Genomic DNA, 72,089 nt, shown 5'->3' on the forward strand with positions numbered 1-72,089 from the left:
ATAATATTTTTTAACTAATCTTTTTACCTGAAATCTTAGATTTTTATGCGTGTCAGAGTTATACGACTCATTGTCCATATAGACTAGAGAACACTGCAATACGGATTTATTAGAACTGACCACAGACCGATCATAATATTTATAAATAAATTTATATGAATTTGAACTCTTAACTTGACAAAAATATCATGAAAAATCTTGAGCCCTTATACATAGGGTCAGAAATTCTGGATAATACATTTCAATTAGCCTTTTTAAATGAGATCGTAGGTTGTTATATCTTTGGCCATATTAAATAGCTTTTACCTGGCACATATCATAAATATTTTTAAAGTTTATGACATATGGTATTATAAAATATAGTATTATTACAAAATTGAGCTTAATCTTGAAATTTCAGATCTCGTGGTCTTGCTTTTCATTTATTTGATTCTTTGTGGTTCAGTTTTGTAATTGATAGTTAGAACCATCAAGATATCCTAGATAAATAATTCAAAATAAAAAAAAAATTATCTATAGGTCTCTAGATGGATCCGAAATTACTTTTAAGTCCCTTGACTTTTCAAGTTAAATAAAAAATCCTTGAAATGCTAAGAAATTATTTTTAGGTTCCTGCCGTCTATGCAGATTGGTTATACAAATCTATGTTCAGATTACATGGATTTATGTTCAAGTTACACAGATTTATGTTCCAGTTACACAGATTTATGTTCAGGTTACACAGGTTACCTAGTTTCAATATCTGGTTATGCACGTTCATGTTCAGATTATACAGGTATATACTTTGGTTACACAGAAATAACTCCTTAGTATTTCAGAGACTTTTTATTCAACTTGAAAAGTTCAGGGACTTAAAAATAATTTCAGATCCATCTAGGGACCTATAGATAATTTTTTTATCAAAATATTTAAAAAAGATATGGAAGAAAGAGCAAATAATGCATATAATATTTTTAGAGTTAGTAAGCCTCTAAATGAAATTCTTTAGTTTTCTATCAAAAAAAATGAAATTCTTTAGTTATTCCATTTATTAAAATCACGCTACGACTGAATCTAGAAGGTAAAATAAAGGAGTTGGAAAGGTCTTCAAAAACTTAAGACAAGAAAGATGTAAATAAAGCCTTTTCGATAGGGCAATCCTTGTCATATCATTTATATCAATTTGTCAAGATATAATCTAAGAGGATTTATGCGGATGTGTATTTAATTTTGCATCAATTATTTATTAAAAAAATCTTGTATACTTATACATGATTAAAGAATCCAAATAATACTCCTTTCGACTAATTTTTTTGGATAAAGTTCTGCATTGCTATAAATGGTATCAAAGTTGACATAATCGAAGCTTAAGTAAATGAAAAGATACTGCAAATATATTTATTGAGGCTAACCATAGACTAATTATAGTATTTATGAATGAATTTATATATATTTGTATCTTTAGCTTAAGGATGTTTGAGTTTCAAGGGGACGGAGTATGTGAAGATCCGTGCAAATATATATTTAGTCCCATATTGATTATTTATTGCAAAAATCTTGAATACACTTATACATGATCAAAAAATATAAATAATATCTTCTTTGCATGGGATCATAGGTTTTTACGCAATCCTTTTGAGACTCGTCTCACTGCTTGGAATTCCCTCGGTCTTTCTAAAAAGACAATCTACATACTGGATTTATCTATTCACATATGTAAATGTAGCATGTCTTTCTCATATCAGTTTCAGAATGCAGTCATATTTTTCTTTGAAGAATCAATTTAATTTTATATATAACTTTGAATACAATCAGATTCTTTGTTGTCCAACATCTAAGTATGCTGCTTGGAAGGAGTTTGTTAGGAAAGTTTTCATCCACTATTCAAAAAAAAAAAAAAAAGGACAAATTTCAACTATGGAACCTTTTGTTTGTATTTTATTATTATTTTTTTTTTGGGCCTACAGTAGATGATGGAGATCCACTCTCTGTTTCTGTTCTTGCAATTCGTCTTCTTGTAAAATAACCATTTTAACCATCTGATGGGGTAGACACGTGGTATTAGGGAACATTGTTGTGCCAACACTACTACGTCATTCGTTGCGTCACTAGAAGCTTAGCACATCCAAACGTTGCTTGATTAGAATTAATGGCATTAATTAATATTAGGTTTGAATTGTTAGCCTTCAGGAAAAACAAATGTTAAAAAGAATAATGAGAGCAAATGAACTATTTTTGATCTCACAATGATATGAAATGCATCAATAAAGCCTTTTTATGGGTGGAATCACTCCTAGCGCAGCTTCAAGTGGTCCCTTTGCCTCGTGTAACCCATCCCACCGGTCATCTACTTGCTCCTTATAAATTCTCTGGCTACATTAACAACGAGTTATTTCTTATTCAAGTCATCTCTAATCTGATAATAATCTTATCAGTCAAACCAAATCAAAATCATATCAACCAAATCAAAATCATATCTTGCTAATTGGAACGTCTCAGAAGAGGGATGTAGATTACGTACGTTACTCCGATAGATTCGGCATACACTCCTATTTATAATCATGTTCACATTCATCAACATTAAAATTAAACCTAGAGCATTGCCTCCATCTTGCTTGCATTTATGGATGATGCACGTGCATTATGCTCTTTGTTATAGTACTTTTCTTATGACAGTAACATAGTATCTTCGATATAAAATACATAAGTTCGTTTGGTGAGCTTGGTCTTAGTGAGGCACTCAAACATTATTATTATTATTACTTTTATCATTATTCATTCAACAAGTGTGTTTTAGCTGATAAGATGCCCTGGTAGGTAAATTGATACTAAATTATAGATATATAAATGTCTTTGAAATCATCCAGTCGAAAAGTTGGCCCCAAAAACCTAATGTCTATGAGAGGAAGAAATAGTTCCTTTGTCATTCCTAGGATTTGAGGTCATTGGACATTGAGCTGTCATGATTTTTTTAAGTATTACTCCTAATCATGGGCCCTAATACTCCTTAACTAACTTATGGGTGCATCCGTTCAATAATGGCAAAATCCGCAATCTAGCTTGACTTTATGACCCCTATAATTTTGTTGGTTTCCTCCTCTCCTGATCATTCCTTCCTTTTGAAGTAGCTCTCTTTGGATTAATAGAGGGGGAATGCATGAAATCATGAACTTAATTGACCACATCTTTTGTTTTGTTTTTTGTTATTGGGGACCATCAACTTAATTTGCAGATTAAGTGCGTGTCCACAGCCTGTTTAAGATTCTTTCACCAGATCTATCTGCCTAAAGTGCATAGTTATTTGATTTAACTTACCATTTGACAAGTTAATTACTTTTCAATGAGATATAATATCTTCCGAACACCAATATTAGACAACATTCACCCTGGAATTCTACTTATCGCCTCTAGAAGCCAGTCAATGATAGAAAATAGGTGCCAATTTTTACTTGTCCATCAGCTGATAGTATGAAGCATCTGATCTAAAAATTTTGGGATTTCTTGTGAATCTCTCTTATATTTAGTCATATCAAAGGGTATAACTTGTTCGGAGGAACCATTTTATTCTCAATTGTTGTTTGCAAGAGTACTTCGCTCATATGAAACCTGAAATATTGATGAAATTATTTTTACACACTTCATGTTCTTCTGCTGGATCTAAGCTGTCAACTCATTTCATTTTACAGTGGCTCTGATCTGCCTCCGAAACTCCAACTCAATTATCATGAAGCCATTTTCTCTAGAAGAATAACAACTACCTAAAGTTGGATTCGATTTAAGTATTTCTAGAATGCTTGATCATCACTACCTCCCAAACAGACTGTCACACTGCACTGGAAACACCCTTGGGATAAAAAATTCTAAGCTATTTAAAACCATTTTAGTAATATTCGTAAGTGGCACAACAGTAAGAAGAGAAGTTGCACAGTTTCCAGGGGATGATGGAAGTGGCTGATTAACTTCTCTGACATAAAAAATATTCATACTTCAGGTCCATGTTGTGATTCTGGATATCCATCTGATATCATTCTCGGCAACTCTCGAACAATGCTGCATGCATTCTTATATCAACTCGCTACTCTGGGGTAACTGAAGCAGTTTGAATTTTCTGACACCTAAGAACTCCTGGTTTTCTGGAATTTAACATGAGTCGGAACTTTCCGCCCTCTAAAATCTTTGACCCTGCTGAGTGCTGATTACCGTCGCAGCAAAAGAATCAGATAACCCACTACTAATTTATTTTTGTGATCTTAAAGTCTGCAAATTCTCACAGCCAAGAGCTCTTGTTCTAGAATCTATCTTAATGCTAAGGTGAAATTTCAGCACTGTGAATTTTTAGTCTTCGGTAGTTTTCTTCCCAGAAAATGAATTGTATAATATGTGATTAGTTTAGTCTAAGCCATTTGCACTACATGCAAATTCTTGTACGTTTTTAGCTGAAAATTCTTCTAAAAATTCCTTGAGAGTCTTGTGTATCATTCCTGCTAACTTTTTGATGGGCCCATCTGATTACTATATATTATGTCTTGGAGAAATTGTGGTTCGACACATACTTTGCCGAAGCAAGCATTTGTTTAGTTTCCTGGTGGTTTATACCTTGTCTTAGCTCTTGTTAGGTGATACCGGACGTCTACTATTTTTTTTTTTTTTTCACTAGTTCCTCTACCATTAACAAAAATGCCTTCTCGATAGCACCATTAAAGGATCAAACGATGACAAGTTCTTTTCACACTCCAAATTTGATTCCACCCTCTATGAGTTGGGGCTCCAATTTTAGCCAAGACTCCAGATGAGACTTTAGGGACCACTTTGGTAGAAAGGAATAAATATTGCGCTAAGGCTATTTAATCATGAAGATTCACCTGAACTTGATAAGAACCTATCCAAAAAAAAAAAAGGGATAAGACTCTTGATCAACAGTAAGTGAGCTGGGGACACAATGCAGAAAGCTTTATTCATCTAAGGGACACAAAATGTGGGAGACAAAAGGTTAAACGACCCTAAAGTTGCTTACATTTCACTTCTTCTAGGAAATTAAACATTGTCTTTTTATATTATAGCACACAAAAATGGAATTAGAGTCGCGTCAGTGCTCTTGTTATGCTCTTTATATATAAATGGATCAGGTTTGTTTGTGGAATCGATTAGCTGACAAGCAACTGTTCTGGCTTCTTTCTTGGGCAGGACTGCCATCCATATTCCCTATTATCCAATCCACGGCCCTTCTGTTAGGCTCTTTTGGTCTTTAGCGTTGTCAGAACGCATCCAATGGAAACACAATAGACTAACAGGTTACACCATGTGAGTGTCTGAAATGAGGACCTTTAGCCCAACATGGTCACAGTGACATCCATATGAAGGCAAATCAGTCATGAGATAGCTGTGGCCTGGTTATCCTTTCTTTATTCCTTTTTCTGTCGTCCTTTCTCCCTTACATTAGTACAAGGCAAACGTTTTATTGGAGTACTCTTCCTTACTTTATAAAATCACATGATAGGGATTGTCTTTAGGCCTTTTACCTTTTAATCATTGCTCTTGAGACCTTTGCAGAAAGACCCACATCATGAGGAATTCCCTGCTCACTAACAAAATGCCATGGAAACTTGTATATGTTACTCTATTTTCATGTTTTTCTTTTCCTTATTACAACTGTTGCTTTTTCTTCTTCACTTTTTCATATACCATGCATATCCAAGCCCTTTGGTATCAAACACTGTTGCACCGCTCTGACTCTTACTATTCATTCCTAATTATCGACATGCAAAAAGGTCGTTTCAGCCCTAAAGTAATTCATGGCAGCTATGATTTCTCTACAGTCCTCATGAAACCCTCATCATCAAAAATACAAAAAAAAAAAAAAAATACACAGTCCTCATGAAACCACTGTGTTTATTCCTTACGGTATACACAAACTTTACTCCCATCATTTGCATGCTGCTAGAGCCACTGCCCTTTGCTCTGAAAGGAAGCCACCTAATTAAAGCTTAATTTAAGAACCTTCCAACTTCATTTCCTGATTGCTTCTAAAGTTTCTAAGGCACGCAACATTCGTCACTACCTACTTTCGAAATATATTAATCACCTCTAGCATAAGCGAATTCATGCCTCTTGTTTTTATTCACGTGTAGGGACAGCGACCATTAGAGTAGCTTTTCATTTTTCTTTCTTTAGTGTTAATTTATGGTGGTAGTTGATCCCAGGACCATTCCAAGCAGATAAAGTCAATTTAGTTGTTCTTTTTATCGGTTAAATTTTAACTCCAGGAAACTTTCTCCCTCTATAATGTGACCACTAAATTGGTTTTCTCTAATATGATTTGGTCTTTGATGTACTTGATCCAAAGACCAGTCAAATCAAATGAATTAACATAATAGACTTGAGGTAAAAAAAAAAAAAAACTATGATCAGTGGAAAATATCTCCCTATTATTAACCAAGGGTTTGAGATCAGTGCAGCATCCAAGGGGGATAGGTCTATGCAACCAATTAAGCTTGCTTTTCAGGCAGATATCAGGTGCTTCTTTAATAGGCGGTGTTCCAAAATGTTGCTTGTTATTCTACGACAAAAAATAAGATTGCTCGTTAATTGCCAAGCCAATGCAACATCTTTTCTTTTTGATGAGAAGAGTTAGGGAAAACCTAACCCATATAGTCTTGTACTACATGTAAGGGGTATAATATGCGTTGTGGGTTACAGAATTGAGGTGTTCGCTTCGGTGAGATACAGTCACAGATTTTTTGCAACATCTTATAACTTACATTATGTTTTCCTCAAGTATTCAAGTGAGGCAATAGCTCAGACCACTATTACAGATTTGAAAGCTACCTATTTAAGCTATTCATATCATTCTTTTAGTGTCCTAATTTTCCTTCAGCAAAGAACAGATGTCTGGGTCCACGCTAAATATGGAAAGTGATAACATAGCAAGCACACATCACACGGTCAAAACATTTGTTACACCAAAACCATTGGAAGCAATCAGATGACATGATTCCAGAAAAGATATGATTACAGTCAGATGGTGAGTTTTTCAGCTGAAATTAGCCTCCTCTTGGATCCTCCCTAGCATTTGATATACTGCAGTTGCAATATCATCCACTGAAGTGAATTGGCAATCATCTTCCACCTGCCAATCAGAAGAACATAATCTCTCAAATTCTCAATTCATAAAAACAAAGCAATACAGAATGGGACTGGAGGAATGTTTTTGAGATAAAAGGGGACTAAGAGGAATTGAATGCACACCACCATGATACCTTGAGACTGAAGGAGTACAGGACCAGCTGATCCACGGTGGTTACGTTGAGGTGCAGCGTGGTCAGGCGCATATTCTGCAACCCCATCACCATCTTGAGCAGCTGCTTCGGCCACCGCCTCGAGAGCACCTTAAGATTGGCATAGCTCTCAACCATTGTCACCTCGATGTCCGCCATGGCCGACCGGTTCTCAACTGCCATTTCATTAGCAATGTTGTGGTTGCTGCTGGTGTGGGTGGTGGTGCTGCCGCCAGAAGAGCATGATGAGTACTGGGGGAAGGCAAAGAAGTTGGCGAAGGGGTGCACTAGCCCGGTCGCATCGGATCGCTGCTTGAGCCTCTTCTGAACTTCCAGGGATTGGAGGAGCTGCTCAAGCTCCTTCACGTAGTTTATTGCACCCCCTATGATTGATGCTTGATCACCCTGTCCATTTAGACACACATACCACAATCCTTTTTTAGAAGATCACTTTCCTGCCACCCTCAGCAACACAAAAGTGATGGCAAAGTTCTGAAACGATCTGATGCTCTAGTACTATTATAATTATATTTTGCTATAACTAGAGTCGCATTAGAATCAACTAATATGACGATATAAATGTAGAGGAAGAACTTTATAGAAAATTTGATGCGTCAATTAGTGATAATCAAGTCTATTAGAAGCCTATTATAAGTTGCAGGACAAGATGAGTCTGAGAAGGATTTTTGGAACAAGGGGCACATAAAGAGGGCAAATTCCATCTTCTCATATGAGTGGTAGAAGACTTTGGAGGGAAAGGAGGCAAACCCTTTGAACATAAGAAGATGGCATGAGGGACCGGAGCACGGCGAGGTATTCGTTCATTTGCTTCCGGCGGTTGCGCTCGACGGCAATGTGGATCATCCTCTGGCTCTCCACCTCCTCCTTGTTCTTGACGCTCTTCGCCCGCCGTCTCTTCCTCCGGCCCGCCGCTGCTGCCCCCATGGCCTCCCCCTCCAATGCTATCCCCTCACAAGGCTCCGGCAACGAGGAATTCGCATCCCATTCCTCAAGGTTTTGCACCAAGGAGGAGGCAGGGGGGTCCCAACTCCCACCAACCTTACCAGTACCCAACTCACATTCTAACACCTCCCTCTTCTCCTCCTCCTCCTCACCAACCCTTCCGAAGTCGTAGCCCCATGCTTCCCCTCCCATGTTATAACACCACTCCTTGCAAGTATAACCAAAGAAGCCTTGAGGGAAAACCACAGCTTCTAATGCCATTCTTTTCTCTAACTCTCACAAACACAGACACAATCCCAACTCACCTTTCTCCACACGGGGAGGTAGAGGGGTTGGCTTTTAAAGGCCACATTGCCGCAAGGAAACAAAAACAACAGAAACTTGCCACGTGAATACAAGGGTGGAGGGAAGAAGGTATGTCTTTTTTTTTTGTGTTGAGAGAGAACAATGATAATATAAAAACAAGATTTTGGAGGTTGGAGTCTATCGTTTGATATGGTAATTAAATGTGGGTTGTCATCAAGCCCCAGAGAGACAGGGTGATGTTTTGAAATCAAAAGGTCGGCTAAGGAAATAAACAGGAACAGACTTTGAGATGAGATGCGAGTGAGGGCCGACACGTGCGTCCGGTGTGGGAGTGTAGTCTGGTCGCATTACAGTGCAAGACCATGTGAGCACCAAACCCCGAGCTTGAGCTAAGGGCATAGTCCCCTTCTCGCTTCCCCAAGTGCAATCATCTGCCATACAAGACTGGACTCTCTGGTCCTCGATCTCTGAGCACTGCAGCGCGCATGTGTGCTCACCAAACTTCTATAGTATCATCATTTACTGGCCGAGTTAATTACTTTGATCCTCTGAGACGTTTAAATTAAACGGGTTCTTCCTCTTAAAAAGAATTTCTGGTAGGGAGGCTAATTTAATATATAGAATCTGATTAACTATTTCCTCTTTAGGTTATACGTACAACATAGCTTCTTGATATTTCCACATATGGTTGTCATTTTGCTGTCAGTATGGTGTTCTTCTCTCATATATCCAATCAAAAAAGTGCTATCTCACATAAATTAGAGTTTAATTTAGACAGGTTGTTTGATTGAATGGTCTAGTTGATAGAGCAAAACTAAACCTTCCTTGTTGCTCCTCCAAAGTGCAGTAAATGGGTTTCTCGTTAGTCCTGTATGGGTTTTGTTCTCATATAAACCATTCTCAGATTTCTTCTCTCTTTTTCCAGTCCGTATAATTGGGTCAACTACCTACTTTTTCTTTATAAAACTACTCCTTTTTGTCCGTTAGGGTACTTTTCTTGGCAATTAACCAATAGTAGGTGGCTTCAACCTTTGAAAGTGTCGCATGCAATGCAAGGGTATTGGGTCTCTTATGGAGACAACAGCTGCATTCCAGTTGGAGGATAGAGAAACGCACTAATTACGATAGAGTAACAATTTTATATCATGCAACTAATAAATCAATTCTTCTAGAACATATTAACAAATCAATACCCCAAAAGGCATCTCTTTACATTATTATCTAATATGCAAATCCGGATGACGCTAGAGCTTGTTCTAGCTGGCTGATACCTATATCTATTTTATCATTTTACCATCTTAACAAAATGGTGGCCTTTGTTGGTTATATTTTTCTCTAAAAAGGCAAAAAAAATACTGATACCAACTTAGAATGCTCAAAATTTTAATCACATCCTGGCACGTTTTAGAAACTTATCTGGAAAATCGAGCAATCCATCAATTGTTGGGATGTTCTCACATTAAAGTGGTATGAACGCCCACTTGCACAAAAAAAAAAAAAAAGAGCAATCCGTCAATCCTTGTTGTTTTTTTTTTTGCCCCTCTTTTTTTTTCTTTTTAGAAAAAATGTGCACTTGATGTGATAGCTATAATAGATGCTCAACGAACTTTGTTATATCAAAGATGCATAACAATGTTCATCTAAAAAATCTATATATAATTGCTTCTAGTTTCACTTTTGTACATGCCTTTTAACTCCCTTTCCAGTAAATTACCATTTACAAAAGTTGTCAAATGAAGCATTGCTTTCTTTAATTAACCATGGCCGGCATATCATTTTCATCAAAAAGAAATTACTCGCGAGACACAAACAACCTTTTTGTGTCAACATTCTCCTTGGAAATGATCATAAAACAAGTGAAATCAACGGCGGAACACTGGTTTTTCAGACCCACCTGACACCAGACAAAATGAAGCATTCTGCTGAGCTAATACACTTGGAATTCATACTTGCAAGGTGGTGTAGTTTTTGGATGTATATACCAGTACATTCCGTGTCTTTTAATTAAAATAAAAGCCAACTGGCCTCCATCTCAATACATCACTAATCTCCTTATTTAAGTGACTTCATGAAAGATTTGAGCCGCAACCAACAAGGGCTCTGCAAGTGGCTTCCTCGTCTGTTATTTTTTTACTCTCACAGAGCCTACTTGGGAAGAGTAGAAGATTTGAGAGTGGATACTTTAATCTCAACCTAATACTACTAGCAAATTTTTGTTATACTTAATCAACTAATGCAGACAAAATCCTATCAGGCGACTGTTCAGCATGACATGTTACATTGCACCATGACAGTGGTCCCCTGCAGTGCACCAGTGTCACCGACTATTCCTTGATACGATCGATTAGCATAGTTTGTATTAACAATTCCATAATATCAACTAGATGTGTTGATATAGGATCATCAGCAGATCATTTGGGATTGCCCTACTGGAACTCGATCCAATGGATTCCATTGATGTGACATGTGGAGGACAATCTGCCATGTGGTGTTGATACATGCACGGCAATGAGGTATCTCTCTATGGTCCACTAGATTAGTCCACACTCTTTTGAGTCTGGTAGTGAAGATTAAAAACTAGTTCGCATGATCCCTTTAAGCACTTGTTTTTGTGCTTGTGTGTCCAGGCAAGGCTTGGTCAGATTGGGACTAGAACAGAATCCGCACCCATATCTTATGTGGGGTTATTGGAGACTTCAGCACGTAAAGGATTGCATTTGTTTCATTCATACTAGTAAATAAAAAAAAACAAAAAAACAAAACTATTACTGGCCCCCATGCCGGATCATTGAATTAATGGTATCCTAGGCATGCAAAATTTTGGGGCTGGAAGAACCCGAGAGCTATAGGGTTTACTCGGGGTTCGATTTGGTTAAATTTTATGGTCTTGAGCTTGTCTAGATTAATGTATTTCTTGAGTGAATTATCTAGAGTATGTGTGTTGCTTGGGGAATGGGGATGGCAGGCATGGTGTTGCTGTAGGATTCGAAATCTGGAGCTGAATGGATCGACTTAGGTGAGATTGTCACTCCTTGCGACCTGGCGAAAACTCCTCTAATCTGTAAAATTAGCCAAGAAACCGGATAGGAATCTTCTGATTCTTAATCTTCCGATGCTTAAGTCAGTTCAAGCCTGGAGAACAGAGGTAGAAAAGAGTGGAAGAACAAAAGAGATCGAGTGGAACTAGAGGAGAACTGGATGGAAATCAAGAGTCTGGTCTAATCCCGTGCCAGCAGAGTCTCTCCTAATTTCAGAGAGTAGAACTTACCAATAGAAAATCCCTGACTCTTTATTTATAGAAGGATTGAGAAGGCCATTTCAAAGTTTGTTAAGCCGTTAGAGGAGTCTGTTAGATGGCTAGAGAGCTACCTGTAAGTGAGCTAGCATATAGCAGTATATAAGAGCTACACATGAGATCGTGGCCAACTGTGGCTCGGTTAAGGAAACCATCGCGAGCCTTCACAAAACGATTAAGTCCGTCAGTATAATAGTTTATCTCGGTAGATGATCGGAGTGAAATAGAGATATCCCACCATTCCTCTCGGATGAGGCATCGGGGTTCAGATCAATAAATATCTGATCTAAACATTTTTTTGTTAATTGAGACGTTATCCAGTCAGAACACAAGGGTGTTCTTTACTCAAATCGATGAAGTACCGAGCTAAATCTGCTAACCGCTAAATTGATCTGCTAGGATCTAGTGCCAAGGATCGCTTCAACCCAATCTCACTCAAGTCGATCCATTCAACTTCAGATTTCGAACCCTGCAGTAACAGATTGGCGCTAGAAAGAGGACCCGCTCTCCATGAACTATGGGGCTTCTTTCGCTTAAACACTACTCTGTGAGAGTACACAGATTTGTATCTGTAAGAGTACACAGATTTTTTCTTAACTGGGGGACTATGTTGTGGTATAGAAGAAAGGACATCATTAATCCAACATTGATTGAAGTCAAAGAAAAATCTAGCTTATATAGAAAGAGACCATTCTTCCCACATGAAGCATCCTTTAAAGGATAAAATTGTGAGGCTCTAAATGACCAAGGCCCACTGAATTTCAAAGATGGTCACAAACCAAAGCAGACAATACCTCGCGTACCAAACCATGAGCTTTTGATTGCAACACACAGTATCTTCAGCTCATCTTTTTACTCAACTTTGTGGAAGAGATTTGCTCAATGAATTGTTCTTTATAATCGGAGGTTTTTGACAAGATCTCATGCATGCTGTGGAGCCATCATGAAACATTATTTAGAAGACGAAGTCCTAAATTTTTAAGTAGTTTGGCAACCTAGGTTGCTATATGATGACCTGCCAAGGAATTTCAATTTGCACAAACATTAGCCAGTGAGACTTTGATCTGTTGGTTATAGCACCGCCTTTTTAGTACACATGCATGCTAGCAAGAGGTCCCGGATTTGAAACTAATCTCATAATTGCATTGATTTCTTGAAAGTTTGCAATAGTATCACATGGCATAGCAGGACGAGTTTAGCTAATTAAGTTGAAGTTAGACTCCTCATGTTCATTATCCCTGTTAGATTATAGCAAGCATCATGAAGCGCAACATGATTTTGCGATATAGAGCTTTCTAATAAATAAGAACTAATGGTCTAGAGTGCTAAATAGACTTTCACTACTCCGTGCAAGTGTTTATGTGCCTCATTTATTTTTGTAGGAGGTTCAGATGTGCAGGCTAGCAATATAATGATACAACCTTCCAAGAATCGCATCCATGTTTAGATATGTAGGGCCGAGACATCGGTGTGTGTATTTTAAAATTTTGAAATTCAAATCGCAAACACTTCAATATGAGGTAGACACACTTGCAATTGAGACCACATACAAGTATTCATGAATTGGCAATATCTAAACATATGTCACTTATTTCTATTGTTGTTGCTTAGGTAGAAGGGCATCATTAGTCTGAGTTAAAAGAAACTCTGTCTTATATAGGATAAAATATTCTCTCCTACAAGAGATGCTTTTAAAAGGCAAAATCATGAGATCCCGTGCTATAATGCCAGATATCCATTTCTTTCTTTTCATTTCTTTTTTAGAGATAAAAATTTAAAAAAAAAAAACACACACACACACAAATAGATGTATAGACTAACCAACTATTTTATTAAAAAAAATTGCTAGAAGAATTACTCATGTCAAATACTTGAGAAAATGCTTTGAAGCTCTCCTTCAATTAAAAGAGTGATATATAAAATGCAGGTAGTACTTGATTGCTATTCCATTGGTACTAAACATTGAGAAAGCATACCCCCATATCTTTTGAAAATAATGATGGATATGCCACCATCCTAAGTTGAAGTACCCCTTCTTTTAATTAATAAAGAGCTACCACTCGAAAGAACATGTCTTTAAAGATGATTAGAAATTTAACTCACTTAATATTGGCAAAAATGATTGAACTTATTGCATAACAAAAAAACTCACCAAAATTTTCATCAAAAAAAAAAAAAGAAACTCACCAAATAAATGCTTGAGATATGTATGCCTTTACTTCTTTGCAACATTTGTGCTACCTTTTTATGTGTGTGTGTAATCATCCAACCTTATCTTAACTACTAGAGGCAATATTTTCTAATTTAACAATTTTTTTTTTATATATATAGCTTATTCTCCATCTAATGTCATCATCCAAACTTGAGACGATCATCGAAAGTCCTATCTTATACCTTAGTCATTGTATCAAGCGAACATGCTCAAAAAATATTGATGCCAAACATACATCGGCAACCCAGCATTTTCGGCTGCAAGAGATCATCAGGGATCCAAATTACAATCTCTCTCCTTAAATTCTTGGATTCCTCTCCAAGACCCCAACCACCTCATGTTCCGTAGAGTCTTGCTCTCCTTCCCAGCGGATATGAAAAACCTAGGCTTGAAGAGAGAAAAATAGCAAAAGAAAAGTACAATTTTGTGGTGCTCTTCCCTAAATTCACAAGCACGAAAACCATTCCATATGCATCCAAGTTGAGGACTAGACAAGAGCTCCCAGGGCTTGTCATTATCAAGTCTAGCTGTTTAGCTCATAAAGATATATATATATATATATATATATAACTCATCGGTTTAAAGTTGGGTCTCCTGTCTATATCCCTGGCCATTTCCCGTTCACCCCAACCAACATTTTTTTTTCAAAGCTAACCACTTGCAAAACTACAAGTTGCACTGATTCCACAAATAATTTCTGGAACCAAACAAAGATCTGAAACCCTACACTGCGTAACTGCTTCCAAGATACACGCTTCCAGTCCACCTCATGCACATTGCAGCGACTTGGCTGCCTTGATGCGGACATTGGCCAGCTTTCTATGCTACCAAGATGGCTTGCAATTGGAAGACAATTTGGCCCACGTTTTTTGAGCTCTTATTACTTGTGACTCAACTTGATGTGATTCCAGGCCTATACGTTGTTTAAAAAAACTGGGGCTGGACATATATATGTCTACGTAGGGCTAGGAAAAGATTCATGCATGCAGGTAAAAGGTTGGTAGTATATCCCTTCATCCTTCGGACCCATGGAGCATGCTCACCTACCATAGGTTTCGATGCAAGTTACATGTATCCGCACAATGTGCACATCGTAGCACAAATATAATTTCAGCTATCTCACAAGTAACCCCTTAAAACACAAATCACACCTACTTTCTACTACCCTTAATTACTGGAAAATTATTTTTGATAGCATATAATAATACTCCCCCATGCTGTAGATCATAGGTAGATGTCATGATAGCACATAAACATTGCTAAATTGGTGGTGGTTGGTGACATGAGAGCTATGGACTCGAGGAAAAAACATGTATATTGGCGTCGTCAGGCTAACAACCTTGAGTTAAAGAGGGCTTAGAAACCTTGGCTACAATGACCAAATGTACATTGCCACTTGTAAACATGACATGGTGGGGCATGAGAATCTTCTCATCCATCGTTTTTTGTCTTCAGGCAAGAAAGTTAATCATGACAACCCTTTCATATAGCTTGCACGTACGGAAGTGATGCTCAACATATATATCCACGCATCTGTTCATGTTTCAAATTAAATTGTTGACGCTTGTGTTTCTCCATCCAATATTCTCTAGCAAAGAAGCAGTAAATAAATAGATAAATTATATTGGTGCCTCTTCCGAGTGCATGTTCCGATGCCATGCCACTATTCTGATCTCCCCTCTATTGTCGGATTCTTCTATACAGGTGGTGTATATGCTCATGAACAGCGCCATGCCCTGGTGGAATCAAGTGCCATGTCGTGGACGGAAGTGCTTTTCGGCAAAAGCGAACGTATATTCGACTTTAAACGACATCACTTTTGTCCACTCTTTGGCATTACTCTCCCCGCTGTTTGCACTGTTCATGAATGGTCCTGAGGCTGACAACGGGTTGGATATGAATCAAACTAATCGATATTTATATCCATCTCACCAATAAAAAATTTCTATCACCCCATAAATTAAAATTTTATAGTCAAAAAAAAATCTTTTTGATCAAAAATCTCCAAACCCACAAAATATCATGGAACCAACTCACACCACCATAACTCAGATAGAATCCCATATATTTTAGAAAAAAATCCAATAGGAACCTCGGAAATCCCTCTAATATCTCTCAAGTACTCTCTTTTCCCATAGATCTCTGAAAAAAATAATGAAAAAAAAAAACAAAAAAAAAATAACAATCAATATAGGAAAAGGGCTTACCTCTCAATTTGTTCCGCTTTTCTTTTGTTTTTCTTGATTTTCCTTCATTTTCTCCCGATTTTTTCTCTGCTTTTTCTATCCTCCAGAGTCTCAATCGGGTAGGAGGTTTGAAATGGCCGAATATGAAAGTTTAGGGGAGGCAAAGCGGCCGAATACAGAAAGCTTATATAGCTAGGGTTTTGTATTGAGTATTTGGGTGTGTGTATGTATAGGTCGGATCGGATCGAATTCGGGATGGGACATATTATTATCCATGCTCGACCCATATCCGCTTCGGATTTTTTTCTAAAACCTATACTCATTCCGAATTTTAATTAGATCGGATAAAACCCGCACGTCCCGTTCGGATCGGATCAGATCGGATACTTGATGGGTCAGACCCAAATTGCCACCCCCAAATAGTTCAGTTCAACTAATTAATTAAAACAAGGTGACACTCCCACAATTATATCCCTCCGCTGCCACAATAATGGCCCTCGCCGTGCCCAAGACCTAACTCTAAGACCTTTACCAGTAAATCTTGATTCCACAAGCGTAAATGTGCTTAAAGCGCAACAAGGTGGCAAACTGAGTTTACATTTCACATGCACCTTATAGAAGTTAGCATTTTTTTGGAACTCGTGGAGCTTGTAAGAACCAGATAGTCAAACTATGGATGATATTATATGGAGTAATGTTATGTAACTAATTCATAGAGAGAAAAAAGAAAACTAGAAAAGTCCTAGCAATAGCAAAAAAGTCATTTAGAATCAATGGTTTAGACTTTACAGGCCCTAAAAGAGATGATTATTAGATAATCATATGAGAACTAAGTCACAGATGGCAGAACTATAAGAATAGGAAGATATAGGATCGAGATTGGAAAACTCCGCAAGACAACTGGAGTCAAAAATCAAAATGGCCTTGTTCGTATAAAAATAAACAAAATCCAGCCCGGTCTTGCTGAGTCTTTCATGACTCAATTCAATCAGTGGATCGGAAACAAATCAACAAACTCATAGTCTCAACTTTTATTTCTATAAGATCTTACCTGATCCAAGATAGGCTGACTCATTGTCGAGTCATCACCGAGTTAGAGGATGACAGTAGTTTTAATGACTAGATATAGCTATGATTTCTTTTGTATTTTAATCACAAGTTATAAGCAAGAAGATGAAAATTTCGAATTTTTCTTTTTTAGCACGTCAATATGAAGTGTGCATATTTTCTATATTAAATGAGATGGATATGATTAATTTTGATAACTTGGAATGTTGGATGACCATTTTAATAATATTTATATATTTCTTCTTACATTTGAATATTAGAACATAGTAAATTCAAATAATTATAAATATTTAACCAATCAAATTTTTATTTGTTTATAGAAAATTATTATATATAAGTTTGTACATATGCGCTCCAATTCTATATATAATGTATATATGTATTAAGTGCATAAGTAGTTCAAGTTGATGACTTGACTTGTCGAAGCCAAAATTAGCAGTAGACATTGGTAGTCTCAGGCATTTCAATCTTGAATAGCATTGGCTACCACAACACATAGTATAGATACTCCTATTCTTACTCTTTCATTTATATCTTTTCGTTCATCAAACCATGAAAAGCATATCGCCTTGCTAGAATCTACCTTAATTTTTCTCTATTTTCTTGTTTAAATATCGTTTATGAGTTGATAGAATCTGATGTGTTACCAATCTCTAGAGTTAAGTAGGTAACTTGATTGGTTTTCTGGAGATGATCCTCTTAGTTTCTTTCCGTCCCATATAGCCTTGTGCTCATGTAGGCACTAGAGTCTAAACCTCATTTTATTCTGCAGGTGCAAATGCATGTTAGAAGGAAATTTTGTTTGGAGGATATTAGGTTGGCCGTGGATTTAAGTAAGTACATTAGAATTTGTCAAAATATATATTACAATCTCTCATATCTCTTTTCTTAAGTTCCACTTCGTGATAGAACAAGGGATAAAGGGTTAATGTCAAAGATGAGTGTATTCCATGCCACTTCATGGACTTTGACTATGACTATGACATCCTAAAGTTTAGAATAACACATATGTGTATGATTTTAGATTATTTATATGTATGATTGCTCTTGCAGAATAGAAAAGAATTGCAATTTTTCTATTAGACAGAACAAATAAATTTTAAATAAATTCTTCTGTTCAAAAGTAATATTAATAAATCATTAGTGATCAGTTTTCAGAAACTTGGAGTTAACTATATTTATTTTATGAATTCTACAATATCTCAACCAAGATGTAGGAAGTTTTTAAAAAATTAAAAAAAAAAAAAAATTGAACCTCAGATGAAATATGGGAATTTAGGTATCAAGATCTTGTTACACATGAACGTATATCTGCACATCCACTAACAATCAGTTTTAAATATTAAAGGTAGCAAAACAGAAGATTGAAAATCTTAATTCATATGAATGATATCACTAGGTGCTTAATGTCACTGTAATTGATTGAGATTTCCACTTAGAAAACATCTTGATGAGAAAGACGGAAGTGGACGTGCCAACAAGCACCATGCTTGTTCCGATATAACATCATGCGAATATTATATCCTCCATGATTCATCAAAACATGATATCTAGCATTCTTATATCTCCTGCAATTATTAGGACTAGTTGAACTCCCTACATCATCCCACAATTCCGGGGCAGGGCCATCACGCAAAGTTTATCAAACTCCCCAAGAAGCCATTAATGATGTTGTCGTTTGTCCTTGCCAAAATAAGAAAATGTTATATTATTGTGCTCCTCGTAACCTCCTCCGGTTCATATATTGTCCCAAACTCGCAACATAATTGGCATTTTGCATGGCCGGGGACAGGCCATAAAGCGAAGCTTTCAACGTGTAACCCTGATTTGACTCGTTGTCTCGTCTCTGTTCCGACCTCCCCCCTCCTCAGCCACCCTCTTAAGAACCGGAACCGGAACCGGAACCGGAATCCACCCTCTTTAAATTCTCATTTTTTTAAAAAAAAATTAACTATTTATTTTATTATCCTATAACATTATTTTATATATCTTTGTGAACTTATATTTTCGATGTTTATACAGATAGAAAATTTTATTAAACCGAAAATGTAAACAAACCTCAACTTTCACTGAACCTAACTCTGTCGATCCATGTTTATCCGATTTCGACTCAACTAACTTTTGTTTCTGTCGATCCAAGACGCTTCAATCGATCGTGATTGATATATTTAGAAGGATTGATCTCGAGTTTCTATGCAAATTTTGAAATCCTACTACAATCATTAACAGTTGATGATAAAATGAATAAGATAAGAGACAACCATCATATTCCAAAAAATCAGACCAGAGATATCAAATGTGACACGTCCGAAAGAATCGGGATAACCTCCCGCACTTCTGTCCTAACACAGCTCCCATCTCTGTTTATAAATAGAGACTAGCGGGGATCTTCAGATATGCAATCTTTTTGATTTATTTTTTTTATTTATTTTTAAATTTTTAACTTAAATATCGAAAAATTTTTAATAAAATTAATTTTGAGCAAAAAAATTTTTTTTTTTTATAAATCCAACTATCATCGTCTTGTCGTCTGCTCACTCCAGCAGCGCAGACTTTTGAGTCAGGAATCCACGGCGACAATGTTCTTTTAACCAATCAAAATTAGGGTGAGATTTGGAGGAGTTCACGTGGGATCTCAAAGGACCGGATCATCGGACCAAATGGGAAGAAGGTACAGTAATACAATTATAGACAGCCCCTTTCCAATTGTCAAAATATTCCACCCACCCAAATCATTGCGTTGTTTTGGATGCACCATAGGTTTCAAATATTGAACACAGGCAACCTAGAGCATTTAATACCCTAGGAATGTGCATCCAGAGCTTAGGGTTTGTGATTCCTCGTTTACTGGTTGTTAGGTCATTGCAATCTGCAAGGAGAATGATCGTTGTGTGATTCTTATTTATGATCCTGTTTTGTGTGCATGGATGGGAATGACTAGACTGATGACAGAGATGGGATGGATATGCCATGACGGGTCTCCAATGATTGTGCTTCGTTTTCCTAGACATTTTTGAGCTTGTTGAGTCATGTGATCAAACGAGTGCAGGCATTGTGTCTCTTGTGATTGACGATTATTATCTTGTTTTCTTGTTAGAAGGAATATTATCGAGTGCTCGTTGAATGCTAAACGTTGTCTAGGTCCTCAAGGTCCCTAATGCTACACTTTACCATGTGTAACAAGAAAAAAAAAAACTGTTTTACACTGTTAAACTGATCAGATTAAGGCTTGGCTTATTTAGAAAAGTTCGAAAATAGATAAACAATATCTAAAAATCAAATTGACTGAAGGGATGTAGAAGTCTATCTGGATCTGAGTAATAAGATCCACTAACATGGCACTAATTACTGTTGCTTACACTGGCCAAGCAATCTTTGCATTGCAAAATATTTACATCCTTTATAGTGCACTGCACTTAGGGTTTACAATTGCGCAAAGACCACATTCAAGCCATTAAGTGTTCATTTAGAATAGGGCCTAATAGACCTGCACGGGTCCTCGACAATTGGATCGAATCCAATGATAGATCGGGATTGTGATCATATACCCGTCTTAAAAAATAAGCCATCTAGTTTTCTAGGTGCAAGAAGTATGACATATCTTTAATCAAATTAAAAGAGAAAACAGAATGAAACATCTCCTTGTGTGCCATGGCTACGATTTGATTCCTACTTGTTTGGCCAGTTCTATAAGGTTAACAATGTATGAATATGGTTGTCTCATTGGGGTCCACAGGATGGAAGGAAGAGATGGGATGGAGTTCTGCTGGTATGAAACTTCGCTGCTCGTAGGGAGTTTGATTGATGAGGGTTGTCACATATATTAGATTCTGAGTGAGCAGGTTGGGGGTGGATTCTCCATCAGTCCACAGCAAATTAAGCATTCCAGTCTAAATAATTATGATCCATTATTGGATTGTGCAGGAGAATCACTAGATCTTCCGAATCCAACATAGCCAATGTTTGGATCTCCAAGGCATGAGCTGGCGACTCCCTCAAAAATCTTTAGCTCCACTGCCACCAAGGGTCCTTGAAGACAGGATTAAGATGAAGTTAAGAAGGCTCGAGTTTGGGTTAGAGTATGGCCAAATCTTATTGTTAGAATATGGCTAAATCATACAACAAATTAATAAATATTTCAACCACTAGATTCACTAATTAATGACAGGCATAAGATTCCCGTGGGCCTTAACCAATCCCTTGGATGCAGCTGTTCATTGATATATGGCTCCATTTTAGCTCAAAATTAATCTAGACGAGTTTGCTGAAACCTCTCCCGGTTGTAATGGGGGCTGAGCTTGAAAAATGGGTTGCATTGGCCAAGTGGAATCGTGCCAAGTCACCCCTCAATTTACAGGTAATAGGCTACGCCGTCAAGATAATGACATTATTTATGACTATTCTACCAACTACTGGATTAAGCACCCAACTAAACTTTCCTGACCTGTCTCCCTTGATGATCTTATTATGTGTCACGTCTATTTGCATTTCAGACATGGTCAGATCAGTAATTTTACTCATTCGGAGGTCTTCCTTAAGCACTCAAAAAGAGAGAGAGAAGAAAAGAAGCTCCTTCTAAGTGCATCAGCTTCAACAATTATACTTTGACATGCGACAACCTATAAAAGACAGTTGTAGCTAAGTTCCGTGTTCAAGGTCGTGCTCTCTGCTGAGTCCTCTGGCTTTTATGAACAATCTAGAAACTTTTGGAGTTTATGAAGCTATGGGTTGTTGTTGGTGATCTAATTGCCTCGAGCTCTATCTGTTGTCATAAACCTTCTAAAAATATGAAATAACAAAAGAAATGTTCGGTGTCCTTAAAAGCTTAGAAGGCACACTTTTCCTTGTGAAAGGGAAATAAAGGAAAAAGGTGAAAAATGACCTTCTCTCTCCTTCGTCCCCTCCGCTCTCCCATCACCGTCAACAAACTATACCACTGTTCTCACCGTACCTCTGAATATGCTCATACGGGATTTCCGGTTGCATCTTTTGTGTGGAAGAATAATTGGATTTTTTTTTTTTTTTTTTTTTTTTTTTTTGTAACATCAACCATTTGGATTGTAAAGCACTTCATTTTCCTCTATCTACCGTACAGATCTCGAAAAAAACATTATACAATCCAACGATCAGCATCATGTAAGAAAGAGTATTATTCTTCCATGCAAAAGATATAATCGGATCCACTCATGCATAAGTTCTTGTATTCTCTTAATTATATTGAAAGATAACAATGAGGGAAACTCTCCTACCAGTAAGCTGGGGGGGGGGGGGGGAGGGGGGGTTATGGTCTAAATTTAGTTGAACTTTTCAAATTTAGACTCTAATTATTACAAATCCCAAAAAATTAACTGAAAGATATTATTTAAATTCTTTGATCCTTTATAAATATTCAAAATCTACCGACTATATAGTCCTATGAGATTAAATTTATATCCGCATGATCCTTATATGTAACTTTTGTTAAGGCTCTGACATCTTTGTTGGGCTATAGATCTAAATCTATGTAAATCAAATCACGAGCATCACAATTATCCCATAGTCAGTCCCAATCTATTTGCACTGCAGTTGCCTATAGTCCATATGTGTTATAGGCGGGTTTACAATGACACCATTATATCTTAATTCAGAATTTTATTTAAAAAAACTAACCGAAAGATATTATTTAAGTTTCTGACCTCATATAAATATCAAAAATCTATCCAATATATAGTCGATATGAAACTAAATAGACATCTACGCAAATCCGCATACTAATAGAACTGTTTTGGTTGATCATCTAAAAGAATAATTTGTAACGAGGCAAATAAATCGGTTCATCATCTTTTCTCTACTTGCTGCTATTTCTCTACCATTTGAAAGGAGTGTGTTCCTCCTTGGAGATCAATATCCTCGTTCGGGCTTCAAATATATCTGCTTAAACTAGCGAACAAAGACTTTCCTAAAACCAGCACAAAATATCACCCTGTTGTTGCTCGCTAGCTGCTTTTGCTTGGGTCCGTTGTCGAGAAAGCAACTCCAAGATCTTTCTTAACAAGCATGCTTAATCATATTGCTTCAATTGCTTCACAAGGCATCTCTTTATTCGATGAAAGGTCTTAACTTTTGCGATCATAATTTTTCTAGCTGAATTTGGAAAGTCTGGACCAAAATCATAGATGTCTGATGGTGCACTTGTTTCTTGGACTCACACAGAATAGTTTTCTTTCAAATTTCTGTGGGGCAGTCAGCCCTATTTTCTTGTCTTTTGCATTCTAGTAATGCAAAATTGGGATTAGCCAATATAGAAGTTCCACATAGCCTCTTTTGATGGGCTAGAATATATATGAGCCTCTCAGCCTGATTGAGACAAATCTTGCTGAAATTAAAAATTGAGAAAAGTTTGAGTTACGGTTGCGTTCATGCCAATGGACTCGAATAAGCTTGAACTGAATGAGTATTAGAAACTTGAAATATATGATAAAATAATCTTAAATTAGTTTCACCAAAATGTATGCTAACTAGTTGATGTAATGCGATTAGGGATAGCAAAACCTGACTCCGATATCTGCTAACCTGTATGAACCTTCGGGTTATCATTTTTAAATTATGGTCAGAAACGGGACAGCCTGAAGGTAACTCATTCATAGATGGGAGGGTCTGAATTTAGCTCTCGAATTTGGTGGGTCATCTGAGTTGAACCATTGGAAATTGACCAGCACCCAAACCTATTGACTATGTTGATCTGTCTGTTCTTGCTATTGCATTTTAGTTCATCATTAATTCGTTTTTGATTGTGATATATTCTAAATTTCTAAATTATTTGTGCCTATGATGATAACTGTTGCGGTCAATCTCCTCGTCGCCTGATCGTCGGGAACGAGCGCCTGCAAAAAGAAAGTCCACACTAACCGGAGGCGGCTCCGGTGGGGACCCTCCGACGGTCAAGTCAGAGAGGTGACTGGGCAACAGTGAAAAGAAAACAAGGAGCTCAACGAGAGAGGAAGAGAAAGGGAGCAAGCCTGTTGTCTCCAAGGCCTCTAGCACTGTAGTCTTCCCCGATATATATAGTGGAGCGTGGTATGGCGCCGTCATTAATGGCGCAGACAAGTGAGGAATTATCAACTCACCGTAGACTGTCAGAGTCGTCGTGAAAGTGTCACATCGCCGTGGGGCTGTCAAATCGCTAGGGTTGACAATGCCCTAGGTGGGATAATGCCCTTAGGCGGCGGTGCCGCGTGCTGCTGTCAGGACTGACAGTCTCTGGCAGCTGTACGGTGATCGGAGGAGTCGACCGACCCTAGGCCGGTAGCCAGCTGTATGGCGTCGGGTGGAGATCCAGACCCCTCCGACGGTCAGTCGGACATGTTGCTAGAGTCGGCCATCGGACTCCCTGGTGCAGTCGGTCGGGAGAGTAAAAAAGGTCCGCCCGACCGACATACCCTCAGTCGGTAATGGCATCCGGCGATCGGTCGGTCGGTCGGTTGGTCGGTCAGTCGGTATTCCCCAACAATAACTTACGAAAATTTTTTTTTGAATGCGTTAAATATGAATTTTTAGTTACTGATATTGTTTTGCTGTCCTTATTATATAATTGTTGAGCGAAAATTTAAATGGGTTTGAGCATTGGACGGTTGATGGGTGATGCAGGTTTAGGTAAAATAAATGGGATGTGTGTGGGCTTACATTTTCCAGCCCAATTGTAAATGAGTGGGTGGGTGTTGGGAATTTTTGGATCCAAACCTGCTTCAACCCAGTCTATTGCCACACCCTTATTGCAATATACTCAATAACTAAGCGGTTTCCTTCACATAAAAGGAGATTTTCCGTTTGGAACTTCATAGTGTTGCCTTCCAGGAGGAAAAGGGGAGTGCCTACGCCACCTAAGTGATTTAGGAATGATTACCAATGGAAGAACATATTAAGGAGGCCTTATAGTGAAGGCCTCTTCGGTAGGAGCGAGGCCCAAATGGTCATCTGGCCCATATTTCTGCAAGACAGATAGAGCTAATCATCGGCCGGATCGCGGACCTAACTTCTATTCATTTTAAATCGGATTACGGACCGGGTTATGTAAAATTTGATATTTTTTTGAGTCCAAATCTAGTCCCTGATCAAACCTAACGTTAGAGTACGACGAACTTGTGAATTTGAGGCAGGCTACTGAACGCAAGGAAGGCTTAGGCGAGAAATTATTCTCTTCATGCATGCCACCGACCACGACCGCTCGTCTTTATAACGATGCATCAAAAAATGTGCCCTATAAATGAGACCATACGAACGGGCGATTGCAATTGGTAGCGTAGAGATCATGTGGCGCACGAAGTGCAGGGAACAAGTTCTCCATCGAGACGGGCGGAACATTTGACTTGTGTTCCTTATTAATTACCGTAAATAGGTACGACTCAAAACTTTGAATCGACCCAGTCCTAACTGGCCCGCACTATTCGGTCAACACCCAGATGCTCGCCCTCCTAGTAACGTGTGAGGACCATACGTGGGTTTCGGCGTTTAGCCAGCCGACAGCGAATGGGTGCCGTGTTGGGTGTTCACGAGGGGTAGATGGATCGAGAGTTCTTATAGAATCCAACGTTTTGCGTCCCAGGGCGTGGTCAAGTCAAGCCCATGGGAAGTCCTGGGATAAAAATATTCAACTAGAAATGTGATACAAATAAATGTTAAAGGCCGACCAGAATTGCACGCTCTTCAAGGCACACTTAATTCCTGTGGCTTGTTTGGAAAAAGGTGTGGTGTAGACCATTTTTTTTTTTTTTTCCTGATGAGAAGGGAAGCAAAAAAAATGAAACCAATTCCACATCAACGGGGCTTACAAACCGTAAAATCCAAACAAAAAGCAGTTGGATGCAAACCTAATCTAACCTAATATATATATATATAAAAATAAAAATTTCTCAATAAAAAAAACCTCCATTTCATACATGATTTATTAGAGAGATCTCATCATGATCTCACAGGCGATCATCTTACTGAAACACCTCGATGCATACACGACCAGCGACGAGCTAGAGGAGGGTACGATCTAGCATCTGGACGGCGATGATGATCATGGAGACGGACTCGCCATCGAGGTCAGAAATGAGAAGTTCGCTTGGGACGACGAAACGAAGGAGGCTGATGCCGCACTGAAGGGGATCGACGTCTGGATCCGTCGTGGCACCCTCACGGTCGTGGTGGGAACTGTTGGATCGGAGTGGGAACCAAGGGGGGTGGGGTGGGGAAGCTTCGGATTGCGAAGGATGAGGAGGAAGACGAAGGAGGCCTATGCATATATATATATATATATATATATATATATATATATATATATATATATATATGTAGAGAGAGAGAGAGAGAGAGAAAGAGAGATCTCAATGGAGAAGCCTCCATTCGATACGTGGTTTATTAGGGAGATCTCATCATGGCCTCGCAGACGATTGTCTCGCTGGAGCACCTCGATGTGTATATGACTAGTGGCGAGCTGGAGGAGGGTGCGGTCCAGTGCCTGGATGGCGGTGATGATCACGGGGATGGACTCGCCATTGAGATTAGACATGGGACGTTCGCTTGGGACGACGAGGCAGAAGAGGCCGATGTCGCGTTGAAGGGGATCGACGTCCGGATCCACCGCGGTACCCTCACGACCGTGGTGGGAACCGTTGGATCGGAGTGGGAACCATGGGGGGGGGGGGGTGGGGAAACCTCGAGCTGCAGGAGAGCAGGAAGACGGAGGAGGCCTGCGCATCGCGCAGGTTAATATCTAGTATATATAATATAAAATAGAGCAACCGCGTTGGTGCTTCTCCATTTGACACGTGGATAAGGATGGAGCCTCTATTTTAACACGTGAGTTTTTAAGGCGAAGGAGAAGAAGCCGCTCGGCAAAAAAAAAAAAAAAAAAATCATCCTCTCCTGTTCGGAGAGGTTCGGAGAGGAAGAGGAGGAAGAGCAGAGTTAGGTGAGTTACCTCCTTCCGAGTCCCGATTGCTATCTCAGAGATCAGAACGACAGCATCGTGCTCCTCAAGATTATTGGTGCGGAGCAAGGCGGCGGTCTCGAGGATGGAGGTGCCGTTGGTGACGAGATCCTCGACGATGAAGCAGTCCTGTCCGAAGGTGAAGGCGCCGCGCGGCCGGTGCCAGCGGCAGGGCACAACGGCGGAGGAGAACTGGATGGTGGGGGCGGCGGAGATAGGGGCAGTGACGGGGAGGATAATGGGAAAGGGGGAGGAGGCGGAGGGGATGTGTGGGAGGGCGAGGGAATACGGAGAGATGAGGGCTTTGGGGAAAGTTGGAGGGAGCCGTGAGCGAGCGGATCGTGCAACTCGATTTGGAGAGAGCAGGTCGGACCCCACTTCGCTTATGAGTGGATTTTTTTTATTTTTTTTAACTAAATGAGGGGGTATGTGAGGAGAAGATTGAAGAAGAGATAAAAATATTTAAAAATAATTAAAAAAATAATAAATAATAAATTTATGAAGTGGTTTCATGAAATTGGGATCATCCATGTTCACAAAGCACAGATCCTATTAAGAGAAATCTGAGTACATGAGATGGGGAGTTTTTTGTTGCGTATTCTCTCTTTCCCCTCCTCCCTTCTCTATTATTTTTTCTTGCTTTTTTCTCCCTTGCTTTTTTTCCTGCTTTTGCTTTATCACGAAGTGGGGCAGAAGAGATGGTGGCAGTGTATTTAAATTTATTTATTGAGAATTTTGATTGAATGTATTTATAAATTATTTATTAAAATTTTTATTGAAGTTTGATGATAATACTATACTAATTTCAAACTCGCGGTTCATATTGTAGTGCAAATATTTGATAATATATATGATTGATCTTGAGATTTATATTATTGTAATGCAAGTGTTATTCATTAAGGAATGTTTATATTGTTACAATGTTTGATAATATATGTGATTGATTCAGTTGATGAAGTGCTAACTTCGATCAATGAAAAAAAATTGATTTTGAAATCTCATGCATTGTTTGGGTTCTAAGCTAGTGTTAATTAATAGTGAAGATGTAATTTGTTTCTAGTATTAAAGTCACCAAGAGATAGTATTGATGGCTAGGACTTAGGTCCTGCCTTATCATAATTCATTAATTTTAATAAATTTTGATGGACATGTTTTTTTTAAAAAAATAAAAAGGTAACATCAAGATGCTACCGGCAGTTGGATATTTAACGGGATATTTAAATAGATTATTTTTCTACAAACATTTGCAAATTTAAAGAAAAAAGGGGAAATAAATGCCACCACGCGTTGATGTCTTTGAAGGGAGAGATTCAAAATTTATAGGGCGGCTCAACTTTTATTCTAAAATAATAAAAGAAAAAACAAAAAGAGAGGAACATTACCAGGACTTGGATACTTTAGCTAGATAGAAAAAATTAAATATGAACTTTACTTCGATATAAAATTTTGCTACATAATAAATCATATATAGATGCTAATCTATTGGTGGGAGAAAAATTTCTCTTTTCAATTTACTCAGCTTAAATCTTAAAAAATATATATATATTTTATAAAAAATCAAAAATATAGTTCTATCCTTTTTATGTTCTAAATGTAATATATGACTATGGTTAAAAGTTTGTATTTATATGAGTAAAATTTATCTTTTCATATTTAAATTGGCTTCTTTCTACTTAAAGTGGTCAAATTTTTCTAGATCTAGAAAATAAAAATTTTAAAAAAAATAGATATCTAAATCTCAACTTCAAGATCAACTCTTTATGTTGTTATGTCACTAAATTCTCTATGTATAAAAAGTCATGTCCTGATCACTATTTCGAAAACCTAAACAATCTCAAATTTAGGTCATTTCGAGACTACTAGATTCAAATGCTAGTTATCATGTCATAAATTCTATCATAAAACTATTTTAAAATAAGAGGAAGAAGAATACGAGTGAATTATCAAAATTATGCACTTTGATAATTTTACTATATAATCAAATTTTCCATGTGTAGACCTTGCTCACCAAATCTTGTCTAGATTTATTTAAACCAGACTACCTAATTCACCATGAATTTCGTCATTGTTCTAGCTCAAGCATTAAATCTTAAACTACTTTTCCAACTAGTTAATAAATGGATCTACTTAATTAGAGCAAACTCAATCAGACATGATTAAGTGCAATTTAAATATTTTTTCTTTTCTAATTGGGAAATGTGCAATTCCATATTCTAAATTTGATGCAAGAAAACTGAAAAATAATCTGAAGATGAAGATTAGATTTGAATTACTTGTTCAAACCCAAATCCCTCAAACATAAGGATTGTTTCTTCTGTTTACTCAAGAAAGAGCCAACAAAAATAACAGAAATAAAAGATTGTGCCTTCTATTTTTGGAGACTTTTGATTGTATATGTGGACGGATTAATTTCCTTTTGTGCAATTTTGTTGAATTTAGATCCATCAACATCAATAAATATTCCTGAGGTGTTGGTTTGGATTTTAAAATGATCATTATCCACCTTATTAATGGATGTTTAGGCAAGCAATGACATTTATTATCCACCTTGTTGTTTGATCTTCAGGCTACGGATGGAGTTCGTATCTACTTTATTGTTGGATATTTGGGCTGGAGATTAAGTTCGCACTATATTTTCTATCATGTTCCAAATCCATGATATTCAAACAAATCACCTCATGAGCACCTAGATTCTAAATAATAAAAATGTGTAAGTCTTGTGAACAACATAGTGAAAGTTTGATCTATTCTACGAGTCAAGCTTTTGAATAATCAAATTTAAAGCACTAACTGTTTTAAAAGAAGGGCTCGCGGCAATGTACCACACAACAAGATATTCCTCCTCTAATACCTCTAACCTTCAAGTTTTGCTGAAGGCGAAATTCAATTACATGTCACTTTGTCCAATTGCCAAGAAATTAACTAAGCAGGCACTTTCAACTCAAAATTCTTGATGGTTGAGTGTAGCACAACAAGGAGATTAACACCTAAGTAACAAGATCACAATCACTACATAGACATCATCAAAGATCCATCTAGGAAATGAAACCACAATGCTGTTTGCATTTTATATACACCGGACACATGTTATCCCCATCCAACTAATGTTTTTGGCTTAATTTATTCATAAAGTTTCACAGATACAATCATGACTCATTTGCTTCTCTCATTTATTTCCCTTAAGAAATTAAGAATTGGACTCAAACATTTATTTAGAATGAAACATTCCATGTTGGTAGAGTAAGGAATTTGATCGCTTGTGGAAGTAGATAACCAAGTTTGCTTCCAAAAGGTTTACATTATAAATACATTACATAAAGAGTTTGTTACATTCGTCGACGTTTCATGGGAAACCATCATGCAACTTCCGACATGGGATTAGGCATGAGCCTAACCAAGCATAATTGTGAATCTTAGTGGCTCAAAACACCAAACATCTCGAAATCACGAAGTGTTGTGTGCCACATGCTTGGCCAATTTTTTGAGACATCCACTAAAACTTGGTTCAATATCAACATGGTGTTATGGGATTGAAGAAGAACCAATCTAATCCATTCCGGGTTGCCAACTCGAAGCATTGTTTTAGATAGAAAGCACGTGCCCAACCCAACCAACGACACCGTCCAAGTTTGACAATGTGCATGCTAGTTTATTAGTTTCAAAAAGTGATGACATAACAACTTAGAAATATTTCAAATGGTTTTTACCGTGGAAGAATTTGCTATTGCCGTCGTAAGGCACGGGATTCACAAGTCAAACAAGTTGACATGGCATTTGAACCATCCAATAAAACATCCCCATATTATTCAATAAAATTAAAAAAAATATAACAAAAATTGGATTCAAAATAATGAACCATGATTAGCTGTGTTTTTTATTCCCATTCATATTATTCAATCCAGTAGAAATTTTGAATGATGGGTAAGTCTTGTTGGATGGTCCAAAATTCATACGATAGAATAATTATAACTGATAATTTTTTTCTAAAAGAAGGATAAAAAAAATTATAAAAAGAAGTGCTAGTGGTGATGCCTCCCTTGCATGCTACACCTAATGCATGACAGCCACTTATTTTTCTAATTATAATTCCAGGCTTTCATGAAGGCTAAAAAATTGATTAAGAAGTAGATTGGAAATGGTAGCAATGCTCATCAATTAATATTACTCTAAATATTACAAAGAGATCTACCTTCAATGCTAGCAGTGGAATCCAACAGTACCCCATCAATAGTCTCTCTTTTTTTTTCCTGAACCAGACGAGATTGGTGTCAAACAGCCTGAGCCACACGGTAACCTCTCCATCGCTGAACGGAAAGTGACACCTTCCAGATGAAATCCCATCCCCCTCTCAATGTTTTATTCCCGCTCCGTTCTAGAAGGAGTAGAATTCTAAATCCCGAACACTCTTCTTTGAAACTTTTATCCCTCTAGAAGCGGCGCAAAGAGGATTTCCGAATCTCATCTCCGACGTCATCAAGGTCATCAATATTTCGACCAAGTAAACGCAAAAATCTAGGGCTCTCCAGCTGTCCACGTGTCATCCTTTGAAGTCAAAGGGGCGAGACACGCCAGCTGTTGACTATGAGCAACATCTATCCTAACGTCCACGCCATCGCCCGCCCGTATAACTATCCCCCTCAACCCGCGCCATCGCCTGCTAAAACTCCAAGCGGAACTCCGATGGCGACCAATCATAGCCGTTCGATCGCTGCACCCACCGGCGCCCCACCATCCAAACTCCGTCCGATGCTTCCAATCGTAGTGGCATTGCTTCTGGTCGCCCCCCTGTGTGCCGACGCCCAACCGTCGATGCCCACCGACGGTGGCACCTACAACACCAACATCAATCCCTCTTTAGCGATCCTCATCATCGTCTTCATCTGCGCTTTCTTCTTCATGGGCTTCTTCTCCATCTACATCCGCCGCTGCACCGGCGACCACTCCGCCATCTCCGCCCTCACCACCGCCGCGGCCGGCGGCGTCGTTGGCGGCGGAAGGGAAGCCGGGCGGGGGCTCGACCCGGCGGTGCTGGAGACGTTCCCGACGATGGAGTACGCGGCGGTGAAGAAGGTCAAGGGCGGGAAGGTCGGCGCGCTGGAGTGCGCGGTATGCCTGTCCGAGTTCTCGGACAACGACACCCTCCGGCTGCTCCCCAGATGCTGCCACGTGTTCCACCCCGACTGCATCGACGCCTGGCTCGCCTCCCACGTCACCTGCCCCGTCTGCCGCTCCAACCTCGCCGACCCCGACGCCCCGGTCGAGGCAGCGGCGGAGCCCGCGACCGACGCCGCCGGCGACTGTAGCGCCCGGGTCCCGCCGGAACACGTGGCGATCGACGTCGAGGGGGAGGAACGGGAGCCGGAGGGGACGGACCTGGGGCCCACCGCGAGGCCGAAGCCGCCAGCGGTGGAGTTCCGGCGGTGGCACTCGGAGGGGCGGTCGGCGGAGGGGGAGCACGACCGGTACACGCTCCGGCTGCCGGAGCAGGTGCAGAGGGAGCTGGCGGCGGCCGGGAGGCTCCGGCGGGCGGCGAGCGTCGCGGAGTACCCGCGCGCCGGCGATGAAGGATCGAGGAGGGGGAATCGCGGCGGCATGGCCCGGTTGTGGCGGAGCGGGCGGGCGGGGAGGTCGGACCGGTGGGGATTTTTCTTGAGGACGTTCACCGTGAGATGGAGGGGGGAGGGGGAGGCGGCGGAGGGGTCGAGCAAGCGGGTGTTCCCCACCTCCGGGAATCCGCTCGAAGGCGTTGGTGGAGGCGGAGCCGGAGGTGCGACGTCCGGATCCACGGCGGATGGGGCCGAACCGTCTGGTACGGCGGGAGCGGAACGGGTTTAATCGCCCGGTGATTTTGTGTATTATTAATTTTGAAAAGATAATATTTGCTTTCGTGAATGACGGCAGAATAGAAGCCGCGCGATCTAAATATATGTATATCCTCCTATCGAAGGTGTGCAAATAATGGTTTGAAGATTGTCGGTTGCTCAGCCAAGAAAACGAAAAGTTTTGTTTGTAGATATTAAAATTTTATCTTGTCACGATGCGTGGGTGAAGGCGTGCAGCCGTTTCACTCCTGAGAGCAGTGGAGATCCAGGTTGTTGCGGATAAGAGAGATGAGATATATTGGTTATCGGCAGGCAATTAAAAGCAGCTTGGCTGGATTTGATGTATTGACAAAAAAAAAAAAAAAAAAAGGGGGGGCGTTTGGGTTGAAGGAGATTCTTGCTGATTACTACTGGGATCGAGATGGGATGTTCAGTTGTGTTCTCACCCATGCCGTCGGGAATTCATGCAGATTAGAAATCAGCTGCAAGGTGAAAGTATTCTCCTATGAGTTGCAGAGGTAAATGTTCCGGCGGTTACCTGGCCAATGAAGCAGGCAGTGCAGGAAGAGGGTCCATTTGTGTCAATGCCTTCCTGCAGGAATTGCAAGCTTGAAGAAGCCGGGATCCTATGGATAATCTGTGGAAAGATCCCTTGTACCGAAAACCAAGAAAAGAAAACTGAAGAGAAAAAAAGATTGGATGGAGAGATTGCGTGTAAGTTGTTTGGAGGTTTTAATAGGAAAAAAATTTTCTTGCTTAGCTAATAACGTCTTCACCTAAATTCTTTGCAGTCTTTTTTCTTTCTTTTTCCTCCAGTGATGCAATGGGAGGCTGACAAAGCAGCCACCTTTCAATAGATGGTGTGTACAGAAAACAGAACATTTGAAAACCAACATCTTGAATTCAGAGACCAATAGCAGAACATTATGAAAAACGAAGAATTGAAGTAGAGAGCCCTCTGAAAGGAGGGTATTGCGGAGGGAGTGCGGACTCTTTAATCCTACATCAGCTATTCAGTCAAACCATCTCATCTTATAAGGTTTGACAGCCCCCTTCCATGTGGAGATATCTTTTGGATTCAGTCATTTTGGTATAGATCCAGAAGGGCAAAGCCATGAGGGGTGCCCCACACCCATCGTACGAGATACATCTAGATGAGCTCCCAAAGCAGATAATACCTTCACGTCGGACTGGATACGGATTCCGACCTCATAAGTCTGGCTGACCGAACCACAACACTGTGGTCCATGCAAGTCTCCCTCCAGCAGACTCGGTCCTCTGATTGGGAGGATCACTGTTGCGGAGGGAGTGTAGATTTTTTAGTCTCATATCAACTGTTCAGTAGGCCACCTCGTCTTATAAGACTTGGTAGTTTCCCCCCTACGTGGAGGTGTTTTTTTGAGTCCGATCACTTCGGCACGGATTCAGGTCGCATTGGCATGGGTTTCAAAAGGCAAAACCATGAGGGGTGCCTCAAGCCGCACTAGGTACGTCCTGATGGTCTCCTAAAGCAGATAACATCTTCACGTCAGGCTAGGCATAGATTCTGACCTAATAAGTCTAACTAATCGAACCGCAACAGACGCATAGCTCAAAATATGAGGGGCCACCAGGTGATTAATTCACCCGAGAAACGTCTGCCAATCTGAGTGATGCAAATGAGATGAGACCTGAAACACTCTGAGCATAGCGTTGGAAGTTCACCCACTTAAATACTTTGCAGTTGTGAATCTAGTTCGTTAGCACTTCTTTAGAATGTCCAGGTTGGAGGCTGACAATTACACATTTTATAATTTTTTTTGTGTATATCCCTGTAAATATGATTTGTTGTATTTTTATTAATCAAAAATCACTATATATATAAGTATCAAAGAATACTATTATTCTTTTGCATTAATATTCATAAAAATGTTTAACTTACATTGTAAAAAGCTATATTTTTTACAAATTTTTCAGGAGTATTGATGTAAAATGGTAGTAAAGTCAGTTCGACCAGACAGGTATTCTTGCAAAAACGAGAAGAATTGACAGGTATATGTGCATTAACATTTCTTGAAAGTTAAAATACATAATATGATATACTTGCAAGAGTACACATGAGGAAAGAACTATAAATCATATTATTTCAGGATTTCAATCAGGTTTGCTATCTTTAAATTTTATATATGCTTTGAACTAGACTCAATCCATGAATTTCCCACCTGCTCAAATGGTCAGTAACCTTGCTTCATCACTAGTGAAAAATTGGACCTATTGATTAACAAGGATGCAGTAAGAAATCATTACTTGACATGCCTTATGACGTATGACTGGTCTTGAATCACCACTGCATAACGATGTAATTTGTGACCTACATGTGCATGTTTGATGATTGCTCAAACTTCACCTGTTTTACAATGTAAATCTCAAATCGATCTTCATTGTCACGGTTGGAAGCCGCATGCATACAACCGTGGCCTCACGGTGGAGATGGAGATCTGTGTGTCAGCGGACTAGGAACTTTCCGTGCTCTTGGAGCTTCTTCCTGGATCCAGGCGCAAACAAATCTTAGACTGCTGCCTCCCTCTTCGTATGTTCACTAACAATGGAGGACTGCTATGTCCACATTTCAAGGCCTTGTGAAGGTCAGCTGTTCCAGAAAAAATTCGTATATTTACTGAGTTGGCAATCAAAAAAAAAAAAAAAAAGCGATTACCCACCAAAGATGTGCTACAGGAGAAGGCTTGGAACGTCGATGTGAAACCAAGCCACATCCGCTTGTCCATTGTTAATCTTGAAAGAGTATATGGGCAACCGTCAAATGCTGAACAAAGACTAAGGGGAAGAGCTTCGCCACCGCTTTCACTGTGGATAAAATGGAGGAGACGTCGAGTCCCAGCGAGCTTGAGAAATGAGAAGAGCATGGGACCAACTCGCAATGGCAACTCGCCCCTCTATTTGTCGAGAAAAGACGCGATCAACCCTTATTGCGAAAGAAGCAGCAGCCTGTTGTGGCAGTGCTGGTGAGAGCTCTCCACCATCTCATGGAACGGGGGACTTCCATGTTCCACCAAACAGGCCGTAGGTCGTATCAAAATAGCTCCGTATTTCTGTTCCTCGATTGCAAAATTTGGTAACCCTGCTCTGTAGCCGGGAGCTCTGTTCTGTGCTCCTTAAAATGCAATGCATTTTGTCTTCAAAAAAATTAAGTTACGTTGTTAATAGATAAATAAAGAATATTTATAAAAAAAAATTATATATATATAAAATTTTAAGGAGCTCTGTTCTGTGCTCCAGTTGAGCTTAAGTTCGGGCAAGCTCTAACTCAACTTGTTAAAACGAGGGAACCCAAATTGAGTTAAATTGTGATTCAACGATGGTTTGTTCATAAAAATGTTTGAGGTGTATCTTTCACATGAGAGAACAAGTTCGTCTTTTCTTCATGCAAATCCATCATTAGATCATCCACTGGTCATTTGAAGATCTATGCAGACGGATGAATGACGGAATTCAGAGTGCATTGATATCTGTGCAGTGGGTGATCCAATAGTGGATTTGCACGGAGATAGATGAATTCTTTTGTTTGAAAGGTACACGCCTGACCCTTCAGTGTTGGCAGCTATATTTATGCAGTCAACCCGATTCATTTACTAGAGCTAGCACGGCCAAGCATGCAAGTTTAAGGTGTGAATGGCTCTGATGAGTTTAAGAAAATCTAGAGACTATTCTTCTCCATAAGGCTACTGCTAATGGACTGGGTCTCAAGGCCCATTAGAACCATCGTAGGCGGCATCATTAGACCTCCTGCGTGTGGAAGTATCATGACACAATGGATAAAGGCTCTTGACATTCTTTTGTGCATGATAAAATGTAATTATAAGCTACATCTTTGTAAGGGTAGCAATCATGCGGGTCTGTTTAGATATAGGTCGGATTAAAAATTTATCAGCCCAATCTGATCTATTTATTAAACCGTTTCAAAAAAAATCTAAATTCAATTTATTTATTAAATAGATAATATGATTTAATCCATATAATTCATTTATTAAATAAATCAAGTCAGATTAAACGGATTAAATATATCAAATAGATTGGATTAAAAGTTTTCTTTTTTTTGGATGAAAAGCCTTTTTCGATCTTGCTCATACAACTTGAAGCAAGTCAACGCAAATACTCACTGAGTTAGAAAGGTAGTAGCCGCGTAATATTCGTTGCCAACTCGAATGAGTGGATACAAGTATCCATAGAAGTAAGCTACAACGCACTGAGTTGAAATATGTTGAATTTGCTAAGCTATCCACGCAATGTATGGGAGAAATCAACAGGGAACATGCAGCTAATCACGCATGATACCAACGTCTCCCACGCTTCATATTCGTCAAGGACCCAAAGAAAAAAGTAAATAATACTCCTAGCTAGAGGTGCAACTTGGGTAGGACCAAATCCTAACCAGTTGATTGAGTACGGTTGGGTGTAGATTTTGGAGGGTTCAGACTCAAATCCTAGTATTTGCTGATGCTTATGATTACCATAGGCCTAATCAGATGGATGGGTTGAAAATTTCAGGATCATTGAATTGGACCAATATAACGAATTAGAATAAACTTATACAAACCGGGCTAGATGATATCCATGTGTACTGAGGGTTGGTTTTGTTAGTGGGCCAGGCTGAATCCCAATAAGTACACAGTCCTACTTTGCTGATGTTTATAGGGAAATTCTTTGTACACCGCCCGTGGTGTAGAAAATCTGACGTCGAGCATACCACTTCATCCTATTAGTCCATATAACCATCACTTTTCAATGCATATTTAATACTCATTTAATGCCTGTAGTTCTATTTTTTTTTTTTTTGAAATTTTGAATGACGAAAATGCTTATTCCCTTTCGAAAAAATTATGACATCCTGTGCCAATATTATGGTATCCAACGTTGAAATTATGATTTTCTGCATAGGATCTCATAAAGAGGGAAGGATATTTTCATCATTAAAAAATTTATCATAAATTTTTCAATGATAAAAATATCCTTCCTTTTTTATGACATCCTGTGAAAAAATTATGACATCATGTATAGAAAGTCATTGAAATGATATTATAATTTTTTCGAAAAAAATAAATATTTTCGTCATTCAAAATTTCAAATAAAAAAAATAAAACTATGGATATTAAATGGACATTGAAAAATGATGGCTACATGGTCCAATAAAATGAAGCGGTACATCCTACGATAGATATTCTATACCGCGGGCGGTGTACAAAAAATTTCTCAGTTACCATTTAAGGGCACATAAAATCTAGGTATCTTCTTAGGATGGGCTTGCTTAAATTACACTGTTTTCTTGGTTGTTTCTGCAAGTTGCATGAGTCATATTATAAAAGATAATTAGGGGATGTTTGATTCAGAATCCGAACCGAAATAAGAATCGGAATGCATTGAAACTGAAATATCCAAATCTTCCGAAGTATTTAATTCATGATCAAAATTGAAATAAAAATTTGAAGCTTTAGAAGAGAATAAAAATTAAATTTTAGATAAATTAAAATATTTTTATTTTATTTCAGAATCAAAATCGAACGGATTGGGACCGAAACCATCCACTCCCATTTTGATTACGATTCCAAACTTCAATTTCCCCCAACCAAACAGCTCCTTAGTAAACATAGAGCTTTAGTATAAATGTTTATTTAGCGACACAGGCTACCCTGCCAAATGAAACAGCTAAAAGATAATTATTGATAACAATTATATTAAGCTTTCGGTGACCACTTATTCCTCCAAACAAAAAGTTTTTTAAAGGATCAAATGTTCGAGAAAAGAACGATAGAGCAAATTGGATCCTAATTTTAATGGATCAATCAGATTTCTTAATGATATAACAATATAACAAAATTCCTCTCTTTTTTTTTTTTTATTGAATTGGAAGGTAGCAATATAACAATATAACAAGTTCATCAAGCTTTTTTTTTTTTTTTTGGGTGGGGGAGGGGGGGGTGACAAAGTTCCTCAAGCATTTACTCTGCCCTTTCGCGAGCTGGCCATTGAGCTTCCCGAAAGCAACATGTGCCACCATAATCTGCCTTTCTTTTATCAAGTACCGTAATATAATCATGCATGAACCAAGCCCTCACCCAAAAAAAAAAAAGAAAAAAAAAAACAGCAAAGCAATGTTAATATTAACATGAGAGGAAAGAGAGCCGGTATTTATGCGTCCAATACTTTTGGTAAAAGAAACTTATCAACTTTTTCCGATCATTTCTGCTTCTGAATAACCAATCCTCCATGATCATGTGGGGACATCCCAATTCTCAACACGACTGATAGCTTTCATCGCCTGAAGACAGACCCAGAAAGAGTCATGATGAGATGCATTTGGAATTTAAAAAGAACTAAAATGAGAAGTCTGAGAAATGTATACACTATAGAGTGTTAGGTCTCACCTCCTTATCCCAATCACATCTGATGGTCATGAAGGCCAATATCAATGTCTGGACGGCAGTTCCACCAATCATTCCACCCCAAATACCCTACATTTGGGTTTTCAGTTACTAAGCATTTAGACAAAACTTTAAAGTGTTTTAAGATCATAAATAGGAATAATACATAGTAAAATGGTCTAGAAGCAAGTCAGCTTTTTTAAAAAATAATATACTTACATATGTAAAACCCTAAGCCAAAACACAATTTGATGTATGTGTATTGTTTCATGAAATATACAGTAGTTGTGAATGACTCGGATGGCAAGTACTAAGCTCAAACAAACTCAAAATAGTAAATGATTGGGAAAATATTATCGACAGTATAGGTTTCCATCGTCAAACAAGTTTACCTTTCTAACTTACTGTGGGGAAAAAAAATATCCTGAAAGTTCAATTACTCATGCGTGCAACTTAGAATGAGTTTTGGCTTACTGTTTTCTGTGTAAAATACATTAAAGTAATCCACTAACTCTAATTCTCATTGCGCAAAAAACATAAATGTATATGCATGGCTAACAGTATATATGAGGAAGAACAAGCATACCAGAACCCCAAAGTGGAAGAGCCATCCCATGAGAACCCCAACAGGAACACCTATTAGGTAGTAGGACCCAATATTAACATATGCCACCATTGCTTGCCACCCCGATCCAACAGCCACACCTACATGACATGCAACATGGTTAGAAAGCATGCACACCCCCCTTCTAATAATAGTAAAAAAGATCAAACATAGTGCTACTAGAGGATTTTATGAGTTCGCAAATAATGAAGTTTGCAAGGAGGCTCTCAGCCCTTTCCTCAAGCTATGTAAGTTTTCTTCAGTAGAGTGCATCGATCTAGTTTGAAAACATGAAAAGCAAATCAATTTACACTAAAGATTGTCAAGCTATCTAGAATAGAGGAGCTTACCAGAAAGAACCGGTTGAACACTATTAAGAAGAATGGTAAATGCCAACATAATGGACAGATGGTCTACAGCTTCAAGAACCACAGTGCTTGTGGTGAAGATGAAAGCGAATTTGTCGTGGAGGGCCATGATCAAAATGCAAAAGAAAAGGCCTATCACGAAGGAGGTCAACGCCGAGACAATGGTCGCAAACCTAGCCCCCTTCCCATTGCCTGCCCCAAGCTCATTTGCAACCCGCACTCTGATTGCATTAGAACAAGCATGAAATTAGCATGGTGATTGAAAAAAGAAAATAGCACTAAGATATCAATCAAACTTTTTATGTGATTTGGATCTTTAGGACATAGCTTGCAAGATAAGATTAAAACCTAAATATGCTTTCAGATTATGAAATGGCACAAGCTGCAATTTTCACGACCCAATTTACAAAATCATTATGAGAAGTCGTGTGCTGAGTAAGTGTAAAATTAACATAACATGCACAACCCTCTGTTGACATGGCTATCAAAAACCTTTATTTGGACGTACAATCTAGCAGTTAATCAATTACAGGTCCACTATTGATGCATGCCTGAATGATTCATATGTTTATTAACAAGACCGTAAGCAAACAAGGACAACTCAATAATGCATGAAAAACTTCTTTTCATTATTATTCTATATATATACACACACACAAACACACACCTCGAATCATCCAACTTTAGCATAGTACTAGTACCATAAGATTTTTCGCTGACAGTGTTATAAAATTAACAATTGAAAGGTAAAATAACTATTGCCCCTTTGCACGAATACTCTTGACAAAATTAAATAAAAATATTGCTTTTTTCGATGCAAATTAAAAGTCAAACTTTTCAGGGATATTGGCGTGAAAGGGTAAGTGTCAAAATGAAACTCAAAGCAGACACTCTTTTAGTGCTGTGAGCAAAAAATGTAAGATGAGGAGCATCCATACAAATACAGGATGACTTGAAGGGTATATGTACAAATACTGATAATCAAAAGGTAAATATGACATAATATATTTTGCATGGGTATATATGCAAAAGGCCCTTATTATTATTATAATTGATTGGAACTTTTGAATGATTCGTGAATGATTTGCAACATATATGAATAATTGAACTGCGAGTGAGATGACCCAATTATTTCAGAACTATTGTTGAATCATTTCTTCAAAATAAAATCCTTGTTTGTTTTCTCCATAATGTGAAAAGACTATCATTTTGGAGATGAGCCATATGGACTGAAAAGTCAAAACAAAGGCATAGCTCCTTGGCCTCGATAGATAGCAATTTTCCATAAAGAAATCAAGAACCAAAACATGCCCTAAAGATGAAATAAACTACTAAAACTTAGAAGATGGTAAATGTTGGTTGGGCCTAAATTAAGACCATTTTCTCATAGGAATCCCTCCTATACTCCAACTCCAAATGAAGCATGTTAAGAGCAACTATGTAATACTGATATTCTTAAACAACAACCTAATGTCTCTAATGGATAGCAAATGTCTCATCATTGGTCGGCAGCCAGCAATTACTTAACCTGTTTGTTTACCAAAAAAAATATTCCTTAATCTCAGTGGAAAGGGCAACATGTTAGCCATTGAGGCCATATGCACAGGTGTTACAAATTTAGCTAGTCTAGCAACATGATTTTCCTCTAGTACAATGAAAGAAATCATGCACCAAACCGTGGCAAACAAAAACAAATGTTGGGTTGGTCAAAGGTTGAGTAAATCTGCCAGTCCAAACATTATTTTCTCTAGAATCTTCTGGAAAGAAAGAGGAACAAAGAGATGCAAAATAGAATGCGATAGCTGAACTCCGTCCCATGTCATCGAGTTTTCATCACCTTTTTGCACTCTGTTAGTCCTGTGTCTATGTTTTTGGTTCCCTGGCCAACCAAGAGGGAATTGGCTCTTTCCAGCACCACAAAGCTAGAGGAGTGTTGTCCACTGGTGCATCATTATAGCTTGTCCTTATTATTGAATCTTTTGCAGACTACCAGACCATCACCATGGATTCAAAGTCGTTGAAAGGGGAACCTTTGGTCCCTACTCATTGCTTCCCTTTTTCTTGTCTTCTTGGTAGAAAGTTATATTTACTTCTATAAGCAGCAGAGTCCAGCACACAGGCCAGCAAAGACATACACCAAGCCAAAAAAAAATTAGGCTTATATGAACCCAACCCATATATGAACTACATATCTATGCTACTCCTGCATTGCGGTTGGAATTATAATCTGTGTCCACACTATTTCACAAGACAAACAAATACCCTGAGCCACTTCCATGAAGCTAAAATTTTCCTTTGAAAAATGGAAAATTATAAAAATGGCATAATTATTTATGTTTTCCTAAAATAAGGTTAATAACATTTTTTTATAGATTTTATTGTCAAAAAATAATCACTGTAATCTAAAAGATTATTTGGGAGTTTGGTTGCACAGGTAAGGTTCCATTCTAGATGCGAAGATATGAATTTCTAGGCATATGTATGTTCGACATTGTCTAAGTTCATTTGTTTAAATAGTCAAGTTTAAGCCTCTGGAATAAGGAAAATTCAATTACATTAAATAAAGCTTAATTTTCAATGAAAATATGTAAGAATATTAAAAATATTAATATGTCAAAAAATTTATTTTAGGGACTACTAAAGCACAAGATATATGAAATCGAAATTGCAATCCGTAGATAAACATAAAAGAAGAACGTGAGAGAGTATGTCTTTTTACATACCCAGTACCAGCAAAGAAGGCCAAAGGAATCATCAACTCCCATCCATTTATGCTCATGCTGTTCAGAGAAAACAACAGTAATCAAAATCTAATTAAACATTTGCCATCATATCACATTGATCATATTATCCGCATATATACATGTTAATGATTGAAGAAAATTAAAGACCATCAAGTACTGCATCCTATTTCACTACAACAACAATTGTACATAGCCCGCTTGATCTATCCTTGTCAAATAGGTTGATTGGCATCAAGTGGTTGTGAGGTATACTATATGAAACAAAAACTTATATGACAAAAGCTTTGCAAGTCTTTCCAATTATTTGAAAATATTAATATTTAGATTACTAAAACAGCACTTTCTCAACTGAAGTATAAATTCAGTTTTCTTTATAAAAGGTGTTTTAATTGGATAACTAGCAAAAAACTGTCAAATAACTGCCACTATTTATGTCACACAAATACTTATATGACAAAACAATAGATAATGAGCTTTTCCTTAAATCTTTGTCATGTTTGTGCATGTGTTCCAATGTGTGTATCAAAATGGGGCCTTGAGGAAGACAAATGACATTGATCCTTTCCCCCTTTTCTCTTGATTGGACATAAATATTGTTAAGTAATCCATAAAGGAGGACTATCTCACTCCATCACAAAATAATGCACGTCTTCTTCCTTGCAGAAATGAATTCACCAACTTCTGAATTTTCGTATCTGATAAAGAAATAGGGGCCCACAAGGTAAGTTTGTGTGTGCAAGGTCTCGAGCCACAAAAGAAAATATGATGCAAAAGCGGCCAAGACATCTGTCTCCAATAATGCACTTCGCTCCAAAAGCTACAAGAGCCAGATATATACGAAAGAAACAGCTGAGGATGAGGCTTCTTACCAAATGGAGAGCGCATCTACTGCTATCTCGGCATTCTTTAGATTTCCAGTAAGAAGAATCAATATTCTATAGTACCAGTTCTCCAAGCTGTTTCCATCAAAGAATAAAAAACGAATCAATCATAACATTGAGAGAGCCAATTACCTCAAAAAAACATTGATAGAGCCCAAAAGTGATGCCAGAACCCTATTCATGTGGTAAGTGGCAATAGATTCTTGGTTTTAGATTAATATTATGTTGCATGACATCAAAAAAGTTAGATACATGGTACAAAGTTCATAAGAATAATATTTCAGATGGACATATGGTACGTGGAAGCCAATGATACACGCTAGGCCAAGGAGCTTTCTAGTGACTCATCACATTAGTCTTCCACCACAAATTCCTGGAGCTACGACAAGAAGCAAATTTGAGGCCCTAGAATTGGGTACCAATGTAGGCCGAGAATAAGTTAAATATGGATGAAAAGTTTGTCTTTATCCAGATCAAGCACACGGTGATCAGGCTCCTTTTAGAATTGTGTAGCAAACCTGGTCTGACATAACTTATTGAGTTCATGTATGGACCAAAGCGTAATTTTATCTGGATATGGTGATCATTCACTACTGCTCAGGGTTGTGAGATATGTCATTGGTGAGATGAGTACCAATCAGCCGAGCTTCCTGGCCACTGGTTGATCAAGCACATGATGATCAATTGGTCATAACATAAATTGACAGAGTGGACCATGGCCTAACATGAGAAGTGCATGCTAATAATTATATCATTTCTTTGAAATAATTGGTATGTAGCTCTTATATATATATATATATATATATATATATATTGCTGATAATTAGTATAGCTTTTTTGCTTCTGACAACCAATATGAGTAAAATAAATTGAATCGAAGTCTTAAACCATGGACCATAATGTCATTGCCAAACAGCATAGTAACGTTCCAAAAAGGCAAAGTGTGAGCACAGAAGACTGACCATAGCATGACACCAGAAGCAGCAGAAAGCTTCAAGAACTCCCAGAGACCAGCAAATGCCTCCATGGAGAATCCATGCCAAGAGTGAGGGCAACCTCCACAGCTGACGTACAAGAATTGTAAGACGGCGGCGACCCACCAAGAGAAGTTAAGCGTCACGGCAGTGCCGATGAGGCCGAACTGAAGCTTCGACACAAAGAGCCAGCTGACGAAGATGTGGACGATCATTGCAATAGCAGACACATAAGCATTGATAGAATTCTTGAGCTGGCTTTGCAGGAACCTCTGGAGGGGGAAGAGGAACACAAAGGAGAAGTGGAGGGGGATGAACCAAATAGACACTTTCCCGGCGACCGCCGCCAATTCCGTCGGTTGGCCCATCAGAATTAGGATCGGCGTCGCGAAGAAGTACATCGGCAGGAGGAGGACAGCACACAGGAAGAGCACAATCCATGATCTTTGCATGTAGATACCCAGCATGTGGTACTTCTTAGCACCGAATGCTTGTCCACACAGCGTCTCTAGTGCACTGGCCATGCCCAGCTGCAAGTGTTTGATCATATTAATTCAAACATCTACTGATCAATGAGAAGATAAAAGTGATTGGAAGCACAACCATAAAGCTCGAAGAAATAGGACCAGTTGCTTCGAATCATTGGTGAATTTATAACAAACATGTCACTCACTGAAAGTATCAGCCAACCAAATTGCTACAAGATGAATTAAATTTGGATCTTTCCATCAGACATCAAACTGAATTAATGGAGATATCACATGAACATTATGACTTCGGTGCATTATACTAAATGTCAAGACGCTCCGAAAAAGCCAATGAATCGAGGAAGAACATAGGTTTGTTAACTTCTTAAAAGGTGCTATAGATAAATCAATTGATGCACCTAAAATAGCTAAGAATATTCAAACATCATAATCAAGCTAGACGCTCTGCCATTTGCTCGTTTTCGAAAAATTAGTCACCGTAGGTTCCTAAGTTTTATTTAGGATGGAAACTGTGTGGCCGCCACCAACCACTTCCAAGAATAAATGAAATTATACTTGAAGTCCCAACATTTACCGAGATTTAGCTCAAAAAAAAAAAAGACCACTGTCTCTTGACAAGAGAGATTTGGCTTAGACATTCAGTGTATATATAAGTCCCCTACAATGTCACATTGAATAAATAAGTCAAAATTGACCCGGATATTATTTTATTAGCCATTTGAGCGTATTAGGTCTCAATCATTAAGCTGTCAAAATGGAAGAATTGTACAGAGGAGCTTAATCCAATGGGCCCCTTCCTAATTTGCCTTAAAATCATTGAATTTTAGAGCAAGAAAACTCCAGAACGTTTTTTTAAAAAAAAAAGAAAGATGATTTTAAAAGTTAAAAATAGAAGAAAATAAATTCAAAAACATGGAAAGTAATAAATACTATGGAAGGGCATGGATGGTATATTAAAAAAAAAAAAAAAAAAATTGAGAGAACGCGTGAGTCCCATGAATTTCACCATATTCTTCCTAAAAAACTAAAAGCGAGAGAAAAAAAACTGGTTTCTACCAATAAATCAAGAAAAAGAAGAGTCTTGAAGATAGATGGGAAACAGGGATGGAGAGATTCTAAAGGAAGAAGAGAGGAATGAATGGGATACCATGAGGCCAAAGTTGAAGCCGACGACGACGGTGTTGGCAATGGAGATGGCAGCTAGCTCGAGGTCCCCGAGGTGGCCGGCGAAGGCTTGGGTGATGACGTTCATGCTATAACTCACCACCCTGCTAAAAATGGCCGGCGCAACAATTCTCCATAGCTTTTTCGACTCCTCCCATGTCCTCCTACCCAATCCCATCCCCCCATCCAACTCATCCTCTCCTAAAAAAGCAACCCTTAGTTCTCCTTTCTCCATGCCTCCTCTTCTCTTTATTTGCCCTTGAGCTCTCCCTCCTTTCCTCCCCCTGTTGTTCTTCTTTTCCTTCCCTGGCCTGTTGTAGTCCTATTTGGTGGCACAGAGAAAGACGGACACAAACAGAGAGAGAGAGAGGAAGAGAGAATGGAGGAGAGGGGGAGAGACAGCGAGCGAACGAGAGAAATAAGCATACGGCTATAGATAAGTAGAGGTGGGGAGGGAGTTCCGTGTCTGTCTTGGTGTGCGCTACCTGCAAGGGAGGTGGTCAAGTCTGACTGATGTGGGCGACACGCTGGCGCGCCGCTGGTTGACTGGGCTCCACGACCGCACATTAACCACGCAGCATCAATATTATGTTTTCTATGGCTGATCAACCACACAGCATCAAACCCTTATGATGCATGACTTATAGCTTGTACTTTACGACATCTTGCAACAGTACAATACCTATTGAAGCCACATTGGTAGCTGGTTCTTGTGATTTAAATATTTATGATGGGTGCCCCTACAAACGAATTTCATGAATTTTAATGACAGTGGGATTAATGCTATATTAATCGGTTTGTTAAGGCATTCAAATCTCTAAACATAATTTTTTAATATATATGTGGAGGGAGGGAGGGAGAGTTTATCACGGAAACAATGACATAACGTAATATCTATTAATTAATCAGTGCTTTCACTATATTTTGAAATGTTTCTCCGATAAAATTAGTCATGTCCAAGCAAACGCAGCATGACCTTTTAAATCATCAAGATAGACACAATCCGCTAAAATAAGCATCTTAAACTCATAAATGAGCTTAAAAATATATCTTTATACATGGTTCGGTGGCTTAGATTCCCTGCAGCAAAAAGATATCTATACTAACGGCCAAGACTATGGTAAAAAAATATCAAAAATCATTGGTTAAGTCAATAGTATGGGTTTGTAAAATATGACAACAGATAATATCGATAAAAAATATTATCACAGTTTTCGTGAGCATTACTATAAACAAGTCTCTGATAATGATCTTGAGTTATCTTATAGTGATGATTTGCAACCATCGATTTAAGCGATTATAACTATCGTTATAGATTTAATCTAAATTAAATATATTTTTTAAAAATAATATGATATTATAATCAAATATTGAATTCATGTTCGTAGTTACAAATTACTTAGGCACCATAATAACACCAAATTTTGATATAAAATTATAGTTTATCATACTTATTCATATTATAAAGTATATTTATTTCAAATATATTATGATATTTTAATTTTAAAATTAATTATTTTTACAAAAAAATTCAATCCTCTTATTTATGAATGAAAATAAAAATAAATTATTTTATTTTATTCCATATAATATTTTGCAAAACTTGTTATTTAATATATATTAAGAATATAAATAATTTTAATATATTTCTATAATCATAGATATTTTTCTAATATTCTTTAAAAATAGATAATTCATGATTCTTCTTCTTTATAATGTAATTAACAAATAATGGCATTGAATATATAATATTTTTTAAAACTTTATATTATATATTTTAAATAAGTAATATTTAAGTTTTTCATACGTTTTCAATTGAAATTAGGTTGGATTAAATCTAAATTCTTGGTTAAATATGTTTCCATGCAAATAGTTTAAACCATATTAATTTTAAAATTTGTTAAATATATGCATTATCTTTTTCTAAAAATTTAAATACATAATTAGTGATAAAATATTATCATTACAAAAAAAAACCAAATTTATTTGCAACAATGCTAATTTATCATAAAAATAAGTCATAAATAGTTAATAATAAAAATTATTATTATATAATGATGTATATACGATAAATTATTTTATCGATAAATAATCAATATTCTACAATAGTATTATAAATATTACCAATTAAGTTTCATTTAATCAGAAAATATTGTTCTTACAGGATATTATTATAATATTATAAATTTTAACAATATCTATAAAAAGCTATCATAATATTATAGATTTTCTATGATACTTTTTAGAACCATTGCTATAGAATATAATTTTTTATCACAATTATAGGATACCGTCGCTATATAACAACTTTTAGTAATGCTCTTGATGAAATGCTATAATATTATATATATCTTTTATAATATTTCTTAAAATCATTACTAGAAAGCAGTTATAGTAATACTTTCTTTTGAGTATTACTAAAATTCCATCGCTATAGATTAGTTTTATTGTAGTGATTGCATAAAATGGTTATGTATATCTTTCTTTATTTTATGCGATAATTGATAAAGAAATCTTTCAGCATTCCTTATATTTCACTATAATATTTCAGCACAAGGTTAGTCTATTTAAATAGCATCCACTACTTTTCTAATAAAAATATTAATAATACTTGCTATTTCTAGAAAATACTCAGGGTATTCATGAGCACACACAAAATATTTATTTATTTTTTGGATAACTAGTCACATACTAGCATCTAATTATACCTCTATATCATGCCAATTTTTTGTAGACATATTAATTTATAATGCCACAGATTATAAGAAAGATTAGCATTCCATAAGATTATTTGTCTTTATGCTAAAATAGTTAAGAAGGAACTAGAAGATACTTTAGGGCTCCTATTATGTGAATACAAAATTTTCTTTTGCCTACTAATCGTAGCGAAGCAAGTTAATAATTAACCATCTTCAAGTAAAAGTCCATTAGTTATATCAAGTTCCTTGCTACATGTGACAAATAAGCTACCTGTGTGCATGAAAAAGAAACCCCCTCAACATTATTCTTAAAGATGTATTATAATAAAATAATAATATATCGAAGATTTTTTTTGTATGAAATTATCCCTTTGGCATGTTGTTATCAAAAAGAAAAAGATAAAATTATAGATCCATATTGCAAATATTATCTTTTGGATCTTATTGTACTTATTATATGGTGATGCTATATATTAATAATTATTAATTACATGGTCATTATTATAGTCCAAAAATATTCTGGTTGATGACCATGCAATCAACAACCGTCGGTTCTTGATTTGCCTTTAGAGGTGAGAGTAGACTGAATAATATTTGTCCACATCTATTTTTATATCAAAACTTATCTAGATATAGATAGAAATTTGAGTATCTGACTATATCTATAATCATAATAAAAAAAAGAGAGAGAGATGAACATAGGAAGATAATTACTCAATCCATATTCGAATATCCATTTATATTTGTAATTATATTTAACTTTATAAAGCACTGATAAATTTTTAAGAAAAATAAATGATCACATTAACATACTATTAACTTAATTTACCTCTCATTTCATTTAATAATATATTTTTGATTCAGTGATTCTAAAGTTTAATTGTTTTACTTGTATTCGCGTTTATATCCATACTTTAAATATCCAATTTATATGAATATAAATTTTTACATCCCACTAATACAGTATGTATATCTATATTCATCAAATAAAATAAATATAGATATTAATGCACTCCTTGATTCAATCCTGCTTGCTTTAATTTGATTGTGATATATTTTAGAATAGGTCAGTTACTAAGAGGAAAAAAAGCATCATTGTAAGCTTAGCACGTCTTTTTCTTTTAACAATCTTATGTGGAACGTAACTCAAAATATATCTTTTTTTTGCTTTTATTTTTGTCCACATTTTTCATGGTTAATTAATTGGATTCGTCTAAACTTCAAAATTGGTCCACGGCGGATGACCTATCTTTGTCTCTTACTCGAGTAACGTGAGCAGTGACGAACGATAACTTTGTCTTTCCTCACTCCTCCCCGTCTCTCCGACTCCGAGTGGCGATGGCGCTGCGTTCCAAAGGTTGGGGTTCAATCTTGGGACCCATAGCTTTGTCAGCTTCCAAAGTGAGAGCTTTTGTTGGACGGAGAAGGCGCAAATATAAATAAAGGCAATGCCAGGGGAATTACCTATCGAGGCAAGTCGACTGGAGCAGCCATCCTATCGATGATACATCATATGTCCGTGTGGCATCAATTATGTTTATAAAAGTCAATTTTAAATATTTTCAGTAAGCATCAGTCTATGTTTTATTAGTGAATGATATACGCAGCCATCCTATCGATGATCAGATTTTTTTTTAATTACTATTTTTTTATTTTTTATTTTTAAAAATTTTCACTACAACAACTTATTTCTCAAATTACCGTCCACACTGCAACCGATGATTTCACAGACATGTTGGCACTGACATGTTTCTTTCTCTTTTTTTTTTTTTTTCTGGAAGGCAAATGGAGGGGGCGGTGGAGAACCAACCATCGGGGGGAGGGCGTGGGGTTTGGGGACCGGTGGAGGATGGTATGAAAAAGTCGCAGGGGGCAGACAGTGGATGCGATACGAACGATGGTGAGACAAGACCACGACAGATGCCTCGCGAGGGGAGAGAAAGGCAGCCATGGTAGCGGGGTGAAATGGATACGAGGCTCACAGTAGATAGTGCGGAGGACGGCAACGGGATGGGACCGTGGGTGGTGCATCGGAGGGGGTGGATGCGGGTCGGTCGCCGGCAAAGAAAGGTCGGCCAGGGGGGTGAGAGGAAGGAAAGGAAGAAACGAGAAGGAAAAAAAGAAAAAGAAAAAAAGAAAAGATAAATAATAAAATATTTTTTTATTATTTTATAAATAATAAAAATATTATTATTTGATTAAAAATAAATTATTATTATTTGATTAATAATAATTTATTATTATTTTTTGATTAATAAAAATATTATTTTTATTTAGTAATAAATATTATTTTTATTAACAATTAATTATTATTGTTTGATTAATAATAAAATATTATTATTTGAGGGGATGCCCCTCTTGCGTCGTTGTCCCTCCCCCCCACCTTCCTGGCCCTGACGAAGCCCACACCCGCACCCCCGCAACTCCGCGTGAACCCAAAATTACCCAAAAAGATGGTCCTCCACTCCCATCTATGCATTTTTCAAAATTATTATTTAAAAGTAATATTTTATAATTATATAAATTTTTACATCCATCCATATATTTTATTATTATTTTTTAAAAAATTTAAAATATATATTTTTAAACATAATTTGGAAAAAAAATGAGTAGATGAGCATGGAGGAGCGACAGTCGATCGGAGAAGTGATGGGTGGCACCAAAGGGAGGCTGGAGGAGTCGGTGTGGAGGAGCGGTGGCCAGGTGGAGGAGTCACAGATCGCACCAGAGGGGGGTTGTGGATGTTCGGCATAGAGCCGCGAAGGAGGGTTGCTTTACCGTCTTTCACTAGAAATGATAAAGTAAATATATTCTCTACAATATGTGCAAAAAATATTCTATTCAGCATCAAATTTTCAAGTCTTACACTTCTCTTCTTTCTCAAGCTATCAAACATAGTCGACATATTCCTACCAGTATCTGCGGGAGCAGCTGTGTGGGGTGAGGAGGGACCGCCAGTGTGTGGCGGGTCGGGGGGGTTGCGCGGAGCAGCGACCGACGTGCAGAGGGCTGGGGGGTGCGCGGAGGAGGAAAAAACTCCAAAATAATAATAATAATAATAATAATAATAATAATAATAAAATATTTATTTTAAAAAATAATTTGAAAACAGCACATTTTTAAAATTATTTTATTAAAAATAATATTTTATCATTATTTTGAAACCTAATTTTTTATTACAAAAAGTAATTTATTTTTAAATATTTTTTAATATTATAATTGATTTTTTTTATTTTTATTTATTTTTATTTTTCTCTTATTTTTCTTATTTTTAAGCATTTTTTAAAAATTATTTTTTAAAAGTAATATTTTAGTATTATTTTCAAAATAGATTTTTAAAATAATAATAAATTATTAACTTTAAAAATAATTTTTAAAAATACCTATTTAAAAATAATTTTTTAAATTTATTTTTAGAACTAATATTTTATGTTAAAAATAATATTTATTTTCAAAATAATACTTAAAAAAAATCTTTTTTTTGTTCTCCTCCTGCACTCTTTTAGTTAGGCAATTTTAAAAATAAAATTTTATTATTTTTAAAAAATCTTCCTTCTTCCTTCCTTCCACGTATATTTTAAAATTATCTTTTAATATTAATATTTTGAAATAAAAAATAAATTTTTAAAATAATAATAAAATATTATTTTTAAAAAATAATTTTGAAAAATATATGGGGGAGTGGAGGAGTGGTGGTCGGATGAAGGAGCCATGGGTCGCACTGGAGGGGGATTGTGGGTGTTCGGCACAAAACCATGGTGGGAGGGTTGCTCTTGCCCTCTAGATTGCAGTGGAACAATATTCACAACCATCAACAAAAATGGAGCATAGATTCTCATTGCACGAATTACACCATCTAATGCATCATGAAAATGATAATATAGGTGAAATCGTATGCAAATTAACCACTTTTGAAAACACCAAAGAAAATGATAATAATCCTCAATACTGCATCCCCTTGAAAAATAATATTTTATAATTATATCAATTAATATTTTAAAATTATATTTTAAAATTAATATTTTATAATTATTTTTTAAAAAAATTAAAAAAAATATTTTGTCATTATTTTAAAAACCTAATTTTATTACAAAAAATATTCTATTTTAATTTTTTTAATAATTTATTATTATTATTATTTATTATTTTTATTTATTTATTTATTTCTTCCTTCTCCTTCTCTCGCATGCCACATCCCCCCACCCCCGGTTGCTCCGCGCACCCTACCCCTCGTGGCACCCTGCTTGTCATGTCTCCGACACCACCACCCAGCCCCCCAACTGTCCGCACCACCCCCAGCACCACCCCCAGGCCCCCCAGAGAACCCACACCCTGCGCCCTCTGCGGCTACCTCCATCATCGCCCTCACCCACCCCACCGCGAACCCACACCCCACCACCCACACCCCCCCGCACCACCCTTGGCCACTCGCACCGTCTGCCAGCCACTTGCGCGGCCCCTAGCCACCCGCATCGCCCCTCAGCTGCTGCTTCGCACCTCCGGCACTGCATCCCAACCCTCCTGCCACCCTCGACCATCCGCATCGCCCCTCGGCCGCTACTTCATGCCTCCGACACTGCACCCCAGGCCCCAGCTGCACGTAGCTTTGCCGCCCTCACCCAGTGCAGCCTCTAGCATGGAGAGGAGAAGGAAATCATCGACCCAAGCAGTGATTTCACTGAAATCGCTGGTCCACTGCAACCCAGCCCCCAGCTGCACGCAGCTTTGCTGCCCTCACCCAGTGCAGCCTCTAGCATGGAGAGGAGAAGAAAATCATTAGCCCAAGCGGCGATTTCACTAAAATCGCCGCTTGGACTGGCAATTTCAATGCAATCGTAAGTCCAAGTGGTGACTTCACTGAAATCGCCGGCCCAATTGACGATTTCAGTTAAATCGCGGACCCAAGTGGCGATTTCTACCTCATCCAACCTACTGGGCTCGAAACAAGCTTAGGTGGCTGTGAAATCATAACTTGAAGTGGTGATTTCACGCGTGGATGGTATTCTCGAAAATAAGTTGGGGAAGGAAGTATTTTTGAAATAAGAAATAAAAAAAATCCCTTGATGATCCATCTATTATTTTTTTTTAAAAAGAGATCTATCCAAATTTATCTAAGAAAAAAAGAAAAATACAACAAACTCCCTTGGTTCGACCATGCGACTATCCTAGAGCAAAGCTTTAGAAATCATACAAGGCCTAAATAATAAACAATCCACAAGAATACCAAAAAAATTATAAAATTTCAACCATACTTAATATATCAAACTAATCCATCTTTATTGAATAAGGTTCACAAGATTGAAACATGTATTTGGTATCAGAAAATAAACTAACTAAAACCTTCATCGCTCAAATTCCATGTTCAAACTCATCCAATGTTATGCATTCCACAACTTTGTTAGGAAAAAAAATTTGGGGTTGTGAGCTTTCCGGCTCAATAAAAATACCATCACATATATACTAATATAATAATATAATTTGAAAATAATGAATAAGCAATATTGGCGGAGAATCATAAATCATATTATATCAGGCATGCAATGTAACTTAATAGTTATATGAATACGTATATCACAAATCATATATTATCACATCTTCATCATAAATTTCACATGAATGTTCATATGGCTCATCAATTATATTTCATTAATATTTTTTTCAAATCAATTATCATGTTTCAATTTGGACTAATTATGGTCACGTTTCGATTCGTGACTGGCGAATCATAAACCATACTTCGGGCCATGATGACAATTCATACTAGCGATGCTTCGGCCTATGGTGGCAGTCCATAATAATTGCACTTCGGACTGCGTGGCAAACCAAAATATTCGTACTTCGATCCGTAATGGCAAATCAAGATATCCTGATTCAATCTATGATTGATAATCTGAGATGTCACGATTCGGTCCATGATCAGCAATCCACATCATAGTTAGTTCAAATTCTTTTACACATTCAACAATTCTTTCAATAATTTATATTACATTTCTTGTTCAATTTTCAAACATTAGACATCATGTTTCTAACAATCAAAATCATCAATATGTGATACATATATAATATAAAATCATATATCTAAATAAAACTAAAATCATCATGTATGATGCAAAATCATACATACAGGTGATCAGGTAAGGAGATTTTTACCTCTATCAATCTCAGACTTAGGTACGGTTATTGATCAATTCTTTGATTTACAAATTCGAAATCAAGATATTTTCATTCGACACCTTATACAAATAATTATATCTCCACATAATCAAGATCAATATAAAATTTATATGTGATTAAGGACAAAAAAAATTATAAAAAAATATTCGAATATTATATATCCAGGACCCTCTTAAGGTCAACCAACTAATCTGGATTATCGAGGTAACTGGACCCTCTGCTCGTCTATAAAATTTCTAAAGAGAGATAAATCCATGATGGAAAAGGAATAACATAAAGAAAGAAAATTTTAGAGAGAGAAGATAGAGAGAGAAAGTGGAGAGAGAAGATAGAGAGGAGAGAGAGAAGAGAAAAAATATCTTTTTTTTTTTCTTTTTTTCTTTCTTTCTTCTTTCTTCTTCCTTCATGACAATAGGGGAACGAAAACTAAGACTATAGGCCGCCCACTACAAGGCAATGACCCTGACCAACAGAGCCCCATGGTGGTGGCGATAGTGGCGATGGCCCTCGGTGGCCCAAGCAAAGCCCCCAATGACGGTCCGTGTAAAGAAAAGAAAAAGAAAAAAATAAAAATAAGAGAGATTTATTTTCCTATGAAATTCGATAGTCGATGGCTCAATCCGACCGTCAAAAACTCCCTACAGTTCGGAAAAGAAGAAAAAGAAGCATATAGTGAATCAACAGTAACTTGTTGGAGACGCTCGTGGAAATAACCCTCTAATCCTCACATTTTCACTGACGGTTGGCTGGGGATTTGAGGGAGATGATCGAGGGATTTATAAGCAAAGAGATCCTAGGCTCCTAACTGGAGTTCGATGGACCTTAAAATTTCTCTCCTAATCAAACACAAAAGAGAAGACGAACTCCATCAGGAGTTCATCTCTTCCACCGCACGTGCTCAGCGTATGATGTTTTAACTATTTTGTATTTTTTTTTGCTCCAAGATTCATGTGGGGATTAAAAAGTTAGGATCCTTACACATCAGTCAACATTTTATTATTAAATAATATTTGCAGCAATAGCTAGTCTATAAGACTAGCTTGATGATCCATTGATTATTTTTTTTTTAAAAAAAAAAGAGAGAAACCTATCCAAATTTATCCAAAAAAAAAATTGCAACAAACTCACATGATGATGCAAAGTACCTAATTTTTCAAGATGGGTAAGAGTATTTATGAATGTGATATTTATCTGCAACTTGATTTTCCATTGCATTTTTTGTAACTTTTAGTGAAACAGAACTGAATTATTTGAAAAGGAATTTATAGTAGAAGGAAATTATAAAGAGATTCTTAATATCCAAATAGATTAAATTTTAGCACAATGATAAAAATGCTCCCAGTAATATCTCCGGATTAGAAATTTTATTGCAAGTTGGCTTTTTAATAAAAATTTTAAGCTATTTAGGATGCATTTGATGATTTTTTTTATTTTTTATTTTTAATTTTTAAAAATATTTTTTATTTTTTTTATTTTTACTATTAAGTAAAAGAAAAAAAATAAAAAGTATGTTTGGTAACTACGTTGCGTTGCTATAAAGCAAAAAATAAAATTTAGAGATGGCAGATAAAGAGCTCGACGAAAGAGAAGAATTCAGGAAGGAAGGAAGAAGGGGATGGAGAGGTGAAGAGCTAACGAGGGAAAAGGATTCGAGTTCTTTACTTTTTGGTTTGGTATTTTAGAAATACGAAAGCAAAAAAAAAAAAAAAAGTAAGTTTTAAAAAGAAAAAAAAAATATTTTGCATATAAAGTAATTATTTTAATTTTTTTGATTTTTGCTTTTTGTTTTTCATGATGTTGCCAAATATTATTTTTTGATTTTTATTTTTTAAAAATAAAAAAATAAAAATAAGTATTTTTTCAATGGCTAACCAAATGCATCCTAAAAAATATATTTTTTTATTTTAAAAAAATATTTTTATTTTTTTTAATTTTTATTATTGAGTAAAAGCAAAAAAGTAAAAAATATGTTTGGTAACTACGTTGCTATAAAGCAAAAAGCAACGTTTGGAGACGGTAGGTGCAGAGCTCGACGAGGGAGAAAAATTCAAGAAGAGAGAGAAAAGGAGGTGGAGAGGTGAAGAGCTCGATGAGGGAGAAAGATTTGGACTCTTTATTTTTTAATTTGACGTTTTAGATGTCCGAAAAAAATAAAAAAATAAATTTTGAAAAGTAAAAATTTTTTATTTTATATATAAAATAATTATTTTAATTATTTTAATTTTTAATTTTTATGATGTTATCAAATCTTATTTTTTAATTTTTATTTTTTAAAAATTAAAAAGTAAAAAATAATATTTTTTTAATATCTAACCAAACGTACCCTCAGTAAATCTAAAAAATTTAAGCTATTTTATAGCACAAAGCCTCCGTCAGCCATGAGGTGGCCATTTGGCTTCAAATTGAAGTGTTCCGGAGGCTCGGGAAGGGACTCCCCTCGGTGCTCCCCACCATTGACAGCTGACCGCTGAGTGCTTCCCGACGTGGCGTTGGCAGCAGGAATCGTTTGCTCGCTGGTTGCTATTATGAAAAGGCTCTTAGCAGCCACGAAACTACATCCATAAAAAAAGACAGACACTCTCGACCATAAAAAATAGAGGAGAAAACGTCCCAGGAATCCTCCCAATATTTATTATATTTGCGGAAATCCCAACGCGTCTTCAAATCAAATGCAGTACACCTCGATTGACCCGGTTTCATTAGATGCTGGAATTTAATATTTTACTATATATTTTATGGAGGAAGTTTGGGAGGTGCAACTTTTCGCTGGAATGCTGTCCGTCTTCACACCTACCACGCTACGGCTCTGTCACTTTCTTCCTCTTTAGATGCTTTGTTCTTTTGCCAACATGCGATGCACTCCACTGTTTTTCTCCCTATCTTTTGGTGTTGTTTCACGTGCATCACATATGCCATAAATTAATTTCTGTTATGGGCTAAATCTTGACATGGCATTTTAAAATTGTGACGCAAATTTTAACGAAGATTTTGATGGTCCAAGGACTGCCATTTCTGCCGAACGCGTTGTCCTCTTCTCGTTGGGGATGCCACTAGGGACGTAGTATTCAATGGAGACACCAAAATACTTTAGGGTTTTTTTCTAAATATTAATTTTTAAAAAGTTAATTCCCACCTACCCCTATCCTAATTTATTTCCCAGAACATGGCAGATGGGCAGATTGGGCGGCAAAATCGATTCTTGAATATATGATTTCAAGGTATGTTGAACTTGAAATGGCATATTCAATATATGATTTTAAGATCACGTGATCTCTTATCATTGAGATTTTAAAATTAAAATTTAAAAATAAAATTATATGTTGAATATGTTATTTCATCATGCAATTTCATGTTGTATCCTCTCCCAACATCCTCATTCCTTCCTTTCCTCATCCCCTCCACGGCCATCCTCCTTCCCACCCAATAGCCTCGTTCAGTTATCTCTCTCGTGATCGGTCCCTTATCCAACGACCGACTTCCACCCCTCCCGTGACCAATACAACATAAATTTGCATGTTGAATATATAATTTTAATTTTTAATTTTAATTTTAAAATCTTCACATGAAAGATCACTTCATCATACGTTCAACATGCGATCTCAAGTCCAGCTCATCTTGAAATTGCATGTTGAATATGCGATTTCTTCACGTCTCAAATTAGTGAACCCATCTACCATATTTTGAGAAATGATTTGGAATGTGGGGTAGATTAAAAATTAAATTTTTTAAAAAATAATATTTAAAAAAAATTAAAAATTTTGTCTCTCTAACTTAAAATATGGCATGCAAATGTTGACGAGCAAGTTGGACCACAACCTGCTCCTATATGTAGATAATGGCAAATCTCTCCTCCGTGTGTAACAGTGGAGGCCTCCTCTCAAAGGACCGCTGGTTTACGCGATTTGCCAAAATGATGCTGCTACTGATGTTGTTTTTAGCTTCTTTATCTTTTTTTGATAACAAATTTTGGATGATCACACCCCCCCCCGTTTAATCAAAAGAAAAGTTGGACCACATACCATGTCTCGTGGAGCACGATCTGCATGATAGTCACTGGTCATGGTGCAATAAATATTTCTCAATGATGTGTTGCTTTCCATGAGATTGGAGTATAAATTATTACAATCAGCAGATCTACAATATCCAAGCGAATGAATGTGTGTGGAGTAGAATCAAGGTCATGCATGGCACCTTTTGGGGCTCCTTAGACTGTCTGTTTCGAGACATCAAAATACTCGCGCCCTCTAAGTTATTAAAATATGGCATGCAAATGTTACCTAACACGATGCAACGTAAACCATGGTCTAAGTTATTAAAATATGGCATGCAAATGTTACCTAACACGATGCAACGTAAACCATGTCCCATGGGGCGATCTGCGAGAACTAACTAGTCACATGCCATGGTGCAAGAAGTATTTCTCAATGATATGTTTTGATTTCCAAGTAATTGAAGTATAAATTATTATAATATTTAGATCTACAATTCACATGTGAATGAACATTCTTAAACTAGAACCAAGATGTACACCTTGAGCCTACCATCCCTGATGCAGAGCTCCATGCGATCTAGATAGAAATTATGTTTGTCAGACGCACCTTCAAGACCAGCAAGTTGATTGTTGAGGGTGATTCCATCACGACGGTGGTCTGATTACGAAGCTGCATCCGAGGAGGGGTCATTCATCTTTTTTTTCATGATATCATGCTTTTCTTTCGAAGGATATTCTATTCTGACTATCAAATATATTTTTCGAAAGATAAAAATCATGGAAGATTGGAGGGTAGTTTATGTTAGTGATAAAATTTTTTGACTGAAATTGGAACGATTTGTGGATCATTTTTAAAATTTTTTTATTTTAAAATTTTTTATTATATTTATATAATAATTATTTAAATAAATTATTTATTAAAAAATAGATGTATAATTATTTTTTTTGTAAAAATAAATATTTATTGTAATAATAATATCATATCAAATTTATAATAAATCAATAATAATATTTGTATTTTATCGGCTATCGTGTTTTTTTGGTTGGCTTATTACACATCTGACGTGGTATTATCGTTGCCAAAAATTTTTACTCCTCTCAAGGACGCTGGATACAGTGATTGATGGGGCCGGCGCGCATACCGACACAATAAAAAAAAAGGCTGGCTCGCAGTAAATGAAACAGCTTGCTCGGTGCTTCAGTGCCATCCAAAATAGCTCAGCCAGAAAGCGGGGATTCACATGGGGCAAAATTTCACCCGACAACAAGGTACACATGGCCGGCGTGGGTTAAAGCAGCGTGGGGTACAGCTGCACCACATCACATTTACTAGGGGCCAAGGCCCAAAAGATACGGAAGTTTTGCAGCCCAATTGTGGCTGGCAACATGCCACGTGCATGAAGCGATTGGCGCAACACCAACTAGATGATCACATGGTAAGTTGAGCGACCTCAAATAAATCTTATTCTCTCTCTGAAAAATAAAACTCTCTTCACGGAGGTCCCTTGATGGCAACTTGTAATGATGACAGCATGTCTCAGATATGATGTTTTAATGGGGTTTTCTGGAACCATCAAAGCAGGCATGCAGAATTGCCAAAGTGATCTGCATGCTAGAGCGACTGTACCGCCACGACAATGATTGTCCCAAGAAATAGACATGCCTACATCTGTATTGAATGAAAAATTATTTGACCAAGGTTAGGTATCTTCTTATTAAATATTTTGTGCGTATTGGTTTGTAATTCAGGTCTATGGAGTCACCTCAACCGGTGGCAGTTACCCCGCATTAATTCTGCTATTAAGAGGCTTATGAAGAGGTGATCATGGTTCTAAATAATTAGCAACGCAATATTACTATTATAATTTGCTTACTACCAAGCTTTATTTTGGATGGAATAATTTCTTGTTATTTTCGCAAGAGGTTGAGGATACGGTTCCGATTGAAGTCACCCTCATGGAGTATGTTGGAAATAAAAACTAAAAGAAAGGAACTAGCCCCTCCTAGTCTGAAAAAATTATAACCTGGTTTGATAAGCATACCTTCAACTACCACCCTCTTGTAATTGTTCAAGAAACGACGACGTAAGGAACGCCCAAGATTCCATTGAACATGAAATACCAACCACCACATGTGATTCTTCCTCCCAACACACAATCACGTCAATAAATTTTCATTAAGCTTGGTTTGTATATGGCAAGCTTGGTGGTGATTTCAACGTGACAAGATTCGTCTGTGCCTATAGCTATAGATGGGGTGCGAGTTCATATGACCATGATGGACTAGCATTTGCCAATGATTCATGGTATGTTCAGAGTGGTAGGTCTTCCTCCTAGTGTCTGTCCGAAAATTTTTTTTGTAGATCTCATTTCAACCATGTCCCAATTGGATTAGACTCTTCGATCGGCTGCATTTTTGAAGCCAAGGTGTTTTAGATTCGAATAATGGCAGCTGTGAGGAGCTAGATTTGTATGATACCCTCCTTCAAAATTGGACAGCTGCGAGGACTCATGGCAAGATAGCAGCTTGTTGGTAACATAATTTTCCAAGTTGGAGGAGCGCTCTCAGGAAGTGGTTTGCAGAGAAGCGGGTCATTAGAAAATCTTTGAAGGACGGGCTGCCAAGGGAAACTAACAGACCGGATGACAAAAGAAGCAAGTGCCGACCTAAGTCTCGTTGAACTGAAGACTAGGAAAAATATGAAGGACAAGCTCCATGAATTAGCTTGGAAACATATGAAACTCGAAGATTTCTACGATTGGACAATAATTCTGCCTGTGGATCTACAGCTAAACTTGTAGGTTTTAACTCGTAGCATTACTTTTATGAGTCCCAAAGCAAACTAGCATGTAATCAATATTGTTTGCTCTTACCCAAAAAAAAAAAATCATTATGGTTTGCAAACTTTGCTGGCGGCATCGCAAGTTTATTTCCTCCATATGTAGCATCCAAAATTTAGTCAACCTTGTAACTCTTGTAAATGTCAACGACGAATTCCCTCCGATATGCACTATCTTCTAGCTTAACCCCAAAAATCAAATAGTTATGTTACTATTCTTGCTTTTTTCATCATGATTTGCCGCAAAAGTGTTGATAATTTTTTTTTTCAGATGTAACAATTATAATCATTTTGGATGCATTTGGTTAGTCATTAAAAAAAAATATTTTTATTTATTTTTTAATTTTTAAAAAATAAAAATCAAAAAATAATATTTGATAATATCATGAAAAATAAAAAATCAAAATCAAAATAATCAAAATAATTATTTTATATGTAAAATAAAAATTTTTTACTTTTCAAAACTTGCTTTTTTACTTTTTTTTTTTTTTTTTTTTTTTTGCTTCCGTATATCTAAAACGCTAAATCAAAAAATAAAGAGTCCGGATCTTTCTTGCTTGTCAAGTTCTTCATTTCTCCACCCGCTTCTCCTTCCCTTTCTAAATCTTTCTCCCTCGTCGAATTTTTGACCTGCTGTCTCTAAACATTATTTTTTACTTTATAGCAATATAGTTATCAAACATAATTTTTATTTTTTTTATTTTTATTCAATAATAAAAATAAAAATAATAAAAAATATTTTTTAAAAATTAAAAATTAAAAAATATAACTAAATATATCTTTAATTATTTAATAATCAATTTAACAGCAACCACATCATTCTGGAACATGGCGCCATCAAAATTTATTTGGTGATCATCAATTATTTGATGATTTCCCATTATAATTGATGTGGTTGGATTGGTACAACCATGGAGGACATCTAGCAAGGTCGTCCACATTCCAACTACCAATTTCAAGTACCACCAAGTGTAATATCTTAGCATTGGACAAAGCCACTTAGCTGCATCAGATGTTGCCATTGATGGATGCACGATTAAATTAGCACCACATGCAGTGTATTAAATGATGGACACACTACATTAATTGTCCCTTATTTTTTTTATTTTTCAAAAAAAAAAATCCTGTTCTAAATGCACTATCTTAATGGTGCATCGTACCAATCAAATTTTTTATTCTCAAAAGTGACATTCATCGTACAGCTCTTTTTAGATTCTCGCTCTTCTCACCTTATCTCGAATAATTATTTCTATGCATCATTGATACGATGTATCTAATAATGTAGGATAAAATTTCTATTCTATTAAGAAACCACTCTCACTAAAAACTTGGGAACCATGATGCTAGCAAAATGATCTTCAAATACGTGATTATGTGATCGTTCCATTTTTAACAATTTATATTTGACAATAACGCAACCAAAGAGCTTCGCATGGGCCACATGTGAATCTATTTTAGCTGTGAAAAATGAGCATTAATAATTATAATGATTTTTATAAATTATACTCATGCTAGAGAAGTGTGATCATCCGCATGTATAAAAAAATAAAAAAAATAATAATTAGGACAGTGAGCCTAGAGGCACAACATTCATCCTTATGCAGGGCGTCATGGTCGTAGAATTACTGGGTGGAAAGCCTCGGAACACTTGAAACCAACACCAAAAGGCGCTCTCTCCCACTACTGTGACTCATTCACTGGCTTGCCAGGTTTATGGGATAGCATTCCTCATTCACTGGCTTGCTGGGCTTATGTGATTCTTCGCATATTGTTAGCAATATCAATGGCTATTTCTCTAAATCTAAGAACGAGCCCATCGTGTTAACTGATACTTGATATTTGAAAGAATAATATCAATTGATTTCCACAAGAAAATAATAGTTGTGAACTTATATGAAATTCTGGATAAATAAAAAGTTAGAATAAGTGTCCACCCTATTTGTTTCTTTTAGTTATATATTTATTTTGTTTTGAATTGCAGAGAGACTAGCGAGTGAGGTAGTACACAAAAACAAGGTAGTCTTCTGCCGACAAGAGTGTCAGCTTCCCAATTACCTTCACCTAATTTACAAATGACAACTGGGATCATAACTTGGCTATAATAGCTGCTACCTTTCCTTAACGTGTAGGCAGCCGAAAAGAGTTGTCAAAGATGGCATCAAGGTGTATTAAATCTGCCACAGCTTGGTTATGTTGTCAATCACTTCCTAACATGATTAGTTTTTAAGATTTGGTGGTAGGTTAATAATGTGTTTCCTTACGGAAACGTTTGGTTGGTAGAATTTTTGTTTAAAAAAATATTATTTATAAAAAATTGATTTCTAAAAATATGATGTTTGAAAAAATAATTTTGATATATTTAATTAATTATAAAAAAATAATTTATTTCAAAGTGATATATGTTTGATTGAACTTCTATTTTTCAAAAAAATTTATATAAAATAATTATTATATATTTATATTACGAAAAAATTATCTCATACTATTTTATCATTATAATTATTTATAAATAAAAAATTATGAAAGTTAAAAATATGTTTGGCCATAGATTATAGTGGAAGATTTGAGATATTGTAATGGAGAGAATATTTATTTCAATCATAAATTTTTGATGATTTAAATAAATATTTAAAAAAAATATTAATCTTCATTTCATAATTAAAAATATATATTTTATATAAATTTTTTATAAAATAAAAAAATTATATTTTATTTGATTATTTTTTATTTTTTATGAATCAAACGAATCCAATTGGTAAAGGAATCTACCCGCTATTACCGTGCTCTTCGCTTTTTTTTTTTTTTTAGTGTAAAATCTTCTGATCTTTCATAAGATTTAATGATGAAAGAAAGGCACTTACTCTCAGGAATAAGAGAGGAGATGTCAATTTGCAGAAATAACAACAATGCACATAGCCCAACCCAATATCAGAAGTGGCCTGGATGATTTGACAAATTTGACCGATGTCCTAAACGTCTCTCATGACATGACGTCAAATTACTCTAAGAAACCTCGAGCTTAAGTAGCTGAAGCTGCTGGCATTTTATGGGACTCTTGCCGGATCGCTGGTCTCACGTTGATAACGTATTGAAAAGATCTCTAATATTTATATAAAATTAATATATATATATATATATATATATATATATATAATTTAAATAACATCTGATAAAATTTTAAATTATCATACTATATATCCAAAATAATTTATTGTCAAGCTTTATGCTTTGGAAAGCTGGTGGCAAGTTAGTTACCGAAAACAAAAGAATTTAGAATTTGAATAATTTGAAAGGTGTCTTCAATTTGTTTTATATCTTTAAGCTCGTTAAAAATAACACTATTAAAATTTAGATTTTTAATAATAAAAAATTGATCATAATTTTTTTAATTTTTATTAATAAAAATTTTTAATGATCATAAATATTTCATCATTAGATGATCACTAAAAATATCATCACTAAACGTTATTAAAGATATCGTGACTAAACATTTTAGTGATCAAAATATAAAATTATAAAAAAATTATTATATTTAATTATAAAATATAAATGATCATTTAAAATAAATATTAGTGACAATTATATTTGTAGCAAAAGATTAAAAAGTGATTGTTGAAGATCTGAAAAATAACGACTTGATAAGAAATCAATGACTAAAAATAAATTTTAATGGATATTTAATATCATCGTTAAAATATCTTTTGTGATGAATTTTTATTGGTCATAATAAAGTGATACAATTAATGATGGAATAAAAATGGTCATGGCAAGCATTTGTGATAATTTTTTTTATGGCAAAAGATTTAAAAAAAATTTAAAATAACCCACTAAAATAATATTTATTTATTACAAATTAGGATTGTGCCATTTTTATTTATATTTATTTCGATTAGATTTGAATAGGGATCTTATAAATCCATTATATATATATATTTTATATAAAACTTTGTATAAAAGATTGGCCCTAAGACCTTGAATATTTGCCTACTACCTGATCACTATAATAATATTAGCTTTTAATATAAACTTATGACTTATTATACTTATTTAAAACTTTCATATTATAAATATTTTCATTTCAAATATATTATGATAAATTTTATTTTTTACTAATTAATTTTTTATAAAAATTTAATTATCTTTTTTTCAAAGTCCTTTAAAAATAGATAATCTATGACTCTTTTTATTTATGCTATAATTAATAAGTAATAGTATTTAATATAAAATATTTATTAATATTTTGTATCATATATTTTATTTAAGTTAGATTGATGATCTAGATTCTTAGTTTAATCGATCTTTATGAAAGATTTTAGTAATTATATTTTAAACTATTACCTAATTTTTGTACATTACTTCTATATTGATGGTATATTTTATAGTAAAAATTATATTTCTTTAATTATTAAATTATTTTAATTTATATAATTTATTCATTAAATAGATCAAATCAAATTAAGTTGAAAATAGATATTTGATCCATCAAAAAATTTTAGCTAAATATAAAATATATAATCAATTTTATTAAATTGAATCCCAATAGAATGTTTGAATTTCTATAGTTTAATATATTTAAAAAATTTATCAAATTTTTAATCAAAATTATGTGATATTAGGTATATCTTATCATTCTCTAATCTTACTCTAATTCTTATGGTGATTGACTTTATTTTAACAATATACTAAGTACAAAATCAAGATCCACATCTTATTTTAGTGATTAATATATATATTATTTAAATATTATTATAATTAATATTTTTATTGATGATACCATTATTTTGTTATACTATGAAGTAGTGACAAATCATTTAATGGGGTCTTTAGACAATCGGACCTTTCTCTGTCAACCATCATTATTAAGAAGATAGAAGACAAATCTACAGCTAAATGGAGAGGTTGAAGTGTTCCATCTTGTGGGCAATTATTTTGTGGTGTGACACAAATTGTGCCTGCACTTAGGAAAATTCAACGAAAAATGTCACACGGCCCAATGGTATCGGAGGGTCCCAGGTGACCTATCATTTAATTTCTAATGACAAGCCATGGTCCCTACTTGAGATGCTGACCTCTCTCCTTGTAGATAGTTTTCTTTAATAAAACAGAAGAAAGTTTTTTAATTTTTTGAAAAAAAAAATAAAAAAAAAAATAACTATCCTAAAATATTATAGAAAAAATTATATCCCGCATCATGCACTACACAATACTTATGATGTCGTTCTTGTAAACCTCATTCATGATACATTTATCTCAATGATTAAGCTACCGGGAATAAGACGGTCTGATACATGTGGTGCACCTCCATATTGATATATACTATGCACGATATATTTTTTCAATAGTGAGCACCGTAAAGATCCACATTTATTGTAAGATTATGATACTCGTGTTATTGGCCTCATTGTAGCTTGGCAAGATTGGTGTGCCAAATTTGCCCAAGAAAAAGATAGGTGCTCAAAAAGTTTGGAAAATCTGGCACACGACGTTATGCAGGTGGTATTCATTTTAATACACAAATATAGGTGCAGAAAAAGGATCCATATCTTCATTTTGTTTCATAAAATATCTAATTAAAAAAAAAATTAAAATTCTTTATCGGGGGTTATGGGAGTGAGTATTTTCTCATGGATCAATGCTAAATGGAGAGTTGTCATTCATCCAGCTAGGCTCCAAATTATAGGTCTGGCATGACCTCACTAAACATTTGGAGAGGTTAATCTAGAACTTGGCTAGCTTCATGGTGCCAAAAATTTGGCCAAGCTCAGACCAACCCACATTCAGCCACACTTCGTGTGGCTAATCCCATCTTCTAGTTCTAATTATATTTGAAATAATTATCCAGACAATTGCTCTAATTCTTATTTTCTCAATTTGAATGAATGATATTGCACAAGACCTATTTTATTTACACTGTTTTGTGAGTCGTATTGCAATGAATATAGAATTTGGTTATTTTGCCGTTCTTCCTTCTAAACAACAACGAATTTAAGCATAAGTTTGCATATGTTCATCAGATGAAAGCGAGGCTGGGTTAGACTGACCGCCTCTTGGGTACCTTAGCCAAAACTTTAGATAAAATTTTGCAGTCCAATCTCCTGCCAACTCAAAAAATTCAAATAGAAATGATATATCTTTGGTACCTCATTAGGATTGGTCGTGGGCTTACGAGCGTCCAAGCCCAAATGTTCTGGGCTTAGCTAAGCAAGTTGATTCTATGCCAGACCAGTCCATGGGACATAAGTTCAACAAATGCATCAGTTAGAGTGTCTCAGGCTCAGAGAAGCCTAGATCACCTCCATTGTGATGCAAATTAAGACCATTGCATTCCCCCATGTAACAAGTGGGCATCTTCATCTAAACAGTCACACGTGCCACACATGCCATGCCTAGGCTCTAGCATTTATAATTCGTCAAGTTCTCTTCCTCCTACTAATTCCATTTTTTGCACCCCATATCCTTTCCTCTCTCCTATTATATTTCACGGTGATCTATCCTATCGCTGCTGTCACCTCGCTACACCATTGATCCGCCAATGCCAAGCTGCTCATGCCAAAACAGCCAGTTGTTACGGTTGTTGATGGGTCAGCTAATGAGCCTGATTTAGGATTTTACTGGGCCGATGGATGGACATTTTTGGATTTGCCAGCTCGAGGCGCAGCTTGTTGGCTGCCATTCCCTTCACTGGGCCTGGCAGTAGCTACACATTCTGCTGCAATTGTGACACATTTTAATAGGTGATTTAAGATTTCAGAGGTGGTTTACGAGATCACAAAATTGCTAGACTCTTGACTTCGACGAAACCAACTCACGGTTCAGAGTTTAAGGCTCTTTACCAAACATCCTATAAGTTTTTGTCAGGATGCCAAAATTCTGTTTTGTTTGTCATATGAGACTCACTCTTGCTAGGAGATAATATTAGCTTTTTCTTTTTGAGAAATCTTGGGTGACTCCTACCTACTTTCTTTCTTTGTTTGCTTGAGGGAAAGGACTACCGCCTATTTAGTTGTCCATTATGGATTGCAGAACGTGGTCTGTAACATCATGACATGCCAATTAACAGGCTTCGCATTTAGAAGTAAGAACCTGCTGATTGTTAAACTGATGACCCTGATTCTTTTTGTTTTATGTTACACATCCTTGTTCCTAAGTTGTCAATGGCAAAGAAGATAATATATTATTTTTTCAAATGATGGCTTATGTTTCATCTCATGTAGGGTTGAAATCGGATCAAATATGAATTGGATATCAATATATCCATATCCATATTTATTTTGTCTGATGAATATAAATATAAATACAGTTGTTATTTGAATACAAAAATTCATATCCATATTTTTTTTAAATGAACATAGATACAATTCAGATATTAAAAATATACATTTAATGATGAATATAGCTTATATAATTAAACTTTATGATTATAGAACTAAATATATTAGTAAATAGATGATCAATTAAGTTAATAATATGTTTATATGATTGTTTATTTTTTTAAAAAATCAATAAGTACTATATAAAATTATATAGAGTTACATATAAATTTGAATATTCAAAAACAGATCGGATAGTTGTCTATTCATATTCATATCCATTTTTCTTTGACAGATATGGATATGGATACAAATATTAGTAGGATCCTCAAATTTATGTCCATATCTGAATTGATTTGGATATAAAAATAAATTTGAATGAATAATATCCATATCACTTTCATCTCTAATCTCATCTTTGTTGGTCATAGCATTTGGGTAGTTGGTGATGCAGGTTTGAGTATCAAGGCCGGGGCATAGCGGATTCGAGAACCCAGCACAGCTGCGGAGGCTGCGCTTCCCTAGCCCTTCCTAGGGTTAATTGCCGGCGACCACAATTTCTAGTCCTCCTACTACGCTATCTAAGGCTGGCAAAATATGACCCGATCTGTCAATCCGACTCGTTTTCGATCTTCCATAAACAGATTTGGGTTTAGGCTAAACGGGTTTGGATCGTAAATGGATCGATCCGTTTAACCCGTTTAATAATTGGATCAGATTTGGATTTTAGATATCTGATTCGTTTAATCCGTTTAATATTCATATCGGGTTGAATCAGATAATCCATTTAATCTGTTTAACCTATTTAACTTATTTCTGACCCATTTACCCAACCTGTTTAACCCATTTAAGACCCGTTTAACCTATTTAAAACCTGTTTAACCTGTTTCTGATCTATTTAACTCGATCTGTTTAACATATTGAATCAGTTTAATCCATTTAACCTGTTTACTCGTTTAACCTAATTTGATCTATTTAATAAACTGATTAAACGGATCAGATCAGATTATCTGTTTAATAAACAGGTCGGGTTCAGATTTGAATTTTTGATCTGTTTAATAAACAGATCGAGTTCGAATTGATGATTTTCTGATCCGATCCATTTTGATCTTTTATGATTCGATCCGACCTAATTGCCATCCTTAATGTTATCAATTATCTCCACTGCCAATACCACCGGATTGACTCACCATTTCGTCAACGAGGGGCCGGTGCAAAGCGGCTCGACCCTTAATGGTTTGGCCGGTTCAACCGCACGACGTTGTTCGAAGTAACCGCTCCTCGACAAGGGCCCCTAACCCCACCTCGAAACAGTGAAGCAAAAAAAAAAACAAACCCACGATCCTCGTTTGATTAGCCGCGGTGAGAAGTGAGGGCCACGTCTTCGATGTCAAACTTTCAAGTTTGAGTCGCACGAAATCGGTGTTCTGGGCCGCATTTTTAGGTCCTGATGAATCTCCCGAATTCTCTGAAAGATACGGAAGAAGGAGACAAACTAAGCCAACTTTGATTTTCCGTAGACAACTAGCAATTCTTCTCGTTGATGGATACATTGAAAAACATACATTACCTGCCGTTTTGAAAGCCTTATTTCTTTTAATATTAGCAAGCGTGACAGCCTCTGGTGGATTTTAGTCTCACAAATCTACCACTTTGAATATTCCTGCCATATTTATCGTTGTGAAACATAGTTAATGATCACCATTTAGCTGGTGATCCCGACGTTTACCGTATTTTAACAAGATTTATTTAACTTGATCAATGAGAATATGTCGTTATTGCTTTCCATGATTGATGAGTCAAGCCAAGATGCTACATTAACGTAGAGACGCTGGCACTACTCGAATGATTAGAATATGCTGGCCATCGTTATCGTTGTGAAACATGGTTAATGGTTGCCATTTAGCTGGTGATCCCGATGTTTACTGTATTTCAACAAGATTTATTTAACTTGATCGATGAGAATTTGTCATTATTGGTTTCCATGATTGCCAAGTCAAGGCAAGATGTCACGTTTAGCATAGATACGTAGCCACTACTCAAAACGATTTGCATATGCCCTTACCTCATTGATATCGACACAGGGAATTGTGGCTTGGTCAACAAATTTGAAGCTGCGATAAGCTTTTGGTGCATGTTCTGAAGAAATAAGCTATTCGCTGATATGACTGCAAATAAATCATTGGCCGTTTCCTAGGTCCTTTGAAGGGCACGTCCAATAATTTTGCTTGCCCATGAGCGGAGTCTCAAATCATGGGCCTTTATTATATCCATGTATCAGGCCTACTCCATGGCAACAATATTAAGCACACCGATAATATACCGGCTAAAATTTCCTACTGAAAAATCTCATGCAATCCTAGCATACCTTGACAGGTAA

General features: G+C 36.4%; 3 protein-coding genes across 3 annotated transcripts; 1 reads left to right on the top strand and 2 right to left on the bottom strand.

Annotated features, from left to right (window-relative positions):
• Window positions 1-6,674: 6,674 nt before the first annotated feature.
• Window positions 6,675-8,534, bottom strand: LOC105041424 (transcription factor bHLH94). Its single transcript, XM_010918397.3, has 3 exons — window positions 8,022-8,534; window positions 7,236-7,658; window positions 6,675-7,105 (listed from the first exon to the last, which is right to left on the bottom strand). Exons 1-3 carry the CDS (start codon window positions 8,475-8,477, stop codon window positions 7,010-7,012), a joined length of 975 nt encoding a protein of 324 aa, XP_010916699.1. The 5' UTR covers window positions 8,478-8,534; the 3' UTR covers window positions 6,675-7,009.
• Window positions 8,535-31,351: 22,817 nt separating this feature from the next.
• LOC105041423 (E3 ubiquitin-protein ligase ATL31-like) lies at window positions 31,352-33,219 on the top strand. Its single transcript, XM_073254148.1, has one exon. It carries the CDS (start codon window positions 31,817-31,819, stop codon window positions 33,068-33,070), a length of 1,254 nt encoding a protein of 417 aa, XP_073110249.1. The 5' UTR covers window positions 31,352-31,816; the 3' UTR covers window positions 33,071-33,219.
• Window positions 33,220-39,022: 5,803 nt separating this feature from the next.
• LOC105041422 (protein DETOXIFICATION 27) lies at window positions 39,023-47,101 on the bottom strand. Its single transcript, XM_010918395.4, has 8 exons — window positions 46,680-47,101; window positions 45,033-45,574; window positions 44,059-44,145; window positions 43,169-43,225; window positions 40,428-40,666; window positions 40,060-40,178; window positions 39,477-39,563; window positions 39,023-39,370 (listed from the first exon to the last, which is right to left on the bottom strand). The coding sequence occupies exons 1-8, from the start codon at window positions 46,929-46,931 to the stop codon at window positions 39,323-39,325; spliced, it is 1,431 nt and encodes a 476-aa protein (XP_010916697.1). The 5' UTR covers window positions 46,932-47,101; the 3' UTR covers window positions 39,023-39,322.
• Window positions 47,102-72,089: the final 24,988 nt, after the last annotated feature.

The sequence above is a fragment of the Elaeis guineensis genome, chromosome 3 (genome assembly GCF_000442705.2).
Source record: "Elaeis guineensis isolate ETL-2024a chromosome 3, EG11, whole genome shotgun sequence".
NCBI classification, from domain to species: Eukaryota; Viridiplantae; Streptophyta; class Magnoliopsida; order Arecales; family Arecaceae; genus Elaeis; species Elaeis guineensis.

Excerpts from the sequence above, each read along its gene's own strand:
- LOC105041424 (XM_010918397.3), bottom strand. The coding sequence starts at position 8,477 with ATGGCATTAGAAGCTGTGGTTTTCCCTCAAGGCTTCTTTGGTTATACT. Across the intron at positions 7,659-8,021 it reads CATCTTCTTATGTTCAAAGG|GGTGATCAAGCATCAATCAT; the intron begins GTTTGCCTCCTT and ends CTAAATGGACAG. Across the intron at positions 7,106-7,235 it reads TGTACTCCTTCAGTCTCAAG|GTGGAAGATGATTGCCAATT; the intron begins GTATCATGGTGG and ends TCTGATTGGCAG.
- LOC105041423 (XM_073254148.1), top strand. The coding sequence starts at position 31,817 with ATGAGCAACATCTATCCTAACGTCCACGCCATCGCCCGCCCGTATAAC.
- LOC105041422 (XM_010918395.4), bottom strand. The coding sequence starts at position 46,931 with ATGGAGAAAGGAGAACTAAGGGTTGCTTTTTTAGGAGAGGATGAGTTG. Across the intron at positions 43,226-44,058 it reads GTAGATGCGCTCTCCATTTG|CATGAGCATAAATGGATGGG; the intron begins GTAAGAAGCCTC and ends TTCTCTGAACAG. Across the intron at positions 40,179-40,427 it reads TGTTCAACCGGTTCTTTCTG|GTGTGGCTGTTGGATCGGGG; the intron begins GTAAGCTCCTCT and ends CATGTCATGTAG.